We start from the raw sequence: 72,089 nt of genomic DNA, 5'->3' as shown, positions 1-72,089 counted from the left end.
TTGGATGTACATTATTAATATTATGGTCTTGAGAGATAAAGTGGTGTTATTTTGTTTTTTAAATAATTTCTGTTCCTGATTTGGATCTAAAAGTTGGCATGATGTACTCTGTGTGAATGCTTGGTGTGTGTTTCTCAGGGGTGGTTAGGTATGACGTGTGTGTTTTCTGGTGGAAAGCTTTGGGCTCCCAACTGTAGCCCTAGTTTAATGCTTTCTGACATGCCAGGTGAGTCCCTGTATTCCACACACACATACGCACAGATACACACACATACGCATACCCCCACTTACCAAAAAACCCATATTCACAGACATCATGAATGCCCAGGGTAGATGCACACACTCCAGTGAACACATTCACATGCACACTAGTTATTCTCGGATGCGCCCCCACACACACGTGTATCTCTCATTCTCCATCTTCTTGCTTTTGCCGTAGCTCTGCGGTGTGTTGCGTCAGCGCTGGAACCACAGGGACGGTTGACATTTCACTTTGGCTCTGTTTCCAGTCCCTGTGATCAGAGCCATGCTGCCTCTGCCAACTTAAAGGTCACCGTTGTTGTTGTCAAAATGGCTTGGAATTTTTTTATTTTTTTTTTAAAAAAGGTAAACGTGAGCATGTATGGTGTGGTGTGTTCAAGGGATGCGGATACAAATTAATACACACTGTGTTTTTTTTTTTATTTCTTGCTCACAGTGAGGAGTGATCATATCTCTCCCTCACAGATGAGTAGAGAAAAAAAAAAGAAAAGGAAAACATTTTTTTCATAATAATAATAATAATAATAATAATAATAATAATAATAATAATAATAATAATAATAATAATAATAATAAATAGCAGGCAAATTATTTTTACTCAAGAAAATTAATTGGCTTACAAATATTAATAAAAATAAATTGTCTTACAAATATTTTTGCTAACAATTGCAGTTCTGATGCAGTTCTGTTGTTGTTATTATTATTATTATTATTATTATTATTATTATTATTATTATTATTATTATTATTATAAATAGCAGGCAGATTATTTATACGTGGTTTTGTTAATAAAATAAATAAAAATAAAAAGCTTTTATTAAAAAAAGTCTCAATCGTATCAAATCAAATATTTTTTACTTTTTTTTCTAACACTTAATAAGTTAGTGCTATTATTATTATTATTATTATTATTATTATTATTATTATTATTATTATTATTATTTAGGTCTTACGGTTTATAGCAATGAATATAGTACATTTATAAGATCATTATTTGCTCAGCGCATTATGTTCAACAGCTGATAAATATAACAGCCACTTAAATAATAAATTAATGATTGTTGATTAAATTATTAGCTATGCATATATTCAAGCACTATTCCTGAACTTGAAGTATCACGTCACATAATTTTATTAAATTTCCATTTGATTTTTTTTTTTTTTTTTTTAGAAATTCCTGGGTTTTATTACGTACAAGAGTCTCTCAGTAGAAAGAAATCAGACCTCACATCTCAGAGGAGAAGATCCAGGCTGGTTTGAGCTGACCAGAAGTCAATGGTAACTCATGGTAACTCAACCTTTATTTTGTCACATATACATTACAGCACAGTGAAATTCTTTCTTTACATATCTCAACTTTTTGAGTTGGGGGTCGGAGAGCGGGGTCAACCATGATACGGCACCCCTGGAACAATGAGGATTAAGGGCCTTGCTCAAGGGCCCAACAGTGGCAGCTTTGCAGTACTGGGGCTTGAAACCTGATCCTCTGATCAACAACCCAGAGCCTTAACCACTTGAGCCTTCACTGCACATACATCAAGCATGGAGAGCAAAAAGCATCTCAAAACACACAACATGTTCATGTGCTACAACAGCAGAAGACCACATCTGCTTCCACTCCTGTCAGAACATGTATCTAAAACTCCACTGGGCACAAATTCACCAAAACTGGACCTTCTTTGAAAGACAATATTCCTTATTTCCTTTTTCCATATATTCTCTATAAACTCTTTTGTTTTTCAAAGCTCTTCCTGTACTTACCTTGGCATCTTGGTGAGGCAATAAAACCTTTTCACAGCTGGAGAATTGGGTTGTCAAAACACTCGAGTGCCAAATATTACTCAGGCAGAAACGGTACGAGAGTGTTTAGACAACAAACCAGCCACACTCACAAAGGATTTCATGCAAACTTTTCTTTACCTTCTTTGCTATTGATATACCTTGATATATCCTTCAGGATCAGTTTGCAAGAAGAAGAAAAAAAAATCCTGTCATCTATATCTACTGCATCATAAATCTCTCGGTGCATTAGCTTTTGGAGAGTGGAATGGCTTTAGGGATAGACTGTGCTCATAGGACCGAGTAAAGGAAAAGTGGCACAAATGACTACCGTACAATGGGAATTTATGGGTCTTTAGTCCAAAATGTGCTTTTCTATTTTATGCTCCTTCTTTTTTTTCCCTTTCCAGTCTTCCTCCAGACTTCTGCCAAAGAAATAAATGATACAGAACTCCTGGACTATGTCATGGTCATGCACATAACTCTTTGTTCTGTGTGTAAACAACCTCAAAGCTAAACGGATGCCATCCCATCTCCAAACACACCCCGATTCCTCCCTTCAGTCTTATCTGAAGCCACTGACGCTTCACTGCACAGCTTTCCACAGAGACCAGTGGGTGGTTTCTGATGCAGCTGCATATCCTTTGAAACATTTGGCATAAAACCATCTCAGCAAGACCTACAGCGGTGCTTAGGAAGAAGGACTTAGGAGGACGAGGAGAAAGAGAAAGTTTTCAAACGTCTTGGATTTGGAAACAGAATTTAGCAGACAAATAATCTCTAAAGAAAACGAGTTTGAGTTAAGTTTTGTGGTAGCCTAGTGGTTAAAGGTGTTGGACTACCAAGTAGAAGGTTGTAATTTCAAATCCCTCACCAAGTTGCCACCGCTGGACCCCTGAGCAAAGCCCTTAACCCTCTATTGCTCAGCTGTGTAAATTATAAGTCACTCTGGATGAGGGTGTCTACTAAATGCTGTCAATGTAAATCTGAAGGAAGTAAGGCAATAGCACCCGGTCCTTTATTTGTAAACTCTGCTCAAATGAGACAAATGAGACATTTTGTGATAGTGTGGAAGATTACTGTTCGTATTGGTCCCGGAACAAGCTCCATTAATCTATCATCAGTCAACGTGTGAAGCACAGCAAGCTACCCAAAGCCCCTTATTTTAATAATGAACAAAATTCCACTATTAAAACAAATTTTTAACTTTAACTTTTGAAAATCTGCAGTTATCCGAGTTATGATCATGATGTGAGGAAGATCTCTACGTTTGATAATTATTCGGATTTAAAGGTGGTGTGCACAATGTTTGAAAAATGCTTCAGAAAACTGAGACAGGCTGACAAACAAAACAAACATGTAGCCAATGAGCAGAAAGGGGCGTGTCTTGTCAATATGCAGCGGAGAGCGTGTTCAGTGCGCATGTCTGACATTAGCAGAAAGCGATTGAAACATTGACATGGCAGATACCTGTTGTTACCTCTGCCTCGGTTTCTAGGTGTTGAACCTCGTCTTCCGCGTGAAACGGAGCTAAACCTTTCACGGTACAACACACAGTACTACAAAAACACATTTGTATTACCATAGTATTACTCATTAAGTTCATTTACTGATAAAAATATCCCCTCGGCCAGCTGCCCCAGCAGGTTCCGCCATAATAGTTGCCTGGGTTGCGTATGTATGTGTGGGGCGGAGCTATCAAAACAGGGGTGACACCCATTTGGGTTAAGGGCGTGTTTGTTTTGGTGATTTCAAATGTCAACATTGGCTTTCAAACATCGTGCACCGCACCTTTAAGATTCAGGATGGCACGGCGGCTCAGAAGTTTCACCGTTAGGTCATATCGCAGGTAAACTTATGAAGTCCTTTCAGAATTTTTTCAATGCAGAAATGTATTAATATTCATACACTTAGTGACAATTAGAATAAGAAACCCACCTACAGGAATGTTTTGGGAGATGGGAAGAAACAAGATAACTCTGAGGAAACATTTATAACAGCTAAAAAGGAGGAAACTGCATGCACAAGATCCTTCTTTAAACTCCTTTCAGTGAAGAAACCTACGTACATCATTACTTTCTACAGTATAATAGCTGTACTCAATTTTGATGCACATGAATTGAAGAGGATTTTGGCTGCATGCGTGTTGTGATGATGTCCCATGATGCATCCTGGCTCAAATCTTCCTAAAAACTTTAATAATTAAACAAAAAAAAAAATGAACCATTTAGCCTAGACATCATCACAACACACATTCACAGATACTCTACGAATTCATGTGCATGGAATATGGTTACAGCTAGCGTAGAAAGTTATCGCATACGTGTCTTCATTGGTAGGAAATTAAATGAAGAATCCAGTGTGGGGTTTTTTCTGCAATTTGAGTCATATACTGTAAAAAAAAAAAAAAGCACAAAAAAAGCAAAGTTGACAGAAAACAAAGTCTACATCACAAACAACACTTTTCCTCTATGCAATCCTGGAGAGTTTAGCTACTGTAGGAGTTTCTAGCTAAACTAGCTTTAGTTTTTGAGTTACTTCTCCTCTCCCCAAAACATACATGTAGGTGGATTTGTTTTGCTAATTTTTCCTATACAGTATATTAATATGCATATATCCCTCTATAATGGACTAATTGTGAATTAACCTTAAGATTCCAAGTCTGAGTGGAAATCATTGTTCTGAATTAACGGGTAGGTTTTTAATGAGATCTCTGAGACCATATATCTCATACCTAAGTCATCCCGTTACATAGATTTTTGTGTCTTGGAGTATAAATAAATACGGTGTGGACAAAACTTTCAGCTTGTTCTCTGCCAGAGAGAGAGAGAGAGAGAGAGAGAGAGAGAGAGAGAGAGAGAGAGAGAGAGACAGACGGGGAAATATGCAGTACTTGAAGCAGGTCATGTTTGTCTACCACCACGTGCTTCTCCTTCCCAAACTCATTTCATTAGCCGAGATAATCTAATCTGTAATATTGAAATGCTTGACTGGGGCGACTGAGTGCAGCTGGGTATTGCTCTCCACCGTAAGAATAACACACTGCTCTTTGATATTTTAATTGCAGTCAACAAATTGACACAATAGCAAATAATGCCTGATTACCCTAGACATATATATATATATATATATATATATATATATATATATATATATATATATATATATATATATATATATATATAGTTTAGGATAACTTGGAAATGTCCTTGTTTTGATCCTTGTAGAATCACTGGTAGCATAATCAGAAGTTCTTACCATGAAAAGTAAGAAAGTTCCTTATTTCTGGCCTGTAAACAAACACCACAACTCCTGATGCTCCAGATACTAAACTAACCCTATAAAAGGCCACTTTTCTTGCTCCCTTAATCAGTACAGTGATTAAGTATTCAGCTGTTTCAGCACGATCGTACAATGTTTTTTCTAATAATCAATTAGCCTTATAAAATGATTAACTTGGATTAGCAAACATAAGATGAGATTAAAACAGCGGACTGATGGTTGCTGTTAATGGGCTGTTAATGGGATAGATGTTAGAAATATAAGGTTTTAGACTCAAATCCCACGTCCACCGAGCAGTCCCTGCTGGGCCCCTGAGTAAGGCCCTTATCTCTCAATTGCTCACTAGTATGAAATGAGATAAAATGTAAGTCGCTCTGGAAAAGGATGTCTTCAAACTGCTATATACAATTACAAGAAGATTTGTCACAAAGATTCTGACCAATCAGATTCGCAGTAGCAGTGCTGTGGTTATATAAGATATAAGATAATAAGATATTATATAATTATATAAGATAATTATATGTTATATAATAAATAATGAATGGATGGAATGCTCATGAAATACAAAAAAGAAGAAATGAAAGCCAAGATAATAAAGTAGATAGATACAGTATATATATATATATATATATATATATATATATATATATATATATATATATATATATATATATATATATATAGAGAGAGAGAGAGAGAGAGAGAGAGAGAGAGAGATAGATAGATAGATAGATATTATCATAAGCTTTGTACCAGTTTTTCAGCACTTGCAACTCTCAGACAAGTTCAGTAACGGGTCATAGAATGAAGAATAAGTATGTGTATGTGTCGGTGTGTGTATATCAGGGTCTGCATGCACTTTACAGGCATTTTGAGGTCTGATTGACGCGAGAGAAGTCTATTAGTTGAGATTGTTAACTCAGGGGGCACAGTGGAAGCTGTTATCGGTGGCAGACAGGCGTGAAAAAAGGCCAGGCTGATTCACCTGGAAACCATTTTGCATTTCAAAGGTGTCGTCTGAGCGATTTGGGCTCAGGCCGATACCACACGGATAGAGCGAGGAAGAAATAGAGGATCGAGTGTGAAACGGATGGGAACGAGAAAACAATGAGTCGAAATCCACAGTGATCAATAGACTTTTGACATTTCCTCCTATTTTTTTCCACAATGGCTCACTCAAACGTCTGTGACAGATGAAGGAGAATAAAGGGATAAGCTTTTACATTTCAGCTCATGTGATTGAGTTGGCCTGTGTGCCTGTCTCCTAACTCTGGCATGTAAGTGAGGGGTGGGTGGTGGTAGGGCTGACTGGCATGACACGCAAAAACATGCTGAGCCTGACACATGCACTGCTGTAAAATCTCCACTCCAAGGACTTGCGGTCTATAAATAAGCAAACACGGTGCAGTAAGCAATAAAATGTGCCGCAAGTGTACCACACAGGGATTGCAGGCATAGCAAGACTACACCGAATCACATATTTCTTCACAAATGTGTGCTGTTCTATCTCTATCTCTGTTTGCTCTGTGGATACTGTATGTTTCATCACTTTGAAATATTAGTGCGTGAGTATACAGTACATGTGCTCTAAATATTAACAGAAATAAGTTTGTGCTGAACTTCCTTTGACCCTGCTTGGGATGCAATATGTTGGCTGGGGTTGTGAACAAGGACTAAAGCAGAACACGAATGCATACAAACACAACACACGTTTTTCTGTTGTTGTTGTTGTTGTTTGTTTTTTTTTAAGGTCATTATTAAAGGTTAACATCAGTGATTTTTAAATTTGTAAGTTTATATCTGATGTGGACGACTAAAATGATCTTTCAGAGGCAGGGATTTTTACACATTTGCACCTTAAACCAGGGTTAATTTTGTTTTATGGCTTTATGGGACGTAAACAGTCACTCAGGTCCTCCAGACCACTAGGGGGTCTCGTGATTTTTTTAAAAGAGATGCAAAACTATGACTAACTATCCAATCGATGATATTTGGATTATGAAGTTTTAAGGTAACAATTATTTTTCGATTTGTTATAGTTTCTAATCAAATTGTTTGCGATTCTTTTTAGTTTAAATTGTCAGTTTAGTTTAAGTTTAATTGACAGTTCAAGTTGTCATGGATCCACTGGTAGCACCAGGCTTGTAATATCCACACAAACAACTAGCTATAAAATGTATAGAAAATACAAAACGTATAACAATTATTTATCACAAATCGTATGACAAATTAAGATCTTAAAGGAAATGCTTTTGAATATAATGCAAGTGCATTGAATTGTAAGGATAAACCTAAGAAAAGCCTAACAATGTCTGAAGAAGCTTAATGATCATGTATTGCTCTTCAGAATTTCTGCTGCTTATTTGACGGGCTTAAATAGTCTGATGTATTAAAATAGAACCATCCATCGTATTCTACCACTTTTATGTCATTAACGGTTGCTTCACGAGAAATTCTGGATAGATTGGAAATGAAAAATTTCTGGCCATTTTGTTGGGTCATATTGTTGGCTGTATACAGTACCAGTCTTCTCCTTTCCACATGATGATGGTAAATCATTTGTATTGATCTTGTCTAGTTCCTGTTTTAGGTGATGGGACAAATGATATTCACTCAGAACTTCATTTGTCTCAGAATGACACATCCACACAAGCTATTTAGTGAGTAATGGCGACGTGAGTTTGTGATTTTCTCTAGCAATATCTTCAAATCGGTGACGCATCACACAAGCACAAGCACTGAAGACAAAATGAACAGGCATTTTTACACGTTTGCAACATCAGATATGCAGAAAATGCTTTAAAGGTGGGGTGCACGATGTTTGAAAGCCAATATTGACATTTGAAATCACCAAAACAAACATGCCCCTAACCCAAATGGGTGTCACCCCTGTTTTGATAGCTCCGCCCACACATACATACATAACCCAGGCAACTATTATGGTGGAACCTGCCATAATAATACTATGAGTTATACTTTGGTAATACAGGTCAAATGTGCTTTTGTAGTACTGTGTGTTGTACCGTGAAAGTTTTAGCTCTGTTTCACGCGGAAGACGACGTTCAACACCTGCTTCTTGCCTTATCGTAAGCCTTTTTCCGCTTTTCGTTTTTATCCACCATGTCAATGTTTCAATCGCTTTCGGCTAATGTCAGACATGCACACTGAACGCTCTCTCCACCGCATATTGACAAGACACGCCCCTTTCTGCTAATTGGCTACACGTTTGTTTTTTTAGTCGGCCCGACTCAGTTTTCTGAAGCATTTCTCACACATTGAACATATGAAGTATTATGCTAATTGATATCAAGTTGCTAGTTTGTTGCAAAGACCTAGCAAAAAACTAGCATTTTTTCGCTGCTGTAATAAAATATGTTGTTGTATTATTAACATTAAAACCAAATAAAATCTGAGTAAGATGTTGTTAAAACCTTCAAATCCTTCCAAACAATCTTTGTCCGTAGGACTTAGAAACCGCAGATCCTAACTTCAAGTACACCAACAAAATTTGGACTTGGAGGAAGACCACAGGGTCTAGGATGCGATTTAAAGAGAAACTACTGTCTATTCTCGCTCTCCATCTTTTCGCTCGTATTAAATATTTACAATATAACAGATCTCCAGGCCTGTTATCGTTGTCTTGCTCATTTCTTTTCCAATCTTCAGTTTCCCTTCGAAACACTTTCACTATAATACTTTCCTCACATATTCACCTGTTCTGTCCATTTTACACGACAAATCATACAAAGCATGTGATCATTCTCTTTCCTGTCCGAACATGATTGTCTCTGTAGAGAGAGAGAGAGAGAGAGAGAGAGAGAGAGAGAGAGAGAGAGAAAGAGAGATATTGGCTCACTGGAACCGCATGTGGCCTGCGGTTGTTGACGCTCGATGCTAAAAGATGAATCTTAAATAGAGATGCGTTCTCTCCATCTCAGACATATAATTGGCATAAACGTACATGCTGAGAACGGACGTACATGTGATTTGGGTGTTGTCATGACTTATTTTCTCCAGTTAGAGACGCTGCCAGAATCATCCTTCGCTCCTGATCATCGTTGCTCGACACAGCAGTGCACAAGGCAATTTCTCCCGCTGTCACACTCCACACCGAGCCACAAGCCCAATCTCTGTCTGTCTCGCCGACTCTTCCTGCATCGCTCTCGATGCACGTCTCTGGCCGTGCGCCCGGTAATTTCTTTTCATGCACGCTGCAAATGTTTCTGTCCAACTGACAGCGAGGAGAGCAGATTAAGAAATAAGAAGGGTTGAGTGTAGAGGATGCATCAAGTCCGCCTTCATCACTGTATGCTCAAACCCAGATTAGACACGTCCAGCTGTGGAGAGCTAGTCAAAATTTACCTGCGATATCTATCCTGTATAGCACAGCACCTATGTACGGAATGACACGTTTCACAACGCACTCTTATAGCAAAATAATCAAGGCCTGCTCCGTGTCACACTTTGGCAACAGTTACGAAATTGTTTTAATTAAAACACAAAATGAAAACCACTGATTTGTCGTGGAACGTCCAGGAAATAAGCTAACAGCTAACGGTCGTTCTTCAGTCGTTTTTCTTTTTTCGTTTGTTTTCTCTTGAATTTAATAATAAAAAAAAAAAATGCAGTTTGTCAGGTTGTAAAGTAAGTGCAAAACCCTGAAGTGAAACATTTTCATTTGCTGTACTTTGATATAGTGAGTGTTTCTGCAATGCCAGTGAAAGAAAAGTTTTCATTCAGAGTTTGTTTATCAGACTGAAAAAAAAATTATTCCTAAACTTTCTGGTTATTTTACCAAAGTCTAACTAAATTGTATATTGCACAACAACCTTACTGTATATTTTTCAACATCTTATCTATAACTGTACTAGAACTGTACACTATATATGTATTTATACTATACAACCTAACTACTGTATACGGGGGGCACGGTGGCTTAGTGGTTAGCACGTTTGCCTCACACCTCCAGGTTTGGGGCTTCGATTCCCGCCTCCACCTTGTGTGTGGAGTTTGCATGTTCTCCCCGTGCCTCGGGGGTTTCCTCCGGGTACTACGGTTTCCTCCCCCGGTCCAAAGACATGCATGGTAGGTTGATGGGCATCTCTGGAAAAATTGTCTGTAGTGTGTGAGTGCGTGAGTGAAAGAGAGTGTGTGTGCCCTGCGACGGGTTGGCACTCCGTCCAGGGTGTATCCTGCCTTGATGCCCAATGATGCCTGAGATCAGGCTCCCCGTGACCCGAGAAGATCGGATAAGCAGTAGAAAATGAATGAATGAATGAACCTAACTATACACTATATTGTAGAAACTATATTTTTAGTAATTGAGGGTTAAGGGCCATGCTCAGGAGTGGCAGTTCATCACTTTAACCACTGAGCTAACATTTTCCCCTTGTATATTAACTGTATATTTTACCCAAACCTTACAGCATACAGTATTCCTATCTCTTCTTTGGTGGCTCTTGGCAGTAAAGACTTTATTTACTGTAGCACACTGTATATAGGATATAAATTCTATATATAATATTGTTATTATGTATATATTGGGCATGTTGGGCTACCAATCGAAAGGTTGTGAGTTCGATCCTAGGTCCACCAAGCTGCCACTGCTGGGCCCCTGAGCAAGGCCCTTAACCTTCAATTGCTCAGTTGTACAAAAAGTGAGATAATGTAAGTCGCTCTGGATAAGGGCGTCTGCCAAATGCTGTAAATGTAAAAAAATTTTCTGTCAGAGAAAACACTTTCCACTTGGCACCACTGTTAGAAAAGGCTCACCAAAAGTGTTCCTGAATGCCTCAAAATGCAATCGCAATGCACACCGGATGCGACGCGTAGAAGAAATATGCAGTTCTGGGCCAAATAAGAATGGCGTGAAAGTAACCAAAGCACATTCCTGCGCTGATATTCATATTGCGCGTTCATCAGCTACTGAGAGGTTCAATGACATTTCAAATTGATTACGGCTCGTGCGCCTAACCAGCCAATTTACACTCTCAATAACGCTCGCACCTGCTGTGTGGCATCACCAAACCAATTCGATTGTGTAACTATGACAACAGATGCTTGTGTGGACACTGCGGCTAGATTCAATATGAAAGACAGGTTGGGAGGATTTGGACAAAATGAAAAGCAGAGAGAGAGAGAGAGAGAGAGAGAGAGAGAGAAAGAGTGAAGCCTAGGGAAGTGAAAGCTAGCAAACACAGGACCTGCTGGTTGATGCACAGAGGGAATGGATCCTCAGATTAAAGCGCTTTACGTAGGAAATAGGAGATGTGGGCCGTGGCCTGGCAGTGCTGATAAGAGAGCATTTCCCTTACATCTTGCCCAATGCATTATTGATGAAAATGGGGCGTATACGGGGGGATGGGCATGACCGGGGCAGACTTTCAGGATCCACTCTGCTTGGGTATACAGGAGAATGGGGACCTGTTAGAACTGTGGGAGTTATTACCGGCCCTTACGTGTTCGACTACGCTCGGTATTCATTCCATATCCCGGGCTGAGATTTCATTAATGTGCACATCTCACAATAATGTGTGTCGGCGGTTTACCATGAAAGCTGCAGGAAGTCTGACATAATAAACAACACAAGGCTGATCGAGCTTAAAGGGGCTGTAAAGGATATATTTGTCAGTGTGTAAAAAAAAAACCATGTCTGTGCTGCGAGATATTTTCTTTTTTTAGGTAATTATGCGTAGGTCTACAGGTGTGTTTAATTACACACCTTTATATATATATATTTATATATAAATACACACCATATAAACACCTTCATTGTTTTCTATCGGTTTACTCTTGTTTCTTGAAAAGCAGCATGCAGAACCCGAGGGTTGAGTAAAACTCTTTCAAACACATCTTACATAACGTACAACGCTTTTAAACTTTTTTCAATGGCTCAAACACAAATCTGGTCATTTCAGGATTCGTTTATTTTCGTATTTTGAAAATTGGCGAACAGTGAAAATAAACAAAACACAAATCTCCATCTTGTACATGTTCACAATGAGTCTTTTTTACTCTAAGTTGAACTATAGCTCATGCACCTTATAGATTATGTTATATATACTGATATAAAAACGAGCAAAGAAAAATAACGAGAAACCGATAAGATAGCCGATAAACGTGCGGTTTTACCAGACAGAGACCGCTCCTGTTTTGAATGACTTCACAAAACCTTTTAATGTGAATTAACAGGTCAGAATTCATTCATTCATTTTCTACCGCTTATCCGAACTTCTCGGGTCACAAGGAGCCTGTGCCTATCTCAGGCGTCATCGGGCATCAAGGCAGGATACACCCTGGACGGAGTGCCAACCCATCGCAGGGCACACACACACTCTCATTCACTCACGCAATCACACACTACGGACAATTTTCCAGAGATGCCAATCAACCTACCATGCATGTCTTTGGACCGGGGAGGAAACCGTAGTACCCGGAGGAAACCCCCGACGCACGGGGAGAACATGCAAACTCCACACACACAAGGCGGAGGTGGGAATCGAACCCCCAACCCTGGAGGTGTGAGGCCAACGTGCTAACCACTAAGCCACCGTGCCCCTTAGGTCAGAATTCACCTAGAAAAATAGACATAAAGCAAAATTAACCGGAAGCAAATTCACGCCCTTTCCCCTTCAGTGAATCGGCTTTTCCTTTGTTCTATTGTTTGTCTCTGACGCTTCCATATCACTGTACCCAAGGATCAACAAAAATCATCAAAACTCTATGGCTAAACCATAAATTTTGGCACCCCATTATATGCATTATACTTCAAGAACTATATTAATTGAAGGTAGAAACAACTTCTGTTGTTTTATTATGATTTTTTAGGACAAATGTAAAGATTGGACACATTTTGCTATCTTCGGCTTTAAGACTTAGTTATAAACGACAAAGAAAGGACATTTTCTTTCCAAACCGGGACAGTGTGCCCCTGGTGAAGGTGGTAAAGTCTTTTAAAGATATTTGTAGTGGCAAAATTTTCAAAGTGGAGGTTTGCTCTTCAAATATCTTGTCCTCTTTCTCTGTCCATCCTCAGTGTCCAACCATTGTGTTGTATATGGCTGTCTGTAAAAGAGTCATAAGGTACAATGCATTTCAAACCAAGGCAGCTCTCTCTCTCTCTCTCTCTCTCTCTCTCTCTTTCTCTCTCTTTCTCGTTAGATTAATTGAGTAGACCCAGCTGTGTTTTAATTAGTCTTCAGAGATCAATGATGGTTGCAGCGAGATGCCTGCTGTTAACCCCTTGTAGACCACCATGTTTTACACACCTATTAATATTTTGTTTTGTCACCTACTGTATCTCTCTCATGTAATTAATTACAGCTTTAAAACTTAAGACAGATTTCTTTGCCACCGTTGGTTTCCCTGACCCTGTAAAGTGCAACACGGATCTTTCGGAAAACTAGCGTCTGTACATGTTGCTCTCGAGTCCCATGGCCTCATTAATGCTCCTTAAGAAGCAGATCTAATGACAATTAAAAAGAGTTCATTATTATCTGCCAAAATGATTAAGAGCATGAGGAAGAGAGAGAGAAAGAGTGAGCAATGGGATTCACTTAAGAACACTGCAAGGCCCAAGACGCTCATATATCTACACTACTAATTTAAACACAGAGTTCTGATTAATTTAAATTCATTTGCTGGGTACATGATGCAGGCTTTATGAGCCAGAGAGTGAGCTTTAAGTCCTTTGTTTCGTATTAAATTTTATGCATTCGTTCGGGCAAATGTCTTTATTCAGACAACAACTTTGAATACAGGATGGCAGAGACCGTTACACACGATTCAAGTAAAGCATTATTATTATTATTATTATTATTATTATTATTATTATTATTGTTGTTGTTGTTGTTGTTGTTGTTGTTATTATTCATTCATTCATTCATTCATTCATTCATTCATTCATTCATTTTCTACCGCTTATCTGAACTATTCTCGGGTCACCAGGAGCCTGTGCCTATCTCAGGCGTCATTTGGGCATCAAGGCAGGATACACCCTGGACGGAGTGCTATTATTATTATTATTATTATTATTATTATTATTATTATTATTATTATTAGTTTTTTTTTTTTTTATTTATTTATTTTTTATTATTATTATTGATGGTGGAGGTGGTGATGTCATGGTTGCATACTGTGTAATATTTTGTTTAATAATAGTAGAAAAAGAAGAATAAAATGAACATTATTATTATTATTATTATTATTATTATTATTATTATTATTATTATTAATGTTGGTATTATTATTAATGGTGTTGGTGTTGTGATGGTTGTTGTATATTATGTAACATTTAGTTTAATAATAGTAGAAAAAAGAAGAAAAACATCATCATTATTATTATTATTCTTTTTCTTTTTTTCCTTTTTTTTATTTAACATTTAGTTTAATAATAGTAGAAAAAAGTAGTAGTATAGTATTAGTAAAAGTAGTAGTAGTAGTATTTTTATTATTATGATTAATTGTTGTGTTGTTGTCATGTGTACCTAATTACAATCCTCCATAAACACTTTTCACACAGTAATTGTTTGGACAAGCACAAGGAGCAAATCGGTGCTTTATCTGTAACGTGATGATGCATTGTTACTTATTTATTAGGATATTAAAAGCCAGTGAACATTTATCATGTTTATGATGCGCAATTTTATGTGCGTGATTATGATGATGCAACGAATCTTTTACCCCCAATGCATTCTGCTGCTTACAAAATCTCTCTCTCTCTCTCTCTCTCTCTCTCTCTTTTATGCCCCTATTCTGCTCATCCACTTCACCCTGTCAAAACATTCTGCTCTGCAAAATATACCAAGTGCATCCTTGTGTGTTTCAGGAGCAACAGTAGAAACAGGAGGACGGGGGTTAGGTGTGTGCTGGCATTTGCATTGCCACACTTTTTCACAATTTGCATAATGGAGTTCCTTGTCTCATAATTTCCACTAAATTGTGTCTCTAAAGTGTGGCTGATTTTTCAAACAGGTCCATTTCAGAGGTCAGGGACGTACTTTAAATGGCCTTAAATAGCGCTGAGTTTGGAGGCACAAATCGCTGATCCTGAGCCAGAAACAGCAGGGAAGCAGAGAGAGAGAGAGAGAAAAAAAGAAGGACCATAATGTCAACCGATGTGTGTTCTATAGAGCTTGATTGATGTGTGGTGACATACTCACTTGAGCCCAGATCCATCACGGTAACTGGAGACACCATGCACACTGGGAAATTAAAAGTACTGGCCCTGAATGGCAGGACCAGTCTCCGGGTCTGAACATGGATCCGGCTAAATAATTACCACTGGCCAAAGTTCTAACAGAATATTCTCACTTTTTTTTTTAATGGAAAGACTGATTGCAGCTCATACACAAGTTTACACTGTTTTTTTTTTTTTTTTAACCATTTGACACACACTGTCACATTTAATGAACAAATGTTTGTGTGTGCAATCGTGTTAATAAATTGTGTTGTGTGTCCATTACGGAGTGGGTGAGAGATTGAGGAAACTGAAGGACCAAATTATCTATTTATTTACCTATTCATAATATAATATATGAAAATAAATCTGTCTGGGGAAAAAAAAAAAAACAATTTTTACAAGCTCCCATTACATGCAGTTTGCTCCAGAGGCTTGAATATGTAACGTGAACCCAACTTTCCCACATGCGTAATATGAACATTCTCATTATGAGAAAATAATGACATTATAATAATGAGAAACTAGAATTTAATAATAAAAGTTTTCATTTTGTATTTAAATAGCAGAAATTGGATTATGCACATTATTAAACCTCGGTTAGTATGTGGTCCCAGGCACAGCTTGTGTGATGAGCTAGACTTAGGAAATTGAACACTGATGCCAGACTATTAAGTACAAGGATTGCATAAGTATTTACAAGGTCGAAAGTGTCATGATTTTATCGATTAGAACAAAACCATACGTTAAACCCAAGCACTTAAAGAAATTCAGGGACAAAAACATTAGGGATAGAAAATGCAGACTGAAGGTTTTTTATTCCTCTTGGTTTTATTTAACAAGACAGATTCAACTCATATGATTTAGCAGCTTATAGAATAGCACTTGATCCAGCAACTCCTACTATATCGCGTTTTATTTGCTTACAGTATATTGAGCACCAGCAATAACACAACATAATAAAAACACAAGATACAAAACTGAGGTTATGAAATCGTCGGAGCTTCGCAATCAGCTCTCTAACTCACTAGGTCATGAATCAGTATATTGTGTACACGAGTTGGGTCACTGCTAAGGACCATATTTCCTCATCAGTCACTGTAAAAACCACTCATCTCACTCATTTTCTACCGCTTTATCCGGACTACCTCGGGTCACGGGGAGCCTGTGCCTATCTCAGGCGTCATCGGGCATCAAGGCAGGATACACCCTGGACGGAGTGCCAACCCGTCACAGGGCACACACTCTCATTCGCTCACGCAATCACACACTAGGGACAATTTTCCAGAGATGCCAATCAACCTACCTTGCATGTCTTTGGACTGGGGGAGGAAACCGGAGTACCCGGAGGAAACCCCCGAGGCACGGGGAGAACATGAAAACTCCACACACACAAGGCGGAGGTGGGAATCGAACCCCCAACCCTGGAGGTGTGAGGCGAACATGTTAACCACGAAGCCATCGTGCCCCCCTGTAAAAAACCAAAATATATCAAATATTTAGGTTTACATTTATGTTTTATATGTCTTGCAAATTTGTTAGCTTTCTTATATGTGTTTCTTCAAACCTCCAGGTGGTCCAGCAGCAGTATCCTGCGCACTCATTGCCGAAGCCCGGGTTTGATTCCTGGGCAAGGATCTAACCCAGCCACTGAAGAGTTAACTCTTAGTGCCAGTCCGGAGCCTGGATAAAATTTAAGGGTTGTGTCAGGAAGGGCATTGGGCGTAAACCTGTGCCAAATCTAACATGCAGACAACGTGATCCACTGTGGCGCCCCCGATCATGGAGCAGCCGAAAGAGAAAAAAACAAACTAAAGTACTAAAGCAAAATCTTAGTTAATTTTTTTTTTTTAAATCAAGTTGTTATCCCAACATACTGTATGTGGAATATCAAATAAAGTTCAATTCAATTCAATTTATTTATATAGCACTTTTAACAATTCAAAAAGTTGAAAAATGTTCATCATTTCAGAGCAACGACAACGATTTGTATACAAAGTTGGCAACGATTTAGTACGCAATCCAGTAAAGGAACATAGTGAACATCAAGACTGCCTGGTTTCTGCAGTGCATTGTGGGAAGGGTTTCCTTCAAACCTTTTTTGCCCTCGACCATAACAAGACGTTTGCTAACACATCCATTTATCTTTTTATGGCTTATTTTTGCCTCAGTTGTAGTCTTTTTTTTTAAATATATATAAAACCAGACAAAAAAAAAAAATTAAATTCTAAATTTAAATGTTAATTTAAATTGTAAATATTTCATTTTAAATGTAAAACCAGACAAAAAACAAAACATTTTTGTAAATTTAAATGTTTGATGAAATTGTAAATATTTCATTTTAAATGTATATAAGACTACACAAAAAAACTTTTTCTAAATTTAAATGTTAGATTAAATTGTAAATTGCACAGAGTAAGAATTACATATTTAGGAGTTTCTTGGATTATTGCCGTAAATATTCTTGCACTTTTTGGTGTTTTGCTCACTTTGCTGGAGGCTGAAACAATCTAAACAAAAAATTTATAAAAAAAAAAAAAATATATAGATATATATATATATATATATATATATATATATATATATATATATATATATATATTTTTTTTATTTTTTTTTTTTTTTTTCACGCTAGAAGCCTGGAAAACATTGCTCTATTTCTGATCTGATTCTGCATTCTGAATCTCCTCAGTTCCAGTTTGCCCTTCACCCTATACACGATGGGAAGCTTTTCCGATCCAATTTTCTCCTTCCCCTTCTTCTCCATCTCATCCTTTTTTTTTTTTCAGAGTTTAGACTCTGCAACTAAAAGCTTTCTAAACATCTTCCCTCCCTTTGCCATCCTCCGTTGAGCTTTTTTTTGAGTGAATGCCGTTGCAATTTCCTGAATCGATATTTCACAGTTCTTCAGTTCACATGTATGAAGACAGTGCAATAAAAAGATGCGTCTCTATGCGTCAGCCTGACTGTCTCTTTGCATATGTGCCCCTCTGGTTACTCATACTGTACTGTACTGTACATTTCCCCCTCGAGACATCAAATCCCATAAGCTGTCTGAGTACATATACATATAAATATAGAAATGTCCATCCTGTCACGTTTATATGATACTTTCTTATATCTGGCCACCTTCTAAGCAATCATCTGAGGAAGGAATTCCCACACAAGGGCTGATTAAGATGCAGCAATAACAGGCAGGTAGAATATGAAGACCTAAAGGCAATTTTGTGCTTATATTCAGGGAACACTGTCAGTCTGTAAAGTATAGTGCAATATCAGCCATACATCATACACATCAAAAAAGGAGAGAGAAAAGACAACAGCGCTGTAAGAAGTTTGACAAAGCGACCTCTGTCTGGGTTTTACTTCAGGAAGGTACAGATGGATGGCACTCGTACATACTGTACACACTCACAGGGGCTTCAGGGACGTTGTGGACATGCGGGTAAAGATGACAAATTCCCAGAAGAGAGATCTTAATACATAAGCCAAATAAACCAGAGGAGGTGTAAGGAGGTGTAAGGACGTTTAATGCTACATCCTGGAGTCCGAATGCTGCATCGGTGTTTACATGGAGAAAGTTCCTTGTATTCAGAGTTGGTTTATTCACATGCATGAGTTTTTTTGTTGTTGTTTTTGTTGTTGTTGTTGTTTTTTTTAATATGCACATCATCAGACTGTAGAAATTTCCAGATTTTTTCTTGTGAATACATGAAACCTTATTGGTTTTCTGAGATCCCCCATCCCCCACCCCCACTCTTTGTAGATGTCAAGCACAAGATTGGAAGGAGAATATGGCAGAATGACATCTCTCTAGCCGTCTAAATTCAGATAGTCATTACGGACACTCCATGCGCCATGTTCGAATGCTTTTGAACAACAGCGGTAGGTCATTTTGCTCTCTTCCAGGGAGCTCCGAGGCAGTCGGATGACTAAAGTGAAGCCTAGTGACTGAGAAAATTGGCTTCAAGTGGATGAGATGAGAAGAAAAGGCTGGTGCGCCTTCTACTATTATGCCTAGTCAATATTTTGGAAATAACAGAGCAGCATGGTATTTAATCACTCATGCGATGACACGAAGCTTTCACCACCGCTGCAAAGACCAATAATAGATTTTGAAAAATAGAAGTGGGTAGTGTTATTTTTCCAAAATATTTGAGTGACAGAAATATTGCCTGGAGCTTTTGGCCAATGTCAACAAGATGAGTGGAAGAAAGAAAAGAAAAATACGGAGAGAAAGTTCTACTTTGTACAGATATAATGACACTGTGTATAGTGTATGGACTGATTTTATCTATCTATCTATCTATCTATCTATCTATCTATCTATCTATCTATCTATCTATCTATCTATCTATCTATCTTCTCACCAATAAGATATAACATTATGACCACTGACAGGTGAAGTGAACACCACTGATTGTCTCTTCATCACTGCACCTGTTAGAGGCTGAGATATATTAAGCAGTATTTGAACATTGTTCTCAAAGTTGATGTGTTAGAAACAGGAAAAATGGGCAAGCGTAAGGATTGAAGCGAGTTTGACAAAGGCCAAATTGTAATAGCTAGACAACTTTGTCAGAACATCTCCAAATCTGTAGCCTTTGTGTGGCGTTCCTCATCTGTATTGGTCAGTATCTATCAAAAGTGGTCATGGGCAGCTAAGGCTCATTGATGCAAGAGGGGAGGGTAGGCTGACTCACGTGGTCTGATCCAACAGGAAGTTAATGCTGGTTCAGATGGAAAGGTGTCAGCATACTGTACACAGTGCATTGCAGTTTGTTGTGTATGGGGCTTCTTAGCCCCGTCCACTGCCGAAAGAACCAACAATGGGCAAGTCGTGGCCTAATGGTTAGAGAGTCTGATTCGTAATCCTAAGGTTGTGGATTCGAGTCTCGGGCCAGCCATGACTGAGGTGCCCTTGAGCAGGGCACCGAACCCCCCAACTGCTCCCCGGGCACCGCAGCATAAATGGCTGTCCACTGCTCCGGGTGTGTGTTCACGGTGTGTGTGTGTGTTCATGCAGGGTTAAATGCAGAGAACAAATTCTGAGTATGGGTCACCGTACTTAGCCGTATGTCACGTTACGTCACGTCAATGTGCAACAGAAGAAAGTGGCCTGGTCTGATGGTCTGATATATATATGAAAGAATAATTTTCTCTCTCAGAAAAAATAATATTCCATATAACTTGAATATATATGTGTATGTGTGTGTATATGTACAGTATATATACATATATACACACATGGGACAAATGTGAAAGGGTTTTCAAAAGAACGAAAAATTAATAAAAAAGGACTATTATATAAAATTTGACTAATATTTCTCCTTTTGCTCTGACTTTTTTTTCCAAAAGTGTAATCCACATCATTATCCTGAATGACTTTCTTTTAATATCCAATTTCTTTTCCTTTCACCTTAACACCTGAGACCCAAGACAGAAGAGAATTAAAAGTGGAACACGGAGCCCTGCATAATTATTCACAGCCCGCTTTGAACTTTTTGGCATTTTGTAGCATTACAAACTGATACTGATTTAATGAGGATTACGCTGTAGGTAATAAACCTACACAAGATAGCCTGTAATATTAAACTGGGGATGATACTGTAGCTTTGATTATTAGTTCTTTGTTTTTTAATCTTAATATTAAAAAAAAAATAACTTACTAAATAAATTAAACAGAAAACAGAAAATTTATGTGACTGACTGCACCAGAATAAATATAGGGGGTGAATACTTATACTCTCACAACTTTTATGTTATTATGGGTTATTAGTATTTTATTATAGAAAAAATTGGGGTTTATTAAAGGATGAATAGGATTTTGTGTTATTCATCTATTCTATTATTATATATCTATTTGTTCCATTTTAGTTCTTTTCCAAAATATAGAAAAGAAAATTCGATTCAATTAAACACACAAATTTAAAAACACACAATTTTAAACGTTAATAATTGTGTAAAACTCTTACCTCGGAAATGATCTCTGTTATTATTTTTAATAATTAGAAACATCATATATGTGGCAAACTCTGTACATCAAATCTGTCATCCATCACCATAGAGAAATCAAAAAATCTTAAAAAAAACACAAACCCTTGTTCACCAGTTGTTCTTCTGCACAGGTCCCAGTCGTAATACACACATCTCTGTCATTCGTTCTATTAAAAAAATATGCATCAGTATTTGTATTCTTACGTATATATATATATAAAACCCAATATCTTACGGTTCTGTCCATAATATATTTCCAAACAAACCCCAGTTCATTTTCACCTTGTTTATATGTTTGTTCCTCTTGTAGAAGAGTTCCTAATGAACGTTAATTACTCACTAATTAATGGAACACGAACCTGGCACGGGGTGGAAAGGCCGGCGTAAGCGAGGTCTGCGGGCTGTCGCACCGGGTCTGCCGAGAGATGCCTGTCTGAGCGCACAAGGTTACCGCTTTTCCGTCAGTGGTGCTGAGGCGAGAATGAGTATTTTCAGGAGCTAATTAACTGGGGGCCATCTTCATCACATGGCCATTATGCTGAGCAGCAGGGCCTGCAGGGGCGCAGGCCACTCTCTCCACATTTAGCCCTGCCGCTGCTTTAATTGTGCAGAAAATGTAATTTGTGTCTCAGTTCAAGTTCCCTCTGAGAGTGCTGCTCACAGTGGGGGACTCCGGTTGCATGAATAGCTCTGCCATTCAACCAGTGATGTGTGTGTGTGTGTGTGTACATGTGTGGGCGTGTGCCCTTCCCTTCATCCGTGGATGTCTGCAGCTTTGTGAAGGCCTTTTTTTTTTCCTTTCTTTTTTTTATTTACATTTCCAGCATGTAGCAGATGCCCTTATCCAAAGCGACTTATATTTTTATCCCATTTTATGTATACAACTGAGTAATTGAGGGTTAAGGGCCTTGCTCAGGGGCCCAGCAGTGGCAGCTTGGTGGACTTGGGAATTGAACTCACAACCTATCGATTGGTAGTCCAGCACCTTAACCACTAGGCTATCACATCCCACATTTTATCTTATTATTATTATTATTTTTTTTTTTTATCAAACCACATTTACCTTTTGTTCCATAAACACATCCATTTGTTAGAAATTACATGCTATTGTTGAAAAAGAGCATTTAAATTGTTTTTTTAAGCGAACACTGTAGGTATTCCACGTACCAAAAACAATGGACATAACCAGTCTATTAGCGGTACAAACTAATACGGACCAGTTCGATAGAAGAGATGTATTTGCCATGGCAACATACGCGACGTGAGATGCAACAGAGGTTTTAAAGGACGTGTCGTGATCTTAGCGCCTAATCTTTCCGAACTCTGCCTGTATAATGGGTTCTGACAGCCAGGTATTTGTGGTGGTTCAGAAGCAGGAAGGGATTTAGAAGGATGAGGCTGTGAAGAGAGAGGGAAAAAAAAAATAGACAGCAAGCCATATAGGTGGATATACAGTGAAGAAAAAACATGAGGAAAAACACAAAGTGAGAGACACAAAAATCCTGAGAGCAAGATTGACACGGGGAGGATGCAGAGAAGAAATCCTGCGTGCGAGCTCTGCTATACCTGGATCCGCCTTTTGCGTGGGGAAAAGAAAAAAATGCTGATGGGTTGAGTTCGTGAAAGCTTTTCAAGTGAGGGAAAAACTGCTTACTGGTTCTTCTGACAAGAGAAGGAGGCTGAAGGAACTCTTCTTGCACTCTGCCTTTGTTTGGAGACTTTGCAACGGACAGCACTTTCCATCTCCCCCTCCTGCTACGTGCTCTCATTTTCACTCCCATATCCATTTTATTTGTTCCTGCGGCTTGTTTTCAACTATTGGTAGTTTTTAAGAGGTCAATTTATTTATTTATTTTATTTTCAGTGTTTTTTTTTTCCTCTACACCACTCTCAGTACGTTCATACTGTATTCATGTATACATTCTCTCTCTCTCTTTCTTCTATTTATTTATCTATTTATTTACATTAATTTCTCCTATTTGGTCTGAACCAATTCCTAACCTTCCTCCAAGACAGATGAAAGCGCTACAGTATTTGCCCTCTTACGCATGCAGAAGTTCACAAATCCCTACGATTGGCTAGTGGAACTGTGATTGACAGGGGAGAGAGAATATTTGTCCCACCCATCTAGAATACACAGCCGGTTAGGTTAAATTTCAAATAACTTCCTGTTTATTGTGTACAAGTTCTACAAGTATGTGGTAGATTAATGCTTAAGGTGTTGGACTACTCACCAGAAGGTTGTGAGTTTGAATCTCGTTCACCAAGCTGTCGCGGCCGGGCCATTGAGCAAGACCTTCAACCCTTATTTGTATTAAAATGAGGTAATATGTAAGTTGTTCTGGACACATTGTTTTTTTTTTTTTAATATATATAAAAAGTACACCATGTTGTATTCAAATTCTCCGCTTGAAATTATTCCCATATCTCAGCCAGCCGGCTTGTACGCATCCCATTTGTCGTGCTGGGATAGAGCGAGTAAATCTCTTCTCACAGCCATGTTGGATGTGTAGTCCACAGAGCAACAGGAGCAATCAGCAACTCGGAGACACGTAGATAGTGTAACAGTACCACAAAACTGATTCTGTTCACCCTCTTTATCTTTTTCCATCTCAGTCTGTCGTCTCTATTTCTCCTTCAATCTCTCAGCCCTCTTTGAGGCCAAAGTCTCAGTCTGGGTGTCCATTACTAATCGATTCATAAGGAAGAGAGTGCGATGTGAAATAATAGCCTGATCCATGAGAGAAAAGTACAAGGGAATTATCCCATCTCAAGGTTTGTCTTTCCCATTCAGAAACCCCTATGGCTTTGTAATCTGTCTTTATAAACCATCTTAAGCTCTTAATTCACTTGTATCACTCCACTGGCTGGCCCTCGTTTTCTTCTGGCGGGCACTTTGTAGCCCTTAATCCTCTAAACTGCAGGAGATTTCCTCTCGCTTTCAAAACCTCAGCACCGACACCGACGTACAAGACGATATTGACCAGATACGGAAAAATCTTGAAAAAATTATTATCGTTATTGCTGCCGTTGTTGTCGACTATCGAGTGAAAATGTATTCACGATGGCTAAAACTTCAACCACATTGAAAGATGATGTGTGCGTATGATGAAGTATCGTTAGCTACCGCAGCAATTTATCAAGTTTTTAATTAATCGTCTGTTTAAAGCTATATATTTATTATTGTTGTATAAACCTCCAAAAAAACATGTTACGGCGTTTTTGTTCTTGTAGCAGAAATTTTGTGGTAGGATACAAATGCAGGAGGTTATTCCAAAAAATTTTGGAACCTTTTAAATGAATAGGAACATTTTCGAAAATGTTCGAACCCACTGAACGCTCTCACGATCTCCTGACTCAATGGTGTAATATCCTGTAATATATACGTGTGGCTTTCAACAAGAAGAGATTGCATTTAAAAAGTGAATAGTACTAAGAGGAGATATATGTGTTGTTCATGGTGAAATCTGCTACACAGTACATTAAAACTGACTGATGGCTGATTGGTGATAATTGGGTTGTGATGTGATGTTATAGAAGGTCATGAAGTTGCAGACTGTTCTAAACACCACTATGTACCGTGCTGCTATTGGCCCTATTATTACATGTGAGAGAAATGAACTGAACGTGTACCGTGTCGCAATGTGACAGAGTTCGAGTCTTCCTGGGAAGTTCATATCTACAAGCTGGGAAGTTGTAAATACGACATCAATGAACGACACTTTCTTTGCTGTAACGTCTCTTAATTGACTGCAAAAACAAAATACATCAAGGATATTGAACCATAGTTCTTGAAAATGAAGACAAAAGAATCATCACATCAGGTGTGTTTTGTCTTTATTGCTACGTATAATATGAGAATTTATAATAAAACACAACATTATTAATCCACAACAGCGTTCGTTTGTAAATCGTCCTAATCGCGATCAGCTTACTTGTCCCCTGTTGCTGTGTATTATGTCGATCACGACCGATTCACTCTCCACCAGCCCGTGACGAATAATAAGTGTATGAATGTATTCAAATAATAAGTACAAGCCGAAACTTCTTTTGACACTTGAAATAAATTGTGCATCTACGTTCCAAATTACATTGTTTAACCCCAGAGTTATTGGCTTGCGCTTCTCTCCTTGCAGCCTTCTTCTCAGTGATGTATGACTGTAGTTTATTTACACCAACTCCCATGGTGCACCGCTGCCCTGGGGCCAGCTGTTTTTGTGCGAACGCTGAGATGAGGACTCTTCTAAACGTGGATTTAAGTCAGGATTATGAAGCTACATTTTTAATCCTGGTTCATTTCGGGCAGTTCTCTTACTCCATATCGTGCTCCATTCTATCTTACTAAAAATAGATGCTAACTCACAGCACCAAGGTCCTGACAGAGTGTTTAAAAACGACTTGAGTAATTACTTACTATCCTTTTTGAATTAGACTGGACACTGCTAGTCACTGCTAGAGTTTACATAGGATATGAAAAGGCAAGTGAACAAAAGCACCTTGAGATATGGAAGCTCAGTGGTCAAGGTGTTGGACTACTGATTGGAAGGTCATTGGTTCGAATCCTAGGTCCACCGAGTTGCCACTGCAGGGCCCCTGAACAAGGCACTTGACCCTCAATTGCTCAGGTGTATAAACTGAAATAAATAAATAAAAAATTAAGTCATTCTGGATAAGAGTGTCTGCTAAATGCTGTAAATGTTGAGAATTTTGAATCCCTGCAAGTTTGCCATTGCTGGATCCCTGAGCAAGGCCCTGAACGCTCAGTTGTATAAATAAATAAAAAAGTCGCTCAGGATAAAGGTGTATACCAAATGCAGTGAAAGAAGATTGTTCAGCTGGGTCAAATAATAACTCCTTCCAACTGTAATGAGCAGAAAAGCATCCCAGAACATGTAACCTTGAGGCAAATAAACTCCATGAGCAGCACCGGGATCGAAGAACAGCTGTAAAGGGAACTAGTAGCTCAGTGGTTAAGTTGTTGGTGCTTCTGATCAGTATGTTGTAAATTTGAATCCCAGGACCACTTGGCTGCCACTTATGGGCCCCTGATCAAGGCCCTTAACCCTTAATTGCTCAGCTGTATAAATAAGATAAATGTAAGTTGCTCTGGATAAGGGAAGCTGAATGGAAATAGGATGTCTGCATGATTGAATGCATTGCTCTGCTGCCATGTGATGGGCAATAAAGTAACCAGTGTATATATTTACTGTATGTTTAACACTCGATTGTAGATGCACATTCACATTCTGACCTTACATAAAGATTGTTCTCATGAGCTCAGTTCATCCAAGGGCAGAATCAGGAGAGGCTGAAATGCAGAGTTTAGCTGAGGCAGCTGTTGACTCTGTGTTTAAAGGGGAGGAGACCGGCTGCCAGGAAAACTGTCCATTCGCACTTCACCCCTTTTGTGAGGAGGCTGCAGCCGTGGCTGTAATCATCGCACACAGAACGCACACAAAAGCCACGGAACAGGCGACCATTCACAGCTTGACAGGCTTTTCACCTTTTCATCTGTCTGTCAACACATAGCGGCATTATGCGGTCCTGCTCCCAAATGATCTGCCCATAACCATGAAGCCTGCTGTGCATCAAGCATGGTGCGCATATTAGCAGCAGAATTAGTCACGTTGCATTCAATTTAATAAAATCGCCAATACGTGACAGAAACACAACACAAATGACACATGTACTGCGAAGTGTGATATGTTAAAAAAAATGTTTCGAAGAAATATATTTCTCCATCCCAGGAAATTTCCATAGCAATTATAGTGTCACCTTTCGGTAAGCAGCAGGGTGCTCAGTTTTCCAGTGGATTGGCATTGGGGAGATGTATGTGGATTGGTGTGTGTGTGTGTGTGTGTGTGTGTAGGAGGGGATACTCATGCTAAACAAATGCTTTGTACATCACATTAATAATAAAGAAGGATTTGTCAAACTGCAATATTCTGGCCAAATGACTATATGTTTGCCAAGTAATTGTGTCAACACACAAGGGTGTGTAAATTTTTGAACACTTTCTGTTGTAAGCAAGCATGAAATTGAGTGCTTTCACATGCAAGTAGAATGTCTAGAGCAATGTGTTTAGAATGTTTTACATCATTGTTTATGTTTTTTTTTTAATTTTTGTTTATTTGACATGAGAACAGGGAAGTAGAACAGGAAGTAGAATAGGAAGTACGATAAGTACTATAACATGGTTATAGTCTTGATTTACCATGCATTCACCATATCCTTTATGTGCATAACTCTTCAGAAACATGATTTTGTTGTTGTTGTAATTGCTGAAAAAAGTTCTGGCCCTTGATGGTTCCACCAGGTTTCTTACTAAATTTCCAATTTCTGAGACTTGAAACTTGGTCAAAGGTTTCAGCAACACCAAGCAAGCTACACTGAAGTGGATCAAATCCTAGAAACTGAATGTCTTCCAACAATCCAGACCTCAATCCAATTGAGAATCTGTAGCAAGACATGAAAACATGCTTCGTTCTCCATTCACTCCGACAGACCTTGTGTAATTTTGCCATAAAAAAAAACTGGCACAAATATCAGGATCCAGATGTGCAGAGCAGATAAACATATCCTAAAAGACTTGCAGCTGGAAATGCTGCCAAAGGTGCGGTGAATGCTTCTGCAACTGACGACAGCTAGACATACAATACTGTGTAAAACAAGTCATATTTCATTTCCAGGTTGTAACAATACAAAAATTTTGGAAGGCGCAAGAGGGTGAATACTTATACAAGGCACTAGCTCACATGTGCATGGACCGACAGGGGCATTTTATTTTTCTTTCATTGAGTGAAAAGGCAAAAAATAAAAATAGGTTTGGAATTTTTGGTTAATTGGAGTAAACCGGGGGGGCACGGTGGCTTAGTGGTTAGCACGTTCGCCTCACACCTCCAGGTTTGGGGGTTCGATTCCCGCCTCCGCCTGGTGTGTGTGGAGTTTGCATGTTCTCCCCGTGCCTCGGGGGTTTCCTCCAGGTACTCCGGTTTCCTCCCCGGTCCAAAGACATGCATGGTAGGTTGATTGGCATCTCTGGAAAATTGTCCGTAGTGTGTGATTGCTTGAGTGAATGAGAGTGTGTGTGTGTGTGTGTGTGTGTGCCCTGCGATGGGTTGGCACTCCGTCCAGGGTGTATCTTGCCTTGATGCCTGATGACGCCTGAGATAGGCACAGGCTCCCCGTGACCCGAGGTAGTTCAGATAAGCGGTAGAAAATGAGTGAGAGTGAGTGAGAGGAATAAACCAGGAAGTAGAAATTAATGGCACCAGAACAACCACCAAGAACAACCTATGAATTTCTCAATCTTAAATTTCATCCTGTGAAAGCCATCAACTTTTAAGTAAAGAAAAAACGATGCCCGAGTTCGTACCACTCCCAGCATTCAGTACGCCATTTGTGAGCATTTCAGTTCAATTCAATTCGATTCAAGTTTATTTGTATAGCGCTTTTTACAGTTGCCATCGTCTCAAAGCAGCTTTACAGAACAAATATTAACAAAATGTTAATATATACAAAAGGTTATTTTAAGTTATATTAACAAAAGGTTAATATAAAGAATAATATAAAGATTAATAGAATACAAAATTCAGGATTAATATTAGATAGATTTAGTTCACAATGTGTATGTATTTATCCCCGATGAGCAAGTCTGAGGTGACTCAGGCAGCAGTGGCAAGGAAAAACTCCCTTAGACGGTAAAGGAAGAAACCTTGAGAGGAACCAGACTCAAAGGGGAACCTCATCCTCATATGGGTGACCCTGGAGGGTGTGAGGGTGTCCAACTGGAGCTGGTAGATCTCTAGATGCCTCAGGATTCTCACAGTCGGCCTCATCTCAGTGGAGGTCCAAAATCATCATCGCACGGAAGACTCTATGACATCATAGTAGTAGACATCTTGTAAAATCCCCACTAAAAGTGTACAATATGTGTAACTTGTCTTATGAAAAGGTAGCTCTCTGAGTCCACAGCGGGTGATGACTGAATTCGAGTAACGGAGCCGAATGAATAGCACGTCAGTCATTTTAATGACTTGATTTTGTCCAGTTGATTCAACCTTCTTAACTGTGCGCCAAGATTTTGAGTTTATTTTTAATTTTGGAGACAAATATCCCCTCAACACTCATTCGTTTAGCAAATGGAATATAATCCAAAATAGTACGAATTAAATTACTTGCAACAAAGCCCTGAGGCTGAGCGCCAGCTAATTTATTATTAAGGGTTGGAGAGGGACCTGAGCCCCTTCTACCGTATATAGGCCGAGAGGTTAAATGAATATTTTGGCATTTTTGCACAAATAATTATACTGAGTCTCATACGCAGCATTTCCTGTTAAGTTAATGGCTCAAGCACCATCCATCCACCACAGGTGCATGATTCATTAAAAAAAAAAACAGGTACAGCCTAGTAAAAAGATGGAATATCACTTAAAATGTAGATTAGGGAGAAGTTTTGTTGTTGTTGTTGTTTTTGTTGTTCTTTGTTTTTTTTTTGTTTTTTTTTTGCCATTTTTTGCTTGGTATCTATTATGCTTTACTTGGTTCCTTTTGATTCCCCTTTGATTATTCCGTCAGAATTAAATTCACCATGAAATAAATGCAGGCTTTTGATGTTGTGACACACACACACACACGCACACATACACACACACATTTTCACATCAGTGGATTCCATCATGTTTGCTTTGTTTGGCTGATTTTACATGAATTTGTTTTCTTTATTCTTCAGGTCTTTTAGAATCTGTATTATCCTGTTATCAGGTTTTATTCTTTCTTGTGCGATATTCTGTACATTTATCTTTTTTTTTACTTCCCAATATTAAAGTCATATATTGCAAAAACGCTGGGGCTTTTAATCAACGGGAAATTGCAGAACGTTCTTTAGCGCTAACACAAAATTAATTTGCGAGATTAATACAAGCAATAAAGATCCTCCGGTGTGGCCTCCTGACTGCAAACATGGCGCTTGCTGCCAGCATTCACAGGTTTGAATCATCGCAGCGTGAGTCACAGGTGTCATGAAGCTGGTACGCATCAGGTTTATCAGAGTTTTTCGATCTGTCAGAACACACAGGGTTTACACGTGAGCTGAATTTAGATCATGCAGTATATACGTGAGTATAACAATTATGTTATGTAGTCTGGTGTTGTAGGATTTGTACTAGATATAGGTACAAATACAAAACTGCTATCTGTTGTTTCTTTTGATTCATCCCGTGATTGGTTTGCTCTTCTGAATGTCCACTCTGATTGGCTGCTGGCAAATAGCCACTAATGCGGTCATGACTGGATCGTACTTGTATGAATGAATGTATGATCGTCTGAATCCAGACTATAAACCATGGTAGTGAGTGATGAAGAAGGAAAGAAGAAAGGAAGGAAGGAAGGAAGGAAGGAAGGAAGGAAGGAAGGAAGGAAGGAAGGAAGGATATGTAGAATTGGGTCTATAATGTAAAACTGAGGGACAGCAGGAAAATATGTGTAAATTAATTTAAAAACAATATTTTGTACGGCGTATTTGCACAGATAGATAGATAGATAGATAGATAGATAGATAGATAGATAGATAGATAGATAGATAGATAGATAGATAGATAGAATGGGGATGTAACGATGAAGAGAAGCAAGAAAGTGTATTTAACTGTATTTAGGTTTCATTTTTGATGATATTCAAGTAGAATTAAATAAAGAAGGACGGAAGGAAGGAACGAAGGAAGGAAGGAAGGAAGGAAGGAAGGAAGGAAGGAAGGAAGAAGGAAGAATATTGTATATAAATGTCTGTCAGGTTAGAATGTAAAAAGGAAGTAAAGAGAGGTCATTGTGTTTAAATGCCATCCAAATTTGGTAATTTAGGTTTGTAATGTGAAAAGGAGAAATAAAGTCCCTCGTGTTGCTGGTGATAACTTGGAGCCTTCTGAGTCGAATTTTAAATTGATAATGGTGGCAAAATTGGTAGCCATCAGTGGCAATGTGCTCTAGCGTTTACATACTGTTAAAATGAAGCCGCCTGATCATCTCAGTAATAGAGTTCTCCGTGCTTAAGTGGGCCATAGAGAGAGTCACGCAGCTAAGAACTATGAGTCGAGTTTTAGTGTCTTGCCTCCTCAGTGTCCTGTAACACAAGATCAACTTGTGGAAGATTCCTAAGGAGCTACTGCCCCCTTTCCCATAGTACATACACTGAAGTGCCAAAAAGCAAAATGTCTGTACTGTACCAAAATAACAACACAAATATAAGTAATACACATATAAATGTATTGTTTTCAAAAATATTTGCACCCACCCTTGGTGACCTGGTGATCCCAAGGATGGAATAAACAGAGAAATTCTGATAAATGTTAGTTTGAAAAGTTTTCACTTCCTGAGTCACCTCAGACTTGATCATTGGGGATAAATACAAACACATTTAAATATATCTAATATTAATCTTGATTTTTTTTTGTATTATATTAATCTTTATATTAACCTTTTTTTTTTAATGTTTTTATTGTAAAGCTTCTTTGAGACAATGTCAATAGTTAATAGTGCTATACAAATAAATGTGAATTGAATTGAATCAAAAAACTTCAGTTTCTCTCCATTTTCCCAAACGTATTGAAGGATACTATTCTTATGGGTCTAGATCTTAGCTTTTTTTTTTAACATCTTTAACCTTTATTATTAGTTTAGATTTTTTTATAAGATTAATAGTTTTTTATTACACAGTTTAAGCTTAGAACTGTGAGTCTGATTCCTCTCAAGGTTTCTTTCTTTACCAATTTAAGGGAGTTTTTCCTTGCCAATGCTGCCTGATGCTCACCTCAGACTTGCTCATTGGGGATAAATACATACACATTGTGAATTATATATATATATATATATATATATATATATATATATATATATATATATATATATATATATATATATATATATATATATATATAAAATCTTGATTTTTTTTTTATATTAATTCTTATATTATTCCTTATGTTTACCTTTTGTTCTATGTTTATGTTCTGTAAAGCTGCTTTGAGACGATGTCTATTGTAAAAAGTACTGTACAAATAAACTTGAATTTAATTGAATTGAGGGGGGCACGGTGGCTTAGTGGTTAGCACGTTCGCCTCACACCTCCAGGGTCGGGGTTCGATTCCTTCCTCAGTGTAGCTTGCTTGTACTGTAGCCCATCTAACGTGTGTATTCTGAGGTGCCATGATTGTAAAGAGTACTTATTTGAGTTACCGTAGCTTCCGATCAGCTTGACCTTGTCTTGTCTTGTCATTCTTCTCCTCAGTCAAATTTTGGTGAATGTTTATACATATATCTTTGTTTTTAAAGGCTGTTTGGCTGATTTGAATCATCGTATGGCATGATTTATATTAGTGCGATTATTTTTGCCTGTTTTCTTGAAGGTACATCCAAATAATGACAAATACAGGCATGGCTATACACAAACAGAACACTTTATCTGTTTCACCAAAGCCAATAAACAGCAATAAATCCATATTTATCGTGACATTTAAGAACAATAGGGATCTATAAAGTATGTACTTGTCATTTACTTTTCCTAACAGCGCGGGCCTGCAGATTTATCACAATTCTCACGATGAAGGTTATGGTTATGTTGGACATTTAACAGTGTAACATTTTCCAAAAAAAAACTTCAGTAGTATTCAGTAGTAATTGAATTTGTAGAAATCTTTCACGAGTTCAGGTTTTGTGTTTTAGTAATACGATCATGTATCTGGGACGAGTTCCCTCGTCCCTATCTGTGCTCTTTTCTTTCGCTCTTTGGCCCATTGGATGCTCTCCATGCAGCTGGCAGGACTGTATTTAGGAGCTGCTGTGCATGATGGCCTTTAGCAGAGAATGTAATTTCAGGCTCCAATGGGGGAATAAAAGAATTGAAGAAGAATGATAATACAGTAGAAGGTCAAATATTGATCGTGTTATTGAGAGCTTTAGGCTTATGGCAAGCTGAGTGTACAAACCTCCTTCAGGCCCTTTCTTCCTCCAGGAGAGAGAGAGAGCAAGGAGAAGGGGAGAGGGAAGATAGAGAGGGCAATATGCTATGCATCTCTTTTTCGGGATTTGACAGAGCACGAGATTTGCGCAGAGTTCTTCAATTCCGCGCCTGTCCGATGGTGTTTAGTGTATGTGGGAAAATCTTGCCTGTGTCCTTGTAAGTCAAACGGTCCCGGGAGATTCAGATGAGACTGCGGCACGGGTGAATATTTCTGCTCACCGCACATATCCTAATACTATTCCAGTCCATAGAGAGAGGCTTGAGACCAAGAGAAACGTCTTCACCAATCAGCACAGGGCCCCTCAACCTTGGGCCTGCGACCGGGCCAAGCCGCTCCTTTGGTGAATATAAGTGGAAGCGACACACAGACAGAGGTTGTTAGCCAGCCTTATTTACTCTCCGTAAAAGCTCGGCTGGTGTTAAAAGCACTCCACTGCAAATGCTTTCATGCAAAGCCCTCCACCTTTCCTGGGCACCATTTAAAAAGCACACTTTAAAAATCTGCCATTAAGTTAACCGTATCCCATCATTTCCACGTAGATCTGCTGCAAGAATGTCCTGTTTCAACCTGGTGTTCCGTTAATGCTTAATTCATTCAAAGCATTTGAAAGGAAACGTTATGAAGGTTAAGGTTACAATAAGCGGTGTCGCTAGCACTTGTCCTTTTTTTATACCTTGAGGTCGATAAAACAATCAAAATTTCCCTTTCTCCTTCAAATTCCTCTAAATATTTTATATTCGATCAGGTTTTTAAGCTTGTGTAAATAACACGGAGGTGTCGATGTGTGTTCGTTATTTATTTTGTGGTACTTTGTGAGTTTGTTGTGCATTTTAAGTCTTTTTTTTTTTTGGCCATAAAAAAAGAAGACAAGCCAGTCTGCCCGTACAGAGCCGTAACCCATAAGCCAAGGACAAATACCTCAACTGAAGACACGATTTAAAGCCTGCTTATTATTATTCACACATTATACACACGCACAAGTAATCAGGCGTTATTTGCTTTTGTGTCATCTGTTGGCTTCAATTGAAAATATCAAAGAGCAGCAGTGCGTGATAGATAGATAGATAGATAGATAGATAGATAGATAGATAGATAGATAGATAGATAGATAGAATATATACACGTACAATTTTTTTTCATCTGATAATTTAACATTTTCTTGAGAAAAATGAGCTGCCTTTACTTCTTTTTTATATTATATACTTTACACAGCATTACAATCACTGGTAATTATTCATTCATTCATTCATTCATTCATCTTCTACCGCTTATCCGAACTACCTCGGGTCACGGGGAGCCTGTGCCTATCTCAGGCATCATTGGGCATCAAGGCAGGATACACCCTGGATGGAGTGCCAACCCATCGCAGGGCACACACACACACACTCTCATTCACTCACGCAATACTGGTAATTACTATTTTTTTTTTTTTTTTTTTATCATACCACTCTCAGGTCAAAATGACCTGAACATAATCATTGTAATATTATATTTATTTTAAGTTTCATGATGGAAAAAAAAAAAAAAAAAAAAAAAAAAAAATATATATATATATATATATATATATATATATATATATATATATATATACACACACACATTGTTCCACTTAGGGCATTGTGACTTCTTGAGCAAGAAATTTAAGTGCATAAATTGCAGTAGATTGCTTTAAAGTCTGACTGTAAGTACAACGTGTTGCTTTTACGCAGTACTTTACAGATATACACCGTTTCATTGAACAAAATGCTTTAGTAGCTTTAGCAGCATATGAAGTGAGTTTTGGCATTTACGCTAAGGTTGTGCATCTTGTTCACTTGGGGGAAACTTGGGAGTGGATGTGCTTTGTGCACTAATGTACATGCTGAATCATGACATGCTTGTGTGTTAGGATGCAGGTTACTGGTGCGATAATAACCTTTAGGCTGACTACCAGCCTCTGTTTCTCAGCATGTGTACTGTAGTGGGTCATGGACTTTTCCACAATCTCAGAGGATTAATCGATAATCATATTATTGTAAAACCTGGTTTATTTATTTTGTTTTCTCTTTGTAAAGGAATTCTTTGGTAGTGATCTGAACACATAATTGTGACATGCTTTATGTGGTAGCCAATTTAGTGCCATACTGGTACTGGTATGAGACCAAGGAGAATTTTGATTGAAATCTCAAGTTTGTTGCCGCTATGATGACACACGCTTTCTGAAAGTCGTGCTTTAATGAAAATCATTAAACAGCAAGAGATACAGATGCATCAAAAGAGATGCTACAGTACAACATGCTAAAGTACAGAACAAAGCATCCTTATTACCTCAAGCACACTTTTTCTTTTAAATCTTTTTATATGACACTTTTTATTGATGAGCACAGTGTACAATTTGTTTACATGTTTAGTTCGCAAACCTGAAATTGTTGATTCATTTTGTGTAGCTCACACAAGACAAGTTCTGGCTATAACTTAAAGGATAGGTTTATATTATTGTCCTTATTGTATAGATAGATAGATAGATAGATAGATAGATAGATAGATAGATAGATAGATAGATAGATAGATAGATAGATAGATAGATAGATAGATAGATAGATAGATAGATAGATAGATAGATAGATAGATAGATAGATAGATAGATAGATAGATAGATAGATAGTGCAAATGTGTGTATTATGTATACTGTATGTTCAAGAATAACCAAGATAACATACAGTGTATAAAGATAATACACACTAACAGATGGCGTAAATAAACTGGGCTAAGAAAGGAACTTATAGTTATGTACAATTATAATTGGTAGAAACGATGTGACGAAATGACCAGAAATGAACAAAAATCTCATTTTAAAGGGACTTTTACTATGGACACTCCATATAATCTATGCATAATAATATCCCAATGAAAAATATGTGTTGCTTAGCAAATGCTGAATCATTGAAATAGTGACGCTTCTGTTTACGGAAAATGTCAGCGTTTCGAAACAGGAGGTTTTCCTCCACAGGGAAGTCCTCCACAGGACAGAGGAAGTTAATTTGACTGGTTTCCAAGGGGACAAGTTGCTTTTTCGAGCTGTGTTTAAGAGAGCTATGTTATCATATGATTTCAGTTATATCAGGAACTAAATTGCCTAATGGAAAAGAAAGGACATTAGTTGGTGTTTATAACAGTTTATAATCACACCCTCCAGTGTCACCCAAATGAGGACGAGGTTCTCTTTTCAGTCTGGTTCCTCAAAGTTTCTTCAAATTCCATCTAAGGGAGTTTTTCCTCACCTCAGTCACCTCAGGCTTGATCATTAGGGAACAATACAAATTTAGATATGTTTAATATTAATCTTGAACTTTTGTAAAGTAGTATATAATAATCTCTGTATAATAATTTTCTTGTATAAAATAATAAATCTGTAATAATTTTTTTTTCTTATATTCTGTAAAGCTGCTATGTCCATTGTTCAAAGCGCCATACAAATACATTTTAATTAAAGATTTAATTGAATTAATGGATGTTCTATAAACAGTGACAAAAATTAAAACATTTGTAATCACAAATTTTATAAGATAAAGCTCCTGAACTGCTACTCATCTTATGAATTTTATAAGATTTTAAAAAAGTAATACACTTCAGGGGGGGCACGGTGGGTTAGTGGTTAGCATGTTCGCCTTGTGTGTGTGGAGTTTGCATGTTCTCCCCGTGCCTCGGGGGTTTCCTCCGGGTACTCCGGTTTCCTCCCCCATTAAGGTGCTGGGCTACCAGTCGGAAGGTTGTGAGTTCAATCCCAGGTCCACCAAGATGCCACTGTTGGACCCCTGAGCAAGGCCCTTAACACTCAATTGCTCAGTTGTAGAAAAAAGAGATAATGTAAGTCTCTCTGGATAAGGGCGTCTGCCAAATGTCTTAATTGCATTCACACAAGAAACTTGGTATATTTGTGAAAAAATAGCTTACTTGTGATCCTGAGCATGTGTAAATTCACACATAAGAAGAAAATATTGTAAACTTCGACTTCCTCGACTACAAATCATAAAATTTGCGTGCAATTTTTATATATACTGTCTGTATATATGATTTTTTCCGCTTCAACACTGTCAAGTTTTTTACTTCATCGCATGTCTATCCTTAGAGGACCTTAATCATATAATCTGACTCATATTATAAACACACAGTTCTACAATCTAGAAGATTTTATTAGGATCATCTCGTACAGTGTGACAAGTAATAATGTTAAAAGGCTGCAGTAATCGCACAGCGTAAAACGGAAAAGCTTAAGAAAAGTAATGAAGGTGTTCAGTTCATAAAACGGTCCTGTAGCGTTCAGCAGTAGTCGTGATGCAGTGGGTAAATCCGCTCGGCTTTTACGGCAAGCTCGCCCCATTAAAAGTGTGGGACATTATGTGGAAGTAATGAAGACTCCCAGCATGTAAATACAATGATTTCTGTGTGCAGATGGAAAACCTCCACAGTCTAGTTAAGTGAATGCATGAAGCACTTTCAGTAATGTCATACAAGGTTCATGTTAGTGTAAAAAAAATCCTTGACTAAAAGCAGGAATTACAGCATTAGTGCGTGTTTTGAAGGATGTGTATGCTAATATGTAACCCCTCGTTGCTTTCCTCAGGTGCAGACAAGAGACTAAGTAAAATCTTTCCCGCAACACTTCCATCTTGGCATGAATGCGTAATCAAACTCGCCCTGCGTGATTCTGTTTTGGAACTGAATTCATCAGTCATGCCGAATATCTCATTTACTGGTACGATCTAATGGCTTCATTTGAATGTGGCTTTGAAAATTTGACTAAATGTTCCTCTGTCATTCCCTGTTGCTGTAATGCTATATGAATTGCTACTTTATTTCATGTTTTCATGTTGGGGGCTGATTACTTAAGCCATTTTTTCCAGCTGTTTGAGTAAATGGATTTTATCCCTTGGACGGCCTTAAAGCATAAACGCTAGGACTTTTTGGAAATGGTTTAGTTAGTTTTAGTGGAAAGTATCATCTATCTTCTTGGCCATAAATTAAGGGGAAAAGTTGTCTCGGTGTTTCTGGTGAAATATTTAAATTTTACGGGCAAATAATATGTGGGGGGCACGGTGGCTTAGTGGTTAGCACGTTCGCCTCACACCTCTAGGGTCAGGGTTCGATTCCCGCCTCCGCCTTGTGTGAGTGGAGTTTGTATGTTCTCCCCGTGCCTCGGGGGTTTCCTCCGGGTACTCCGGTTTCCTCCCCCGGTCCAAAGACATGCATGGAAGGTTGATTGGCATCTCTGGAAAATTGTCCCTAGTGTGTGAGTGCGTGAGTGAATGAGAGTGTGTGTGTGCTCTGCGATGGGTTGGCACTCCGTCCAGGGTGTATTCTGCCTTCATGCCCGATGACGCCTGAGATAGGCACAGACTCCCCGTGACCTGAGGTAGTTCGGATAAGCGGTAGAAGATGAATGAATGAATGAATAATATGTGAATCTATTTTTCAAACAAACAGTGGGAAAATGCTTGGTCTAGTCACAGTCATTAATGGTAATGGTTAACAAATCTGCCTCACTCCTCGGGTTGCAGGTTCAATTCCATTCCACGTTCTTCTCATGGTTCTGGGTGCTCCAGTTCCCTCCCCAGTCCTGCATTGTCTACACCTACGGAAAGCAATAAGAGGGTTTGTATAACAGCATACACTTCCTCCAAAACACACACTAATTCTGTAGTTCCTGTAATTGTATCAGTAGTGGCTCAAGTAGCTTGTTGATCAGAGGCATGGAGTTCAAGCCCCAGCACTGCCAAGCTGCCAGTCTCGGGCCCTTGAGCAAGGCCCTTAACGCTCTCTGCTCCAGGGCTGCTGTATCATGGCTAAAGCTGTGCACTGACTTCCAAATTTGTGATATATGAAGAAAGAATTTCACTGTGCTGTAATGCATATGTGACAAATAAAGGTGTCTATGCTAATTGGCATCTCTAAATTGTCCAGCGTGTGTGATTGTGCCTTGTGATAGGTTCCAGGGTGACCCCTGCCTTGTTCCCAGAGTCCCCTGGGATAGGCTCCCTGTGACCCTTTGTAGGATCAAAACTCATTTGTTTTTTAACGTTTCTATCAGTGCCACATGGAGCCCCTGGTTTAGAAAAGCTGATCTACGTTATAGAAAGAAAAAGTTAAATGTCTTCAACAGATTAGAATGAGTCGGATAAAAACACAGAAGCATCTTGAGTATCTTGTGTGTGAGTGTGTGTGTGTGTCACTGTACCCTCTTTGGCTATGCACACACTATATGAGTAGTCTGGATCTTTTCCATTCCACTAAGGCGAGAGCAGAAATAACTTTATTTCAAATTCCCAGGTGGAAACGACGAGAGCAAAATCTTTGGACTTCCATCTCCTCCTTCCTGTGCACAGATAGAACAGAAGAAACACACACACACACACACACACACACACACACACACACACATGCACACACCTTCAGGGCAGTTTTTTATTTCTTTTATTAGATGTCAAGCTTCAGATAAAGATTCAAGCTACCAGGTAAACACTATGACAGCTATTACAGAGGATATTTTGTCTGTGAAACACTCTAAAACAGTCAGGATTACTCCAAGCAAAACATTTTTTTCTTTAACGTTTTTTTTTTTCCTTTTAGGAAAATCAGCTTAGGAATTCATTGGGAGTCATGTACTACATCTAAATCAGATTTGTATTATTTGTTTTAAATACATGATAAATTCATGCTTCATTTTAGTCCGCAGCATTTTTTTTCTGTCACAGTGATATATTGTGTTTCTCACCTCCTTCATTCCACGTTACCTTTAAACCGGTTCCTTCAAAAGAAATAATAAAAAAATGCGGAGTCAATATTAATGTATATATTTATTCATAAATCTGTCCTCTTGTATTATTCATTTGGAGAAACAGTGTGAATGTGAGTGGGTGCGAGAGTGAGCAAGCGAGCGTGTGTGTGTGTGTGCATGTGTGTATAAGAAAAAGACTGATTTCTCGGATATGTGAACCCGCAGAATGGCTAATTAAATTCCAATGCAAATCCAGCAGTATTTCGTGACAGCTTGTGATAAAAACCCTATTGTGTTTAATGATATGCTTTGTGAATGTGCATGAGTGGAGATGGAATTGAAAATGGGGGGTTAGAGGGAGGATGAATCCAGATGCAGCTCAAGCCTACCTGTGGATGTGCTGCAGGATGTGGCTGAAGGGTCCGATTCGGATCACGGGCATAACAATACTGACGATGATTATAATAACAATGATAATAATAGCGTTAAAACCATCTAATGGAAGTTTCCTTCAAAGCAATTATTAATATTATATGATACATGATACCGTTTTTGCTCAGCTTTTAGGTCAGGATGTACCGAGCTGCTTAGAGAGCTGTATATAGCATGCTTTTATTTAAAATATTTATGAGGAAGATGGAACTTCTAAGGGAGAAGGCACGGCGGCCTAGTGGTTAGCACGTTCGCCTCACACCTCCAGGGTTGGGGGTTCGATTCCCGCCTCCACCTTGTGTGTGTGGAATTTGCATGTTCTCCCCGTGCCTCGGGGGTTTCCTCTGGGTACTCCGGTTTCCTCCCCTGGTCCAAAGACATGCATGGTAGGTTGATTGGCATCTCTGGAAAATTGTCCGTAGTGTGTGATTGGGTGAGTGAATGAGAGTGTGTGTGTGCCCTGCGATGGGTTGGCACTCCATCCAGGGTGTATCCTGCCTTGATGCCCGATGACGCCTGAGATAGGCACAGGCTCCCCGTGACCCAAGGTAGTTCGGATAAGCGGTAGAAGATGAATGAATGAATGAATGGAACGTTTCTAAATATTAATACAGATACTCCGTCAGAGATACGATAGTTCGACTTGCGAACTTTCGATCTTATGAGGGACGATAGCGATACGACAAAATTGTCAACATATTTTAAATTTCACGTGGCAGGCGATCTTAGCAGCGTATATTTTAATACTTATATTCCACAGTGCTATTGAATTCTTAAATCCGATTGGTCTAAAGGAGTTGATTAATTGTGTAGAACAGCTTCCTGGTTGGTTAGTAGTGCCAGTTGTATCATTTTTAGAGTAAGAAGATTTTAGGATTCCTGTAAGAGATGTTTATGAAGTATTTATGGAAGGAGTCTCCAGTGTCAGAAGTATATCTAACAGTCAGAAGTAAAGCTGTAATTGTATAGAAACAGAGAGGCTGGTGAGCAAAGAGGTTTCAGCTGCCGTAACATAACCGCTAACTGTCTTTGTACCTCAGTAAACTATTTAGTACATTTAGCTTATATTAATAACAACTTTATTATATATAGAAGCAGCATGTGGTGCTTTGCAGAGAGAGAACAATGCAAAATTACATAAAAGACTATTTATAAAACAATATGAGTGCATTGATTAAAGAAAGGAAATTAATAAGAAAAGTAATTAAAATGTAGAAATAAAAGATTGCCTTTATTAAAAAGCAATAAAAATCTGAACTTGCATAAAAAGAAGGTTTAGAAAAGTAATTAAAATGATCTTTATAAAGAAAATGATCTTTATCTTTCTGTGTCTTTAAGGGCGCCTTCATAATTACTTAATTGTTTAGTTTATTTCATATATATATGTAATTTACTTTATGCTTATGTGCAAATAATTATTAAAGATATGACATCACCATCACAAAAATGATATTTTTGTTTTTTATTTTCTCTACGTCAGTCTCTTGAGTTTTGTTATCTGCTCAGCTCATCACCTCATCGTCATGCATGATGGAAATGTAATGTAATAAAAATAAATTGAAACGAGATGATCAGAGGCGACGCACAGGCAGCACGTGTCTACGCAACAGGAGCGTTGTACGAAGATGTTGAGTCCGTATGCTGTATTTTTGCACCGTGCGCACTTTTGTGAGTGCATATAGCGACATGTAGCGTAGCCCGTGCACGCTGATGACCCCTCGCTGCGTTCCCGCCGAAGCTTACCGAGGAGGAAGAGCTGAAGGGGAGGGCAGCCGGTGGAAGCTGAACAAACAGCCTGTCAAGGTTAATTACATCCAGCTCTGTGAAGGCCTTTAGGCCTGCTCCTTGTATCCTCACACACATAAACACAACTTTGAGCCAAAGGGAGGAGGGAGCAGGTAGAGGGGTGCTTTAGGTGCAGAGGGCACACAGTAAAATCAGCAGTGTTAAATGAACTCCTACGCTGCTGGGTTTGACTGTGGTGAACTCTGTAGGAGTTTATTGAACATTTCTGGTTTCTATACATCTTACCTGAGCAGCACAAGATATTATCTTACAGTAAAGATTCTCCAAGTATATAGTACACACACACACACACACACACACACACACACACACACACACTCCACACACAAATTCAAATTTATTTGTGTAGCACTTTAAACAATGGACATTGTCTCAAAGCAGCTTTACAGAACATAAGAAACATAATACAAATAATATATATAAAGATCTTATACAAAGATTAATATAATACAAAAATTCAAGATTTGTATGAAACTTACAAGTGACTGTGATTAGGAAAAACTCACTTAGATGAAAGAGGAAGAACCCTTAATAGGAACCAGACTCAAAAGGGAACCTCATCCTCATTTGGGTGACACTGTAGGGTGTGAATATAAATATACAGTCTGGCAATTGTGTATTAATTAGGAGGTTGTTGTACTGAAAGACCACATGTACCTGGCATCTTCTCATAAAATGTCCAAATACTTTATGAAGCGGAACATAACTGGAGCTGGGACATCTCTAGATGCCTCAGGATCTTCAGAGGGTTGGTCTCATCTCAGTGAATCCAAACACACACAGACACACACACCATAGTTATTCGGTTATTCATCTTCAGTAACTACTTCATTTTGCTCAGACTGATGTTGGATTCAGGGCCTAATAACATGCCTAAAAAGGTATGACACAGCAGTACACTCAGAATTGGACTTCAGTCCATCTCAGAGCACCACACAATTTAGCATTACCAATTGACATCCTGGCATGTTTTGGGGAGCTGGGAAGAAGTCTCACAGGAGAACATGCTAGAATTTGCACACACAGTAACACAAGGTTCAGTATCTAGACTAATGTATATACTACACAAAAATGGACTCTGGGAAACCAAGCATGGGTAATACAGTATGTAATAAATATTTAAATATGTATATGCAACAGACTCGTCCATGCTCCTAAGAGAAGCCACAGAATTTCTCGGAGGCTTTTATTGTTTGGTCTGCCTGTTGTTATTAGGATCATATTTATACTACTGTGGTATTATAGTGCAATGTTATAAAGTGGTAGTCATTTAAAACCTTTAAATAAGAGACTGCAAAGGTTTTAGAGTTTATTGTTGTGTGCTTGAAAAGTGCTTTAGTGCTTTAAGTATCTATATCCATTGAAAGGATTGTGCTACAGTTGTACACAAACTGATAAGTCAGCTTTTCATGGTACAAAAAAGTAGCAAAGTGTAAACATTGAACACAGGCAAAAGACTGCAAAATTATTAATGTGCTCTAATAAAGTAAAAATAATAGAATAATTCTTAATCTACAGATTTCCAGAACTGAAACATTGATCAGGGGGACACGGTGGCTTAGTGGTTAGCACGTTCGCCTCACACCTCCAGGGTTGGGGGTTCGATTCCCGCCTCCGCCTTGTGTGTGTGGAGTTTGCATGTTCTCCCCGTGCCTCTGGGGTTTCCTCCGGGTACTCCGGTTTCCTCCCCCGGTCCAAAGACATGCATGGTAGGTTGATTGGCACCTCTGGAAAAAATTGTCCGTAGTGTGTAAGTGCGTGTGCCCTGCGATGGGTTGGCACTCCGTCCAGGGTGTATCTTGCCTTGATGCCCAATGACGCCTGAGATAGGCACAGGCTCCCCGTGACCCAAGAATAGTTCGGATAAGCGGTAGAAAATGAATGAATGAATGAAAAACATTGATCAGTGTCTTAATTTTCAATGCACAATATGGCCAAAAGTATGTGAACACCCAACTGTCACATCCGTATGTTGTGTTTCGGCTTCATGAAGATTTCGGACCTTCAGTGAGATCCTGAGGAACCAAGAGATGTACAGCTCCAGTTAGATTCCATTTCATGAAGCTTTCACACATGGATGTGGTCTTTGAGGACAACAAGCACCTAATCAATACACAATTGTCAGACTGTATATGACTGTAGAAAGGACATCATTCATAATAACACTCTCCGGTGTTTATAACAGTTTATATACACACCCGCCACTGTCACCCAAATGAGGATGAGGTTCACTTTTAAGTCTGGTTCCTTTCAAGGTTTCTTCCTCTTCCATCTAAAGCAGTTTTTCCTTGCCACAGTCACGTCAGTCTTGCTTATTAAGGATAAATAGAAACACATTAAAGTCTAAAATTAATCTTGAACTTTTGTTGGTCTTCGCCAAACACATTCGGAAGCAAACAATTGTCTAGAATGTCTTTGAACGCTACAGCATAGGGAATTTCCCTTCAAGAGAAGAGAACTAATAGCCCAAATGACAATGCACCAATTCATATGGTGTGAAAGAACTCGAGTGTCCTGTATAGACCCCTGACCTCAACCCCACTGTCCACCTTTTAGGTCACACTTAACCTCTTGAGGGTGAATGAACATAAATCTCCACAGCAGAGCTCCAAATCTAGTGGAAACCCTTCCCAGAAGAGTGGAGATTATTATATCATTAAAAGAAGGACTAAATCTGGAATAAGATGTTTAGGGACATATGGGTGTCACTGGTCAGGTGCTTTTGGCCATACCGTATCTCAAGCACAAGCAAGTTTCAAAAGCATTAACAAAAATGAAGAAAGAAGAAAATTACATTTAAAGATTAAATTGCAACTCCACTGAAAGATGCCAAATTTTTATAACTTAATAACAGTATGGACAAGATTACTGCCAAATTGTAAAGAATACACTATAGTATTCTGGAAAATAAGTTCTCGCTTTTATATCTGCATGATTCACATCAGTCTCTGTTTCATTACCTGAGGTAAAAGTCGCTCAGTGCATTAAACACAAGCCTCATCATTATCTCTTCACTCTTCATAGTTCATGCTAACATTAATGTCTTTTTATTATTTAAACTTCATCCTCTGTCATCTGGACACAACATGTATGCACTCCTTTCTGTACTGATGATGATATGACATCTAAAAGCTGATAACTGATTTTTAAACTGATTCTTATGACCATTTTTCTTTTGCCATCAATATCAATGCAAAAAAAATTAAACCGATTTTTAAACATTTACTTTTCAGACTTTTCCGCTTGTCAAAGTAGACAGATCTATCAAGGATTCTGTCAAAGTGTGATATTTATTGTGTGAGGAAATCACACTTAGCTAAAAATGGTTTAGTCATCTTTAGACAGCCTGGATGTTTGTTATACAACTTGCTCTGATCTTTGCAGGCAGAACAACAAACACGGTTCGGAAGGAGACTCAATAAAAACTGTAATGTTGTGTTAAAACTGTATATTTACATTTTCTTAAACTAGGTTATGTTGGATGAAAGCCCCAATTTTGGTCATGTTTTGCTTCTATAACCCCAGTGACCTAAAAACATTCCTGTAAACTAGACGACACAAAAAATTGTAAAATAAAAACAACCTTTTTGTCCCAGGACAAATTTTGCGATAGGATTTATATTTTTTAAACCTAAATAGTCACCTTTAATTCCAGCGCTTGTTGTGTGTTGCTAGGATATGTAGAGGGCACTAACACTTTTAAAATACTGATAATCACTCACTATTCAGAAATTTCCACTCGCTTCCATGGTCTGCTCTTTGTATAACGAGGACTCCTTCATAAGCTTTTTACTGAATGCTAACACAGTTGATAAATTCTCCAAACGTATTACAGACAGTAAATGCATTGTCATAATAATCATTGTCATTCTAAATGAGTCCTCAGATGTAATTTGTTGAATAAAGGCCAGCACTGGATTGGGGACTTGTTTAGACTTTCTAACTCTCTTTCTCCCTCCCTCCCTCTTTCTCTCTATCTCTGTTTTTCATGCTTTCTTTTTTATCAAGAGGAAAATGTAATTACTTTTAGGTTAGAAAAACAATTGGAGAAAATTGTGAGTGCACTGCAGGCAGATTGGTCTTCCTTTTTTTTTTTCTTTTTTTTTCTTCAGATGTGTGTTCTCTAATTATTTTGGCAAAATGTTATTCAGTTATTTAACCTGTATAATCATTCTAACCGCTGTACCCTGCAATTAGAATGATTATACAGGTTGAAAGCAACACTAGAATAAGCCTATAGTATAGAAATCTAAATTTAATTGTGTAATTCAGAAGCAGAGTTTTAATCAATGGGCATTAGACACATTAATCACTCTGGTGTTTTTATTTCAAACAACGTGAAGCATATTAAATGGGTTTTTTTTTTGCCCCGTGTATGCCGTTTTAATTATAAATAAAATCTGGAATCTGGCTAAATCTGGAATGGGGTGTTTAGGCATGTGGGTGTGATTGGTCAAGTGGCCACAAACTTTTGGCCATACATTTTTTAAAGCACAAGTTAAAACCATCCCTGAAAGTGAAAAAGGAGACAATTATAAGATTAAACTGCAAAAATAAAAAATATACAAAATAAATACAAAAAAAAAACAAGTAAACAAAACCTTTCTGTTAACATTGCAGACATATTTGCAATTAATTTGGATAGAAGAATGCATCTGGATGATGATAACCCTTATCATTTCTTTTAGATTTGTAGAACATTTTTACAAAAAAATCATATAATATATTTATATTTATTATATAACATATATATATATATATATATATATATATATATATATATATTTATATATATATATATATATATATATATATATATATATATATATATATATATAATTTAGTTGCTGATAAAAAGGGTACTTTTTATGTTGTTTTTTAAATTCTGAATTTAAGAATTTTTAATAATGTGCTACCTTAAACAAAAAAAAAAACAAAAACTTTTGTTTGTATGTTGGTTTGTTTGTTTGTTTGAACATTTTAATCAATTGAAACATTTTTAAATGAATATTTTACATTTAATCTACAGTACATGTTGGATTACATGATTATACTTTTAAGGTGAAAAAAATAAAAACTGCTAAATTCTTTTGAATCCTTTTCTTCTTCCCAGGAAATCACTACAATATACCAAATGTCTTCAGGTAACATGGTCGAGCAATAGTAAGCTAAAATGATCACGACTCCTTGAAAAGGGTATAGTATTATGTCTGATTCTGTAAAAAAAAAAACACCTCTACATAACGGCATATGCAACACTCCATGTGTTTCCATTCATGTGTCCCTACATCTCAATTCTTTTAGGCATTTACTAGGCTATATTTCAAACCGCCGCAGAAGTGTCCACAGACTCTGAAAGCATCTGGATGCAAATGAGACGCAGGGGTTGACTAAAAAAAAATCAGTCCAATTCATTATAGTTGAAACTTCCAGCCTGTATTTGAGACATGTCCGAATGCAAGTTATCAACAAAAAAATATTTCCATTCATACTGATAATGTGTTTTCCATTCCACCTACAAAAATACTGTTATTATTTCCCTGAGGCTGGACATCTTGGTAATAGATTTGCCCCGAACGCGGCATCAGAGAACGGCAACAGAGTACAGTGCTTCCTACAGTATACGTGTTTTCCTTCTGCGATAAACAAAACAATTTTCGAACCAATTTTCCCTCCCAAAACAATCTGTGTGTAATGGAGCAGGACAGCAGAAGTAGTTCTCTTCCCCATCCTCTTCTTCATGATGAAAAATCAAAGGTGTGAGTGACTGTGGTACAAAACAACAGAATTTCTTGACTAAGGATGCGACTCCAGATCTGATTGGTTTTTCTTTCCACTTCTCGCCGCCGCCTCGCCGGCCCCTTAACGCAACTTGTGTCACAAACAAATTCCAATTCGCACGCTTAGTTTGCGAGCATTTGCCATTTGACAGCTGATCATCGTGCAATTTATTTGTAAACAACCTCAAATGGAGAGGTACATTCGCATACATTCGAATGTGATATAAGGAATGGAAAGCAGACTTGTGTTTGGTGCTGAGGATAAATGGAATAAAAACAAAGGACGGTACAGCGGCCTTTAATTGAAACTAAGGCTTGCTGGTAATTCACTATTTCTTTCTTTCTTTCTTTCTTTCTTTCTTTCTTTCTTTCTTTCTTTCTTTCTTTCTATCTTTCTTTCTTTCTTTCTTTCTTTCTTTCTTTCTTTTTACTAACCACTATTAGATAAGAGATTAATTATGAAACTGTGAGAAATACCACTGGACTGTTAACACTATTGCTCTCTTCCTTCATCGTCATCATCCAAGATCAAACTCGAAAAAGAAAAAGAAAACATTGGCAGTTTTTCCAGCTCAGCTTTGTTACGTCCTTTGATTAATGTTCCTAGTTGAAAGGAGTGTGGTCTTCTGATATTGTCACCTGCTCATCTCAAGGCTTGGCGAGATGCTATTCTGCTCACAACGGATATAAAGAGTGATTATTTGACTTATGTTATGTTATGTAATTCATTTATTTTTATTTTTAATTTTTTCTTACAGCAGAGATGTCTAAGCATGTTATTAGCAGAAAATGTTAATTTTTTTCACAGAATTCAGCCATAGCAACAGCTGAAGTATTTTCCACATGTAAATATTCATTCATTCATTCATTGTCTACCGCTTATCCGAACTACCTCGGGTCACGGGGAGCCTGTGCCTATCTCAGGCGTTATCGGGCATCAAGGCAGGATACACCCTGGACGGAGTGCCAAGCCATCGCAGGGCACAAACACACACTCTCATTCACTCACGCAATCACACACTACGGACAATTTTTCCAGAGATGCCAATCAACCTACCATGCATGTCTTTGGACCAGGGGAGGAAACCGGAGTACCCGGAGGAAACCCCCGAGGCACGGGGAGAACATGCAAACTCCACACACACAAGGCGGAGGCGGGAATCGAACCCCCAACCCTGGAGGTATGAGGCGAACGTGCAAACCACTAATTTATAAAATGATAAATTTAAGTTAGTTTAAAATTCATTTCCTGCTTTTTAAATGTTTCTGTAAAGCTACCTTGTGACTCTGTTTACAGAATATAGATTAAAAAGAGATTTTCAAAAATCCCATATCAGTTTCTTTGACACACAAAACCTCTTGTCTGCTGTTAACAATCGTTGTCGGTCATTCTTCAGTGACTGAAATCACTTTTTCCATCATTCTAATGTTTGAGGTGAACATTAGATCTGAAGCTCTTCACCTCTACTGTATCTGCGTGATTATATGCATTGAGCTGCTGCCACATCATTGCTGACACCCTAACGTCAGTTTAGAAGATTCAAAAATACAGGATCAAATCCTGACAACGTCATCCGTGGCCTGGAAGAGCAAGACAGAGAAATTGCTTTCTCTAAGTGGGAGGGATAGTTTATCTCTTTGCTGTCAATCAGATTGTTACTAATTAAGTGAGGGCATTTTTGAGCTTATGTATTGTATGTGGAAGAGGGCAGTGGATGCTTTTCGTGGTGTGGTACACTGCACTGTTGTGTTGTATGAGCAGAAGTTCAAAAAGATGTGCAGTCTGGTTTTAGACGTCTTTGAGGAGACACAAGGTCTTCACATTTCACCCTTTCCAGTTGGTAGCTGTGTCCATTGATGGGGAGAACTAGCTAGTTAGTGGGAAATGACCCAAATGGGAGAAATGGTACGAAAACAGGTGCATTTGAAACATTTTTCATACTATTATTTCTCAAACCTGAAATCACATCTCCTGCTCCTCGAGCTCTGCCAGCCTGCAGTCTACCCACTGCAGAAATACTGCCATCCTCATCCGTAATGCAGTTTGTGTTTGTTCACCATGAACAAATTTCCAGGAGAACTAAGCAAAAAGACCAGGTTGTGTGTCTGCTTTGCAATCTCAAGCTCATACGCTTTATTACTCATAATCCTCTACGTTGTGATTTATCACAACCACTTTAAGAACAAGGATTGCGATCGTAAATGTATACGAATGAAGGACAGAATGTAAATTTGTCCTTTCCTGTCATTTGAGGACAAGATAAAGCAGTTTTATGAATATTTCTCAAAACGCTCAGTGGCACTTTGACAATGGCTACATTTCCTAACAACACAAGGGCATACATTGCTGATGTAGGAATACAGACTGAAATATAACCATGTGCAATTTAGATCATAAACTGCAGAATAAAGCATGAATATCATATCTTGTTTCTCAGCTGCTGACGACACTGTTGTGCAGGGTCTGATCTCTGACAATGACGAGCAGGCTGATCTGGAGGAGATTAAATGCATGGAGAACTGGTGCCAGGAGAACAAGTGACTCCTGAAGGTCAACAAGACAAAGCAGTGGACAAGAATAGTGGACTTCAAAACAAAGCAGGAGAGGAGCTTTCACCACATTAGGATTAATGGAACACAAGTGGAGAAAGTGGACAGTTTGACGGACTAAACTTGGTGTTCGCATCACGCTAAACCTGTCATGGTCATGTCACCCTGGTGAAGATGGAGGCCTGTCAATATCTTTAAGCATCTTAGATGCTTAAAGGGAACTTTTACACCTGTATTATGGAGAGCATCCTGACAGGAAGCATCACAGCCTTTGGAAACAGCACTAAGTAGGATAGGTATTCTTTCCAGAGGGTTGTGAGATCATCTGAGCACATTATCCACACCAAGCTCGCTGAACTGCAGTCAATCTACAGCAAGTAGTAGTAGCAAGGCCACGAAGATTGTGAAGGACCAGCAACAGACTCTTCTCTCTATTGCAGTAAGGGAAAGGCTTCCGCTCCTTGAAGGCCAACACAAGGATTTGAAAACATTTCAATTCTGAATGAAATTAATAAGTATTTTACACATAGGTATGGCTATGCAGAATATGGTAACCAATGTGGATGTGACATCAGTTGTACTTTGTTACCCTTAACTACAAACTGCACAGAAAATCAGATTGCTCATGCAAATTAGCACTCTTCATATTGATCTTTGCAAATCAGAGCATCAATCCGGTGTTAATGTCGGTTAGTATGGATCTTAGTCTTGTCTCAAAAGCTCTGCAATACGCTCTGTTTTATTTGTTGTTGTTTTTAGTTTTTTTTTTTCCATTTCTACCCCAGTTCTACAAGTTTACTCTTTTACCACCGCCCTGACAGCACTCAGATCCGCCAGCAGTTTTGTAATACTAGGCAATAGCACTAAGTCATAGTTTTGCGCTAGTCATAGAAACTGATGGTATTCTGTACAGCAAGCCGCAAGCTGTGACTCACTTTAAAGTAGGCTCACAGTCAGATTGCTCTGCTGTGTGTGACAGTATGTGGGCAATTTGTTTCAGCCATGCCGCGCCGAACCGGTCACGCTCTCCCAGATTAGTTTGGCATCGGTGGAGGCCAGTTCAGCCCCGTTATGAGCTTTCATTTCACAGTGTGCAGCAGGATTTAATCAGATTGTTTGATGTCAGGCCCATGTGCTGGGTTTGTATGTTCGAGTAACGTTACATGTACACATTTATGCATCAATAGCCACACGACTGTAGCTATGTTGCAAATGAAGCTGGCGGAGAGGGAGATGGAGAGAGAGAGAGAATTTCTGTCACAAATCCCATCTCCTTGACAGCTGTCATCACTCACTTTTTGCTGGGGGAAAAAAGACCGGGTAGATGTGGGTAGATGGAGAAAATGGTATTGAATAACCCCCGTGGTCAAATATTTTTTCAGGATTTCAGGCAGTGTGATAAATTAGATGCCCTCTGGATCAATACCTGCTACTTTCCTCATAGCTCAAGATGGGATTTGTCAAAGTAAGAACTCAGAAGGACGATAGAATGCAATAGGAAGTAGTGTGTAATAAGTTGAGGGGTGTGGTATGCATTTTTGGTGTCTCTTAAATAATAAATCTTGTGTGTGTAAAGTCTGATGTAACCCTGACTATTACATGGAGAAATATTTCTAGTTTCATTGTCATGCTTTGTCATCTTTTTGATTTGTTTTCCTAGCCAGCCTAACTTTCAGCTGTGGGACCATTTTCTGAATTTATATTAGACCTGCCTTTGGCCCGGCTTCATGCACGTTAATGGTGGAAAGTTTTAATTAAAATGTCAAGGTGGTATGATGTCCCATAATGCCTCTGTGCCTCTTCCTCCACCACTGTCTCTCTCTGATCCTCCCCTGAGACCTATTAAGTGCCTGCTGGAATGATATGATGTTCAAAGGGGTGAGCCTAAAGGTTTCCCCACACTGTGGCTCTTCTCCCTCGCAATTCCAACATCCTCTTTGGCTGACCTTTTAGCAGACAGCGTCCTCACTAATGCACTTGCATATCTAATGAGCAGGTCAGGCTTGCTCTGACAGCTTATGTGTGCGATAAGACATTGCCTCCCACCGCTCTCCTGTCTTTAAATGTTACATCCTCCCTCCCTCTCTCTCTCTCTCTCTCTCTCTCTCTCTATTTTCTTTTCTGTCCCTCCGTCTCGACTCTCCTTGCAGGCAAAAGGTGGCTAGGAAGGACAGAGTGCTAACTGCTAGCGGTTAGCTGCTTTTTATAAATGGGGACTGTCTGTGGGAGGCAAATTCTAATGAGGATTTCTCTTACACATGTAATATAGTTTTGTTCTAATAAATCACTGAGAGATGGAAGCATCAATAATGTTTATGTGCTCATTAAATGCTTGAGCTCATGTTGATTGTTTGATGTCCTTGTCACAAGGGTTAGATCCCCAAGGAGTCTCTCTCTCTCTCTCTCTCTCTCTCTCTCTCTCATTCTCTCTGTCTGTCTTTCACTCAGAAGAGAGCTGTAATCTCTGTTTAGGACAGGTCAATATCTCCCTTCAATGGGATAGGTTAAGTTAATAAGCTTTACATCACACCATTTGAACATATTACATGACATTTCAACATGTCTACTATCCAGTAAAATCATGCCATAAATGTACTCAGGCTTCTGTTTTACCAGACTGTTACAAGCATCTCATAATGGCTTTGTATCAAGTAAACGAAATGACCATGCTATATTTTAGCACTCGACTGAACGCAGTTTAATATGGAATTTACTTACAGTAACTAGGACAAATGTGTAATGTGTGTACAAACAACACATTATATATCAACTAGTTGTGAAGGACATCCTTGTCTTGACTTGTATATAGTATTTCCATAAAAGACTGGGTAACTAATCATACAAAACTCATAATAAATCTTCAATGTCCTTTTAGCACCGGCATAACCTTGTTCCTATGAATGTGACCCCAAATAAGTTGCCTATAAAATGTCCCGACTATGTAATCATTGCCTTCACTCCCATTACTGACTTGTCAATAGTTTAGGAAGTGGATTCAAAGACATGGAAAAAAAAGACTTTCAAGCTTTTTTAAATTACTCACCATCATATTGTGTTCTGATGTGGTTCTAATATCTGATTTATAATTATTTTGGTTTGTGTCCTGTGGCATATTAAATCTGAAAAAAAAAATAAAAATATCGAAAGTATCCCAACCTCTTGTGTATTTCAGGACAGGATGGCAAGCTGTCTACCCTGCCAAGCCTGACGAGGGGTTAGACGATGGACATGATCAATGCCTGAATTGTTTGGGACCTGAACATCTGCGACAGGCACTTACAGAGTCTTGACCTGACTGGAGCATAACGCCATTAGTGATGTGTGATCCCATCTGGAAATACTGCTGGATATTCATCACGTTCCTCTAGCTCTGCCTGGCCACACCGAGGAGTGAAGCAAGTAGCAGATATAGCAACAGAAGCCATGAGAGGAAAAAGCTAACTTCCTTTGCTGAGTTCCAGCAGCAGGAACAAAAGTGGGCAGAAGAACAATCAGTGTTGGTACCTGGTTAGGTCAATTTCCCATGGTCTCACTGGTGCATCCAGGGTCAGTCCTGGGAACCAACCCAGCCACTAGGGGGTTAACTCTCAATGCCGGTCCCAAGCCAAGATAAAATGGGAGGGTTGCATCAGGAAGGGCATCCGGCATAAAACCTGTGACAAAAGCAAATATGCAAGTAACATTATCAACTGTCATGAGCCTGAACATAGAACTGCCAATGTGCATCAGTCGTACAGTATGTGCCAACAGATTTGGGTTTAAATGGCTGTGGCTGTTGTATGGACAGTCCCAAGAGCAAGCTGTCTCAATCAATAATAAAATTATAAATTTTCTGAATTGCTCTCTTTGAAACAGCAGCTTGACAACTGTGAAATATCAACCAATGGACATTAACATTTTTGAAGAAAAACATAGAGTTTGCCAGATTTTCCAATGCTTCGTTGTAATCCATGTCATTTGCTGTACATTTGAATGATCATTATACTCAAAAGAATACAGTTTAAAGACTCATCTTACAATCAGCACCATGAATAATATTTGCTCTCAACAGTAGGCAGTGAAAAAACTGGCAACTATTGATCCTTATATTAAGCCCTAACCTGCTTAAATAAGCTGTTTTCATAAATATGTCTTATTAGTAGCATGTAGTCTTGTAAACATTGTCCTAATATAAGGTACTGTACAGGTCTTAACATTTATGTTCAGTACATTGTAATGGATTTCCGATCTCTTTAGATTTTATAGCAGAACATGTGGCATTTATCCCAAAATATCCTGTATGCAGTATCTAGCAATAAAAAAAAACAATTAATTAAGCATATACCTTCAACTTCTTGATGATTGATGTGTATGAGTGGAAGGGTTAGGGTTTTATATATATATATATATATATATATATATATATATATATATATATATATATATATATATATATATATATATAAGCAAGTGTGAAATGTTTGGATCAGGTGTTCAGAATATCTAAATTACAGACGTTCATTTTGTTTTCTTTTTAAATGACTTAAAACAAATGTGAGTAAAACCATGGAGTATTATTTTGTCCCAGCTCTATGATCTCTACGGCTTGCTATTTCCCCACCCACCCGGAATGGCTGAGCTGGGCCATGCACACTCACTCATCACGGATTCGCAGCACAGTCGCTCCCTTGATAGATGTCTCCCAGCTGCTCTTTGCCCCTTCAGTAGACCTTCAGCCATTGCACAGAAGCCTGTACTGTCTCTCCTAACCCTCCCTGAGACTATTATCCCTGAGCTGGGCCACAAAGCAGCTCGTCTGGGGTCAGTGCTCTCCTGGCCCTGCTTAATGAAGCATACCATGCCCACAGGGACAGTAATCACCGGGGTATGCATACATCTACCTCTACGGCTCATCAGGCCAGATTACCATTCACAAATCAATGAGGGGTGCTCGTCCTCAAAATGCTTCAATCCATTTGCTTTGTGCAGGTTATGGCTCAGATGTAGCCTTTTCCATGTATCGGTGATGGAGGGACATGCGTGGAAATGGGTTTCATTGGATTCAGCCTTGACCCCAGATGAGGCTAGGACTGAACCAACTGATGCTTGTAATTGTAGCTGTCCTTTGAAGTGAAATTATGAATCATATAAAAGCCACCGCAAGTCGAGTCATAATTCTAATCAGGAATCTAATGCAATCTTGATTTCATGCTCTGGATATTAAAACTGCAGCAGTGGTAAGCTTAGATCTAAACCGTACTGCAACTTGAACTGAAATATACTTGAGCACACATTCATACACACACACATACTGTCTCCTGCTTCAGTGGCTCTATCTTATTAAAAGCAGTATCTACAGCTACTGGGGAGTTATCATAAGCGTTTTATTATAGACTCAAAAAAATATGTTAATTCACAAATCAAATGCTTGCCCTCCACAGGTTCTGGCCTCACTTTCAGTCTGAGCAACGCTGCTTGGCTTTAATAGGGGAGTCGAGATAGAGGAAACTTCATAAGATTCTCAGATTTCCACCTCAATTTTTCCTCCTCTGACATTTATTTATTTAATTGTATTTTATAATTAGAACATTATAATTGAGGTCCTTCACCTACTGCACCTATGTAAAAAAAAAAAAATCTACAACAAATTTAATTAAAACCTGTATTATCTTCTTTCATAGGGGAAATTGAATTATGTTTGAAGTGAGGGAGATTGCAAGCTGACAACATAGTTTTCTTTATTAACTCAGCTCCTCTGTATTTCATTCCCATGCTACGCCTCTAGAATGTCCATCCAATTTCATTTTTATCGCCTTGGCTGGATGGATTTGTACTCATTACTAATTTAACACAAATAATATTATAGATGAGAAGGTAATAGTGAGAATGATGTATAATGTAAATTATATTTCTTCATATATGCTTGAATAAAGAAAGAAAAATGGAAGGTAGAATAAGTAAACGAATGTTGATTTTTCCGTATGAATAGTGACAGCGTGTGGATTATTCTAATTGCACGTGTTACATAAATCTTTTTATATCAATCGAAAGCACTTCATATACAGTGATGTATGGTTTTACATATATGGACTGCAGCATCTTCCTCATGGATTCCCTGAAATCCCAGATAATCCGTTCTCTGGAGCATCTCAGACCTGCCAGTGATACTGAGCGGTGATGAGTAATTCCCTTACCGTCAGCTCTCTCTCTTCCTGGACTCATCTGGACTACAGCGACTGGGAGAACCTCTGATATCCTGTAAGTCTTTGCTTTTCCTGGATAAGAGCTTCTTCCCAGAGTAGAGATGGGGAACAGGGGAAGATGTGTTCGGGCTGGCCAGCACTACTGATGCAAAGAGCCTGGGATAAGCCTGATCCATGCTAATCCTTCACACACATCAGTCTCCGCTGACAATCCCTGTGCTCCCTGCAGCCCTTATCAATCCCACACCACCGCAGTATTACCTGGTATGGGCTCGGCCAGACGGCTTTCTCATCCAAAGCTGGAACAGTTCATTTCCAAAGCTTAGAACATAGGATCACCTCATGTTGTTGTTGTTGTTTTTTTTTTTTTGATGAATGAATGAATGAATGAGCGTTCATTTCAAATCATACATCTCACCGACCTGTTTATATCTGATCTCTGTCACAGATCCAGTGTGCCTCGTATGTACGTTCTTATGTATGTTCCCAGTTTAATCCTGCCCATGTTGTATAGATTTTGCATAAGAATTAAACATGTTATCCTTAGACTACTACGAATTCTAACTTAAAAATATGCAGTCTTATTTTTTCCCTTCTCAGTAAAAACAGTCAATGAGCCAATCAATTTGTGAGTCTTGAATGATTGACATCTGCACAAATGTTTTGAATTCCCTTATATTGACACTCTGGAAGCTTCACCCCCCATCTCACATCTTGCAATGGTCTTGTGCCCTTTTGATTTTCCTGCTTAATTTACTCACTTTCTGTTTACTCTACAGTTAAAAATGATTATTAATCTTCAATATTTCTAAAAAAAAAAAAAAAAAAAAAAAAAAAGTGGCATCAAAATAATCTAAACCTAAACTTTACCTTTGTAACTTTTTTTTTTTTTTTTTTTTTTTGTCTGGCTCGAAGTTCTACAAGTTCTTACTAATTTGCAAGCATGAGCCCTATTTGAAATTGTTCATACCCGTCAACATTCCCACTTTGAAGAAGGATGAAGGTACCAAAGTGGTTTCAAACGCGCAGATGAAGTGGTGTGCTCTCCAAATCTCATCTGAGGCACGCTGCATGAAATTTTCAGAGGAGGGAACTGAATATGCATATTACTACACCATTTCTCACAGAGAAAGCCAGAGGAAAAAAAAAACAGAAAAGAGAAAGAAGTCATTCATGTTCCAATGTTAAAGAACAGGCAATTATACTGCTAATGGGATATGCTAATGTTGTAGTCTGTCAGCAGTGCATCCTGGTTTGACAAATATTCAAATCCAAAACGTGCAAGCCTCATATTCAAACACTCGAGATGCGCTTGAGGAGGACGCTCTAATGACCAGGAGCATTAGTATGTGTAATTAGTGTAGCAACAGCCTATTGGTTCTATGAAAACCAAACATACATATCGTCGCTGTCAGGCGGAATCCTCGTATCCTCGTTTAGTCCGCGTTGCAGTGGATTGTCTTGCGCTAAATTCCTGTCCTCAGACGAGCACCAGAACGAGTGGGGGTCAAGATTTTTTTTCTTTGAGGCCAGTGTTTTGAAGACATTTACCTCAGAAGACATGTTGATTCGTTGCGACTCTTATTAAGGAGAAATATGCCGCGAAGCTCTCCCGCGGAGTGAGGAAGAGGTGGACAGTTGAAGTGTCCAATGGAGTTATGAGATTTGCGCTCAAGCTATTTTCAAGACTTTAGATTGGTTAATAACTTGTAAAAATAACAGACCCACGTGGGGACTGACCAATAGCATCGATATGTGAAAAAATATGAAATTGACCAAATTTGGACATACGAGGTTTCCGCCCGACAGCGACGATATTCATCAGTCCGTTTTTCTGATCGGTCAAACAACGGCAGCAAAGAAACGTTTAATGCTGTCTGATATATCTGACTTAGCATATAGCAGCGCTCTGACATGACGTGTGTTTACACACAGTACACACGGAAGCACGTGATCCGGATGGGTGTCGGACACACGTGCGGCTCTGTAACACTTTATGGAAAACAGATGCTGGTTTTGTCCACAGGGGATTTATCCCCCTCAAAGATCTTAAAGAGAGAAAAGTGAAAGATGGAAAAATTGTTGGAGGTGAACAGAGGAGAGCTAATGGATCAAAATTACCCCTGTCAGAAAGTTTTGACGAGCGCTGATGAAATTGCTTTTTTTTTTTTTTTTTTTTGTCCTGTTTCTCCAAACCCCCACCCCAACCCCCACCCACCGCCTTTCCACCACCACCCCTCCCACCCCATCTCAATATAAGACAGAGAGAGAAATCCATCTGTAACACGACATTGTCATCGCCTCACAATTTATACCCTTTTTCCTCTTGACGCCCGTTCCTGTGCTTGATGGCGTGATAAATTAATCTTTTTCCATGTCACAGCATCGATTATTTTAAGAGAATACATTAAGAGACTTTTTTTTTTCCAGAGTAAACATTGTCTTTTTTTTTCTATCTCCCTTTCAGTCACCATGACAAATCATATTCTCTGAAGGGAAAGAGACAGAAAAAAAAGAAAAGAGTGAGAGGAGAAGGAAGGATGGATGGATGGATGGATGGATGTATAGAGCGATGGATAGGTGGACGGATTGAAAAGGGGACGGGTGGTATTGGGGGTTGGGGTCATTTTTGGAAAGCTCTTGCGCTAGCTGGATCAGTTAGTGCATTGTTTGATGGAGTGCTGTGTCTGAGATGCTGCTTCTCGCCGCACACTGGCAGTGATAGTTGTGGTTGTTGTTAAAGAATTGTGACCTTCACGTTAATCGCGTTAGACACTGGAGGCCATGTGCTTAATAATCAGTCAGCACTCAACAGGGTGGAAAGATTGACCAACGCAAACAAACGAGGGATGAACCGGAGAACTCCCGCTGCTCGTAACTCTCACTCACTCACTCATCTTCTACCGCTTATCCGAACTACCTCGGGTCACGGGGAGCCTGTGTCTATCTCAGGCGTCATCGGGCATCAATGGGATACACCCTGGACGGAGTGCCAACCCATCGCAGGGCACACACACGCGCTCATTCACTCACGCAATCACACACTACGGACACTTTTCCAGAGATGCCAATCAACCTATCATGCATGTCTTTGGACCGGAGGTGGAAACCGGAGTACCCGGAGGAAACCCCCGAGGCACGGGGAGAACATGCAAACTCCACACACACAAGGCGGAGGCGGGAATCGAACCCCCAACCCCCCGTATATTTATCAGTTCAATTCAATTCAATTTCAATTCAATTCAAGTTTATTTGTATAGCGCTTTTTACAATTGCCATCGTCTCAAAGCAGCTTTACAGAACATAAACATAGAACAAAAGGTTAATATAAAGAATAATATAAAGATAAATAGAATACAAAATTCAAGATTAATATTAGATAGATTTAGTTCACAATGTGTATGTATTTATCCCCGATGAGCAAGTCTGAGGTGACTCAGGCAGCGGTGGTGAGGAAAAACTCCCTTAGACGGTAAAGGAAGAAACCTTGAGAGGAACCAGACTCAAAGGGGAACCTCATCCTCATATGGGTGACACTGGAGGGTCTGATTATAAATATACAGTCTAACAAATGTTGTATAGATGCAAAAGATCACATGGAGTTCACATCTTTTTAGTATCGCAGAGGAGTGCTCCAAAGTGCTCCAAACATTTGTATTTGGAATTTTTGGCCTTACTCACTTTTCCTCAACGTTAATTACATCACTCAAGTTCATATCTGGTCTCAACCAGTAATGTACATGGTAATTTTTTTTCTGTAATTATTTTTATTTTTGGTTATCCCAGCTGATTATGCTTTCTAGCTATTTAAGTTGGTTCAATTTCTCAAAATACAAACAAACTAGTAGGTTAATTAACCCTTCTTACCAGCACACTGGCGTTCGTTCATAATCCACTTATGTGACGTTTTCAATCAGGATAAACAAATGAATTATTTTATTGCCGCAAGTCTGACATAAAATGAGTCAGGAATCAGTTGGCAGTAAATGCAATCCCTGAAGGGTAAGATAGGAAGTATATACATTATAGAAGATGCTTCAAAGCTCTTCAGATGAGCTTCAAAGCTCATCAGTAGCTGCATTATATTATATTTAGCATTTCGTACAGCGGCTCTGACAGTAACTCGGATCACAGGCTTATATTAACGCACTCGTTCTAATATGTTGTTGTTTCTATCGCAACAGCTCGTTCGCAGAGATTCATAAGATAGATGGTACACATCAACTAAAACTAATGATAATAAACAATTTTAAACATGCGGTTATTGATGTAACATCAATGTGGTGAAGCTTTATGTGAGGAGATTTACACAAGGAGTCTCTGGTGTGAGAACGTTATCCATCACGGAAAAGTCTTCAGATAGTTTGTGCTGTTTTTTACTCACCTTTAGATGCAACTATAAATGGACAGAATGTACAGTGTTATTAATCTTATTAATAAAGAACAGTTGGCTAATGGCTGTGGTGTAAGAGGAATGCAATATTTCTCAATGTACTTTTATTGTACCTGTAAATCTAAACACACAACATTGATTCATTTCCTATAACGACATGTCATAATGGTGAACAAATGACAATCGAAGGTTATTCTCCCGTTCATTGAAAAATAATACATAATACATTTAAATACAACTCAGTCATGTTGCCCTACAAATTCTCTGAAATTGCTTTGTAATAAAATGTATTTAGTGCTTATGAGCATGTAATTTTATTTCACTCTCTCACTCATTCATTCATTTTCTACCGCTTATACGAACTACCTTGGGTCACGGGGAGCCTGTGCCTATCTCAGGCGTCATCGGGCATCAAGGCAGGATACACCCTGGACGGAGTGCCAACCCATCGCAGGGCACACACACACTCTCATTCACTCACACAATCACACACTACGGACAATTTTTCCAGAGATGCCAATCAACCTACCATGCATGTCTTTGGCCCGGGGGAGGAAACCGGAGTACCTGGAGGAAACCCCCGAGGCACGGGGAGAACATGCAAACTCCACACACACAAGGCAGAGGCGGGAATTGAACCCCCTAACCACTAAGCCACCGTGCCCCCTATTTTATTTCATTTCAATTTTATTTGAATAAACAATGGACGTTGTCTCGAAGCAGCTTTACAGAACATAATTTCTGTATATAGTACAAAAAGTTGAATATTATGCAAACATTAATATTGTACAAAGGTTTACAAAAGATTCATATTAGACCTATTGAAATGTGTTCGTATTTATTCCCAACGGTCAAGCCTGAGGTGACTGAGGTGACTGTGGTGAGGAAAAACTCCCTTAGATGGAAGAGGAAGAACCCTTGAGAGGAACCTTGTTCTGAAACTCAGTGGTACCGTTTAAAATTTACAGCTACGTCACAGGAAATACAGTAGTACTGTATATAATGTATAGATGGGTGAAGGGAAAGTATTCATCTAAAATGAATGGAAATGTTCAACCCCATTTAAAACTTGACCTGAAACACACATCATGGCAATAAAGCTCTGCAGATCTACAGTATGAACTGTGACAAAGAAAAGCTTCAAGGAAAAGTGACAAAAAAGAGAAGAAGAGAGAGAAAAAAAAAATGGAAGGAAAGAGAGGCCAGGCTGGTGAGACCTGGGGCTGAATGTGAATGTGTATGTGTTCAGGGTTCAAAAGGCCTGCCCTCCCAGTGGACCTTCTCTCCCACCGAGCAGCAGTGGTGCATCACTTACACCTGCCCACTGAGACTCTTCTCTCATAAAAGGCTCACTTTTAAGGACAAAAGTGGGGAGATCAATCTTCTTTACAGGGGTTATAAAAGTGAAACGCTGCATTAAGGGTCCTCTGATACCCGCAGAATGGTATACACTTTGCACAATTTTTTTTTAAGCCTCGTCTCTGAGGATAACCTTCTTTTATTCTTTTGCGAAGCCCATAGGGGCCTTCTTCTTTTTTCTTTTTCTTTTTTTTTTTTTTTTACCTCCACAAATCACAACATATGGTGGCTTGCACTTCATTTAGCAACCTTCTTAGATAGTGTTACTCCTCTTTCAATGGAAAATGCATGGGTCGGTATGTACATGTATAGGCCATTTTACTAGGAACATCTGTACACCTGGTCATTCATGCAGTTATCCGATCATGTTTCAGGTCAAGAGCTTCGGTTAATGGTGACATCATCGCGGAGGGAAAAATGTGAACTCGGTTATTTGTGGCACAGACATAGATGCTGGTTCCAGAGTAGAAGGTGGAACTACGTTGTTGATGGTTAGAGCTGATAGCTGACTTGTTATCAACATGGTGAGCAAAAAGCATCTCAAGCCAATCATGCTTCAACTGTAGAAGACACATCAGGTAAGAAGAGCAATCTAAGGCTACAGCGGTCACATGTTATTGTTGCCTGGCCTTTGTTTCATGCTAATTTCCTAATAGTTGTCGTAATAAGAGTTATTATTAGTCATTTCTCCCTGACAATATATACAGCAGTTCTATTATTCTTCTCTCATAACCGTACATTACTCTTACCCAGTTGAGGCACCTCTACTCTCCAAATACACCACCACCCCATCCCACCCCACCCCAACTACACTCTGTGTTGCGAGCTCTATTTAAATATAAATGGAGCATTCTTAAAAAGCAATTGTCCTCGAAGCGCATGCATCGCCTTAGTATTTCACAGTCGGGCTCACATGTGCAAAGCGTGCGCCGAGAATTATTGGCACCGACTCCTTGTTTCCAAAGTTACAGGTTATTATTGGTTCGAGAGGCTGCGCTATGGGCGTGGAGCTGGAGGGAAGGGATGCAGAAGTGGATGAGAATCAGTCGAGGCCAGCTGGTGCAGGAGAAGACGACGACTCGAATTGAGGTACCTGTTGAGCCTGAAAGAAAAAATAAATAAATAAATAAATGAAATCAGTCTTATGCCTACGCTGATATATGGAGGGGACATAATTTAGATAGCAGTCATTCTTCATCGCAGTCAACTTGTATTGTACGTTTTTTTCTTGCTTCATCTCACTATATTTAACAACGAGCTGACAATGAGGCAATGAGTTGAGTTGAAGTGCGTTAGAGCGAGGAAAAGATGCACCAAGACGCACGCCCGGGCGTCCCACAGGACCAAGAACCACTACGCTGTAGATGAATGCTATTAAAATTGATCTGTTTCAGTGATGCAAACATATGGATTGCCAATGACTGATCTCAAGAGACTAACCAGATTTTATTTCGAACGTATTCCATGTGATTTTTCTCTAAATGTTCCGATTATATCATTAAGAAAATTCTTTCTCATGCTTCAACAGACAAATTAAAAAATAAGTACGTTGTGAAAGTAGTATAAAAGAGAGCATTTTGATCCAAGGACACATTTGAAAGAGCTCCATGTATGTTATTATCCTTTTGACATTTTTGGATACCTTCTCGAATGGAGTATGAAATCCGCACTAATGTCATCCCTTTGAGCCGTAAAGGCTGCTCCGTTCCTGTGGGCCTTTCAGAGATGTCTGATAGCAAGCCTCCTTTAGTTGTTCGAGGGAGGGAAAAAAAAAAGCAATTTAGCAGGTTCATTAAGTCCTCAAAACAATACAAGAAAAGATGGCAAAGATTGTGCTGGGAACTTTTTTCCAGGATTTGAGCCAAAAGTACAGTAGAAATCTCCTGCTGAGGAGAAATTGAAGTATCTCCCCTTTTATTCGTCGGACTCCACAGGGAGGCCTGATGTTGCCACAAATCCTTTAGCCATGCCACTTCCTTCTCTGAACGGTTTCAAGGGAAGGTAAAATAGGGAGTGAGGAAGGGAGGGAGGGGGAGAGAAAAAGGACCTTGTGAAGATGGAACCTCCTGCAAAGAAGCAATTAACAGCATAGTCCTGTCAAACTCTTCCTATCTCACCTGCCCTTCCCAATTCCCCCCACCCCAATGCCACACACCCGTTTCCTGCTCCAATCTATTTCAGCAAGGCCACAGAGCGGAAATGATTCCTTCCTCATTAGGGCAGCATGACACCGCAGGGAACCTCGTATAGGACACTGCATCAGAGTACCTGTCCCAACCAGATATCATTTTTTTTCCCCCAACTCATCAAGACTTTGTGCCTTTCATGATATGAAATATGGCACACTTGCAAATTTGTACAACTCAAGCTGTTTGAAAATATTATCTAATTTTTATTTTTATTTTTTATTTTTTATTTTTATTTTTATTTTTTTTTTATTTATTTATTTATTTTTTTTTTGGGGGGGGGGGGGGGGGTGGTACAAGATTTTTCATAGATTTAAACATACCTTTATTAAAATTTACATTTACATATCCAACAGACTCCTTTATCCAGACTGACTTATTTATTTTTATTTTATCTCATTTTACAAAACTGAGCAATTGAGGGTTAAGGACCTTGCTCAGGGGCCCAGCAGTGGCAGCTTGGGGGACCTGGGATTGAACTCACAACCTTCCGACTGGTAGCCCAACACCTTAATCACTAGACTACCACATAACAAATCCGTACAAATTTCTCACTCCAGACATATTTCCATGGACAACATCTCATGAGCTCTAGAACATTCAGCTTCTCTAATTGCTTTATCGTGATCAGAATTTGTAGCCTGTCCCAGAAAAACCGGACGCAAAGCTGGACACAATAAAACTCAAAAATGAATCACACATACAATGTGTACAGTATGTGATACAAGGAATAAAACATGACCTTGCATGCTGTTATCTGTTATTATAAAAGAATCAACAGTTATTTGGTGGTGTGATGCAGCCTGATTCTGAAGTTAATTATTTTCCAATAAATCCCTCCTCAAAAGTTCACTTTGTACCAGAGTAATTTGGCAATGATTATGAATACAGAATAATTACTGAACGATATATGATACTTTTTTCGTTCTCACTTATATTGGTGTAGCTAGAAAGAATTTCTTTTACACCATATTCTCTTTTTAAAGAAGTGTAGTGGAAATTTTCACTTTAGAGATGTTCACACGAATCTGTCCTTCTATGCTCCTATATTTCCCATGGCTGGTAGTTACTGTGACTATAGTTTCTTTTCAACACTGCATCTATCAGACCTTTCCCGTGAAACCTTACTTGTTCCCGTGGGATTAGTTTGGTCAGAAGATGAGCAGGCGATGCTTCTAAACCAATGGTGGATGATGTTTAGGCTTTTACATGTCCTGTTTCATTTGTTTTCGTCTATAAAATCCTGACGTTATCAATGATCGGCCCCCTTTACTCTCTGATTTTACTTGTGGAGTGTTGGGTCCTTCTGCAAAGCTGAACACAATAAACCGTGGAACCTTTTTTTTACTTTTTTCTACTCTTGTCCGTGCCTATCGGTGTGATATTTTATGCTTTAATTCTCTCAAACCTCAAAACTTCCACAACAAGAAGAAAAGGTAAGAAATTGGGGCATAGAAGCCTTTATTATCACCACATATACTGTATATTACAGCACAGTTGAAATCTTTCTTCACATATCCAAACTAAGAAGGTTGGAGTGAGAGTGCAGGGGCAGCTATGATACAGAACCCCTTGAGTAGGGAGATTTAAGGGTTTTTCTCAATTGCCCAATAGTGGCAGTTTGGCAGTTCTGGGACTTGAACCCTCACCTTCAGATTAACAGCCTAGAGCCTTAACCATTTGAGCCACCACTGACCTCTTCAAAACTTTTGTAAAGTTTCTAAGCCAGAAACTTACATTTACAGCTGTACCTTTGACTCTTACAAGCCACTGACACTGGAGACTCATTCCATAATACGTAAATAAACATCCCCTAGATTTATCATACTAATAATTCTAGGTGACCTCAAGCTGGTAAAATCACTTCTCTCCTTCTGATTAGTTGCTCGACCGATTTGAGGTCTAAACAGCAATGTTGTATAATTTGGGAACATTTATGACTGATTAAAAAAAATGACATTTAAATAGAAAATAATTTGAAAGTTCTAAAATCGACAAAAGTGCCTCACACCTTCAGGGTTGGGGGTTTGATTCCCACCTTTGCCCTGTGTTTTGGGGTCTCTTCTGGGATTGCTGATTTCCTTTACCCACTCCAAAAACATGCTGTTTTGGCTGATTGGCATCTCTACAATGTCCTGCAATGTGTTGGTATCCCGTTAGCCATTAAGAGCCTGGGTTACACTCCATGGCTCCCTGTGTAGGTACAAGTGGTGCAGAAACTGGAGGGATGGATGGATGGATGGGTGGCTGGATGGGTTGGATGGATGGATGGGTGCATGGATGGGTGGGTTGGATAGATAGATGGATGGCAGGATGGATGGCAGGATGGATGGCAGGATGGATGGCAGGATGGATGGCTGGATGGATGGCTGGATGGATGGCTGGATGGATGGCTGGATGGATGGCTGGATGGCTGGATGGATGGCTGGATGGATGGCTGGATGGATGGCTGGATGGATGGCTGGATGGATGGCTGGATGGATGGCTGGATGGATGGCTGGATGGATGGCTGGATGGATGGCTGGATGGATGGCTGGATGGATGGCTGGATGGATGGCTGGATGGATGGCTGGATGGATGGCTGGATGGATGGCTGGATGGATGGCTGGATGGATGGCTGGATGGATGGCTGGATGGATGGCTGGATGGATGGCTGGATGGATGGCTGGATGGATGGCTGGACGGTCATACAGAGAGAAGGGCGGACAGATGGATGGATGGATAGATAGATATATATTCTTGTATTCTCCTTCTGGAAACATGATGCTAAGGTTTTTGGCAAATCTGCATTTTAGTAACTTTCGTTGCTTTATAGCACACTGGACTGCATCCAACACATTATTAAGGATAACAACAAGTTCAATCTCTCTCTCTCTCTCTTTTACTCTGTGGACAATGGATATCGAGTCCTGCCTTGTCACCATGTCATTACACAAATAACACCAAGAAGAAATTATACCTGTTTTTTTCTCTTTCACAGAGTAAATAGATGGTGACTAAAAGTGAGAAGTCAGTTTTTTTTTTCTAATCCCTCACTTTTTCCTTTGCACCTCAAGAGACAGAGAGACAGAGAGAGGGAGAAGGAGGAGGAATATTTTCAAATTGGCTATGGGGAAAGAGGTGGAAAACAATTATGTGAGCAAGTTGGCCACGGAGATGAGGCTATTGCTGCTGCTGTAATGAAGAGGGGAGGTGACACATGGGCTTTGTCCCACTCCGGTATTGTTTGAATGTGGGGAAATGACTCCACCATATTGTCAGGGCCTAAAATGAATTGCCAATTATATCCGATGGCATCTCTCCGGTGCTTAGGTAACATTTAAAGTGATGGATAGAGACAGGGAGAATATTTAGTAGATGCTCTTTCGTTTAGAAATGCAGAAAATTCCCTTTGCAGTATGGCGCAGATCTCGCAGGTGGGAGAACGATGAATTTATAAATTTCGATCGAGTAACATGTGCTCTTGATTTTCTATTGTGGTTCAAGATATCACTTAGTGCATGGACTGACAGGGTGGTGTTTTAGAAATTTTAGAACTAGCCTACACATAAAATTCAATTTAATTCTACATTATGTATGGCGTTCTTAAATGTTTTGCTGAGATTTTACTTTTTTCATTAGTGTATAGACCACCATCTGCTGTGGACGTCGCTTGACCCCCTTTGCCATGTTCCTTGCTTCCCCCACATGCCTCGCCGTGTTCCTTACTTCCCCCACATGCCTCCCCATGTTTCTCACTCTTCTCTGATTCTAGTCGGGATCATTGTCCCTTAGAACTTTTGGGCGTGGTTCTGGATTGGCCCGTCGGCAGCCGTACCTTGAGGGAGGGTACTGTCGTGGATGGCTTGGAACACTAAACACAAAGCTTTGTTTATGTCTTGTGCCATGTGTCTATGTTTTTGTGTTGTGCTCATGTGTGTTTGCCCGCCTGATCCTTAATGTTCCGACCTCACACACCTGTTCCTTGTGTCTTACTGATTGTTCCCAATATTTAAACCTGTTGTCTTGTGTATTTTGTTTTGTGGAGTCCTTGTGTTTTTGTGTGTTGTTTTGTGGAGTCCTTGTGTTTTTGTGTGTTGTTTTGTGGAGTACTTGGAGTTTTTTGTGTTTTTTAGAGTCACCGTGTGTTGTTTTGTTGAGTACTTGGGGTTTTTGTCTGTTGTTTTGTGGAGTCCTTGTGTTTTTGTTTGTTGTTTTGTGGAGTCCTTGTGTTTTTGTTTGTTGTTTTGTGGAGTCCTTGTGTTTTTGTGTGTTGTTTTTTGGAGTCCTTGTGTTTTTGTGTGTTGTTTTGTGGAGTCCTTGTGTTTTTGTTTGTTGTTTTGTGGAGTCCTTGTGTTTTTGTGTGTTGTTTTTTGGAGTCCTTGTGTTTTTGTGTGTTGTTTTGTGGAGTCCTTGGGGTTTTTGTGTGTTGTTTTGTGGAGTCTTTGGGGTTTTTGTGTGTTGTTTTGTGGAGTACTTGTGTTTTTGTGTGTTGTTTTGTGGAGTCCTTGTGTTTTTTGTGTGTTGTTTTGTGGAGTCCTTGTGTTTTTGTGTGTTGTTTTGTGGAGTCCTTGTGTTTTTTGTGTGTTGTTTTGTGGAGTCCTTGTGTTTTTGTGTGTTGTTTTGTGGAGTCTTTGGGGTTTTTGTGTGTTGTTTTGTGGAGTACTTGTGTTTTTGTGTGTTGTTTTGTGGAGTCCTTGTGTTTTTTGTGTGTTGTTTTGTGGAGTCCTTGGGTTTTGTGTGTTTTTTGGAGTCCTTGGGTTTTGTGTGTTGTTTTGTGGAGTACTTGGGGGTTTTTGTGTGTTGTTTTGTGGAGTACTTGTGTTTTAGTGTGTTGTTTTGTGGAGTACTTGGGGGTTTTTGTGTGTTGTTTTGTTGAGTACTTGTGTTTTTGTGTGTTGTTTTGTGGAGTACTTGGGGGTTTTTGTGTGTTGTTTTGTGGAGTACTTGTGTTTTAGTGTGTTGTTTTGTGGAGTACTTGGGGGTTTTTGTGTGTTGTTTTGTTGAGTACTTGTGTTTTAGTGTGTTGGCATGTCTCCTGGTTTCTGTTTTTGTGTGTTGTTTTGTGGAGTACTTGGGTTTTTGTGTGTTGTTTTGTGGAGTACTTGGGTTTTGTGTGTTGTTTTGTGGAGTACTTGTGTTTTAGTGTGTTGGCATGTCTCCTGGTTTCTGTTTTTGTGTGTTGTTTTGTGGAGTACTTGGGTTTTTGTGTGTTGTTTTGTGGAGTACTTGGGTTTTTGTGTGTTGTTTTGTGGAGTACTTGGGTTTTGTGTGTTGTTTTGTGGAGTACTTGTGTTTTAGTGTGTTGACATGCCTCCTGGTTTTTGTTTTCTTATTTCAGTTGCCTAGTCTTCCCTAGTGTTTTCCACGTGCATGTAGCTTTGCTGTTTTTCTTAATAAAACCCCTCGAGTTTATGTTATCCCTGCATTTGGGTCTGATTCCTCTCTATGAAGACACCTGTTCCTGACAAAGATTCTTAAAAGTGAAAACTAAAAATCGTAATAATAGAAACACTAACCTATAAATTTCTAATCTAAAAAAGTCTTTTTAGATTTTATTTTTATTTACATTAGTCACTGTAAATGTGATTTAACTGCATTATTAACCTCATATATTACAGCATTATTATTAGGTTTATTATACACTACATAGCCTGTGAGAAAGAAAAAGGGACGGATCAGCGATTGACAGTGAAAAAAAGCACAAGCAGTCATGTTCCATCTTAGCATCCTTAAATACGTCTCCAAATACTGAAATCCCTAATTGTTTTGTTATGTTTTGCTAATTGTAATTGCATGTTTTCCCTAATTCTTTTAATTCTTCAGTTTTTCCCCTCTCACTATCAAGCTCATTTCCTTTGGCTGTCAGACTCGCCTTTATATCATTCCCCCCTTTCCTCCAATTTTGTCATCGCTGGGTTGGATGTCAGATCCTTTCTCTCCAAATACAGAAGAGTACTGAACCATTCATTTTATTTTTCATCACCTCCCTCTGAATCATCATTAACCCACTTAGGCCAATTTGGATAACGGCCAAAACGTCTGTTTGGACTTTCATATTTTAGCAATGCAGCTTAAAAAAAAGCGATTGGATTTCTAAGGTACGAACTCCGGCTACCTGTCTGTGTGTATTATGAACTTGTTCACTTATGAACTCATTATTTGTTTGTTGACGCCTTACTTTCTCACCGGCTGTGCACGTCATTCAAAACCGTATAATACTAGCAAATTATGGACATGAGTTCACTTCACAAACGTAAGCACCTCAGTGAGGTGCCTTTGCATAGGCTGATTCATCCTGAATGACTAACAACAATCAACAAAAACAATCCTTTTTCTTTCTCCAGACTAAAGCTGCAGTGAGTCACTTGTACCTGAGTTATATTAAAAACCTACTTAAAAGTCTTTCACAACCTTCTCCTGTCATTCAGCTCATTCGAAGGAGAAGAGTAGGTTAACTTTCAAAGTGGATGCACACAGTGTGTGTGTGTGTGTGTGTGTGTGTGTGTGTGAGAGAGCAAACAGAGGGTCTAGTGTCCATGCTGTGCTTTGTGGCATGCTGATCCAACCCACAACTGTGTTGATGGACAGGATCAGAGCACAGGCCCAGTCCCAAGGCCTAGAGGCATGGCAGAAGGTGAGCTACCTCAGGCACATCTGGCACAGGTGGTATTTTGTGTGTAGGTTTGTGTGTGTAGGTGTGTGTCAAAAGTGCTGACTGACAGGTCTCATCAGGGACAGCTTAATGACACCCCCGACCACCAATTAAGGCTCATCAAGGTCCCCGATTGAATGTCGCTAATAAATAATGCATGGCCTCAGTAATTCCACATAATCTTGATATTAGAGAGTCAAAGGTGTATGCATTATTAATGGGGCCAAATTGGACTTTAATAACTGTTCTGCCTAATCCAACTTGCTGGAGAAATTCACTTATGTTAATATAGCCTTATTATTAATGGGGCGACCGTTTTTCCAAAATGTTAACTGACTCAAGTGCTCCGGAGGCAGTCCCCAAGATTGACGACCCCTGCGTACGCGAGAAGGGGAGCGCGCTTATTTATTTATCCGTCTACCTGTGGTGCATTGGCCCAGATCATTAGATCAATAATTTTCTCATCAAGTCATTAGCTAGGATCTTAGAAGCACAATTAGCCACAG

Source organism: Tachysurus vachellii, chromosome 17, assembly GCF_030014155.1.
Source record: "Tachysurus vachellii isolate PV-2020 chromosome 17, HZAU_Pvac_v1, whole genome shotgun sequence".
Classification (NCBI taxonomy): Eukaryota; Metazoa; Chordata; class Actinopteri; order Siluriformes; family Bagridae; genus Tachysurus; species Tachysurus vachellii.
The sequence above is the reverse complement of the archived record's forward strand: the minus strand, read 5'-3'. Positions refer to the sequence as shown.